Source organism: Saccostrea echinata, unplaced genomic scaffold, assembly GCF_033153115.1.
Source record: "Saccostrea echinata isolate AGI-Se365-2 ecotype Australia unplaced genomic scaffold, CSIRO_AGI_Sech_v1 ptg000054l, whole genome shotgun sequence".
NCBI lineage: Eukaryota > Metazoa > Mollusca > Bivalvia > Ostreida > Ostreidae > Saccostrea > Saccostrea echinata.
The window spans coordinates 30,256,454-30,328,542 of NW_026889803.1; the positions used below are offsets into that span (position 1 = coordinate 30,256,454).

The 72,089-nt window shown below is 34.6% G+C and overlaps 1 protein-coding gene across 1 annotated transcript; it reads left to right on the top strand.

Moving 5' to 3' along the window:
- The first annotated feature begins 28,092 nt into the window (after positions 1–28,092).
- Positions 28,093–31,359, top strand: LOC133204783 (uncharacterized protein K02A2.6-like). Its single transcript, XM_061340531.1, has one exon. It carries the CDS (start codon positions 28,093–28,095, stop codon positions 31,357–31,359), a length of 3,267 nt encoding a protein of 1,088 aa, XP_061196515.1.
- Positions 31,360–72,089: the final 40,730 nt, after the last annotated feature.

Below are 72,089 nucleotides of genomic sequence, written 5' to 3' on the forward strand. Positions count from 1 at the left end.
ATTGCAATCCTTGGAATAAAATTCTGTTTGCAGTATTCTGGAGTTATTTCTTCTTTACTAAAAGATATATTGGTTCCTAATTTTTTTTTTTTTTAAAGTGAATTCCGCCGACAACTTGTACAAAATGTAATAAATCTCCACATGCTCCTGAGCTAAAGATAGTGCCACGCGACTTTTAATGCAAATGGGGAGTAACTAAAAAAATGACTAAAATAAATTAAATGACCTAAATAAAACAAGAGCTCCATGGGTCACATCGCTCACCTGAGCACACTGGCTAGGCAAAAGCACAAATCAGTTCATTATTGAAAATACTACCCGGGGGGGGGGGGGTTGAATTTTAAACTACCTGATGATGCTTCCATGTCAATATAACAAATGGCTTTGTTGTACTTGAAAAGATTTTAAAAAATTTTTCCCATATATTCCTTTTTAAATATTTGATCCCCATTGTGGCTCCTCCCTATCCCAGGGGTCATCATTGAACAAACTTGAATCTACACTACCTGAGGATGTACATGTATCAATATGACTAAACATAGTTTTTCTATTCTTGAGAAGAAATATTTTTTCTATATGTTCTTATGTAAAACTTTCTACCCCTCATTGGTCCCCACCCTACCCCCGGGGGTCAGGATTTGAACAAAATTGAATCTACACTACCTGAGGATGCTTCCATATAAATATGACTCATCTTGGCTTTGGTGTTCTTGAGAAGATGATTTTTAAATATTTTTCCTTTTATTTCTATGTAAAACTCTGATCCTCCAACGTGGCCCCACCCTACCCCCGGGGGTCATGATTTGAACAAACTTGAATCTACACTACCTGAGGATGCTTCCATATAAATATGACTCATCTTGGCTTTGCTGTTCTTGAGAAGAAGATTTTGAAAGGTTTTTCATATATATTTCTTGTAAAACTTTAATCCTCCACTGTGGCCCCGCCCTACCCCTGGGGGTCATCATTTGAACAAACTTAAAGTTACACTACCTGAGGATGCTTCCACATGAGTTTCATCTTTCCTGGCCCTGTGGTTCTTAAGAAGATTTTTAAAAGATGCTATTAATTTTTCACTAATTCTTTATTATCTCCCCTTGAAAGAGGGCGTGGCCCTTCATTTGAGCAAACTTGAATCCCCCAAGGATACTCTGTGCCAAGTTTGGTTGAAATTGGCCCAGTAGTTCTAGAGGAGAAAATGAAAATGTGAAAAGTTTATGACAACGACGACAACAACAACGACGACAGACAACGGACAAATTTCGATCAGAAAAGCTCACTTGAGCCTTCGGCTCAGGTGAGCAAAAAAGGGGGTGGGACACTTTTAGAGGGGCGGGTGGAGCCATAGGGAGCAATGGTACAAAATTTTATTGCAAAAGCTCAGAAAGTCTTGAGATATCGCCCGCAAACGAAAGTATTACATACAGACAGTGATGATTCTGTGCATTGGCCAAAATATCTGACATAGTTTAGATGTCGAGGGGCTGACGAAATATGGGCCTTAGCAAGCCCAAAACAGGGTTAAATGAGGGACAAAAATTGAAGTGTAACAGTTTGTTTAACAACTTTTTCATCTTGACCTGGCTGAATGAACCGCCACGCCATTGTAAGGAAGTCTCAACCATCCCTGCTTTTGTGTTTCCCAAAGTTGGAGATATAAGAAAACGTCTGGATGATGCAGATTAGATCAAAACACTGAGGAAACAACTTGAATTTTTTACCCGGACAAAAATGGAAACGGATCGCTGCAAAAATCGAAAGTATCGAAATATTGGAAAGCACTCGTAAATATCGGATTCTTGGATTCAAATTAGCGAAATTCCGCTAAATACCGGAAGAGAATCATCACTGCACAGAATTTATGAATTTACGATCTTGACCTTTTCACCTCAAAATCAATAGGGGTCTTCCTTAGGGCACAGGGAGTTATGTAAAATTTCATTGCAAAAGCTGAAAGGCTTCTCGGGATATCGCGCAGAAACGAAAGTGTTAGACAGACAGATTATAAGACCTTTTGACCTCAAAATCAATATGGTATTCTTTTGGCCATAGGGAGTTGTTATGTAAAATTTCATTGCAAAAGCTCAAAAGCTTCTCGAAAGTGTTATAGACAGCCAGAAATACAGACGGACAAACAGACTCAAATTAATATCACTTTCAATGAAAGCGGGGACAACTAACCTGACTTTCAATTATGACTACCACACAATCTCTAACTGGATGCCAGAGGCTGCTATACAGGGTTTAATATTGCTATAAAGATAACAAAGTCGAACTTTTTCCTTATCTTGGTAACCATAGCAACAGTGTTAATTTCTTCATCAAACTTATTCAATATGTAATATTATACATTTATTGACTGGATTCGAGGACAACATGCATTTTGTCGGACCCAAGAACAAAACTGTTTGCGTGAGGCCTAACGGCCTCAGGCAAACAGTTTGGTTCGAGGGGTCGACAAAACGCATTTTGCCCGAGAACACAGTCAATATAATGTTTTGTTATACATTTTACTTTTTATTTTGACATAACATGATGTAAATTTTGTTTACCCACACTGCGGTTTAAACCTGGTCAATTCCGTAAAGTTCTGTCGAACGCCAACGAATGCAAATAAGATACAGCTGACCCCGCCCACACTGTGACTTAAGCGATCCAACATCTCATCGACAGGTCCAATATCTCGCTCTGCACTCAAACATCGATTTTTTTATGACCGCTCAGTAAAACATTGGAAATATTAGACTTTTTTTAGTATAGAATTATAAAGGTAACAATTTTTTTAAGGTATAACAATGAACTTAGTTCTAACAGATAAGTACTACATAAGGTAAGTCATTCAATATTTTTCTTTGATTAAAAGTTAACTAATTTCCTAAAGAAGCATAAAAGTCACTTTAAACTACTGGTACGTTCTTTCCATGGTTTAACTGCAAAGTAGCAATTAATCCAAGTTTTTCTTGTGCTATAGATCTGTGTTACAAGGTCATCACTATGTACATTTGTCAGTCTTGAATTTCCATGTTTTTCCTCAAGATAGAAGTATTAACCAAACTTTGACAAATTTTGAATAGCAACACTGTGTTACCATGGCAACCTGAAAGTTTTGTTTAAAAAAATATTGCCAATACCAAAATACTCAAGGTCAAATATTTGATAGTTTTTCTTGAGTTATTGATTGAGTTTGATCATTATATACCTATCATTACTGAATATTGAGCATTTTTCAGCAATATGTAAGCATTTAAAATGTCTTCTAAATGTAGCAATGGTTACCTCTTGCTTAGAAATATATTTTAAATAGTTTGTAAAGCTTAAGTAGCATCAAGGTGTAAGCATAGTCTGTTTGTTATTTTAATCTTCATAAAGGCTCAATATTGATTGAAAATAACTGAAAATCTAAAATTTTCAAATTTTCCGACTGTTACCAAGGCAACAAAAACATATCGCAATCAAATTTTATTTGATAAATGTTTCTGGTTTCAAGTTGTAATAATGGGCAAAGATTTATCAAAATCGGTGACTATTCGTCGCAAAGAAGTTTAAGTGGCTAGAGAGAATAGCTCATAATTATTAAGGTGCCATCGTAACACCAGAACCCTTGACCCAGGGGTAATGACATTCACAATTTGGAAAAGGTACCCTATATCATCTTAACCAAACACTTGGTATGTTTAAATATACCCCAGAAAAAGGAGGAGATTTTCAAAGAAATAGTGCATTTTTTCTCTATAATCAATACAGCCCAGCCATAACACCAGGACCCTGGGGACATGAATTTCACAAATTTGGAAGAAAAACCCTAGCTTATTTTAACTACAAGTATGCATTTAGGTTATCTACTAAATATTCCGGAGCAGAGAAAATTTTCAAAGAATTAATGCATTTCAGTAAATAATTAATAGAGCCCCACTCGAACACCAGAACCCTTACTCAGGGGCCTTGAGATTCACAATTTCGGAAGAGGTTACTATAGCCAACTACTACTAAATACACATGAGCAGATACTTTAAAAAAAAAAACATTTTAAATAAACGGACAATAGAGCCCCACCCCAACACCAAAACCTCTGACTCTGAGAAAATGAACTTTACAATTTTAGAAAAGGCACCTTTGCTGATCACAACCAATTAACCATGCATTTAGTTTGTAAGCTGAATATGCAAGAGGAAGGAAGAAGCTTTTCAAAGAATCTATACATATTCACTATATGATCAATAGAGCCCCATCCTTACACCAGAACCCCTGACCTTTAGGCCATGAATTTCAAAATTTTAGAGAGGGCTCAATGCTTATTACAGTCATGCTAACAGTTTGATGTCCAGGAGTATAGAAGAAGATATTTGAAAAACTGTATTAATTTTGATGGTTTTACCCCCACTCCTCAGGCCCCCAGGGCATGAAATTCACAATTTTTGTTCCCCTTACCCATACATGCTATTAGCCAAAATTTGTGGAAATTGGTTCGGCGGTTCTAGAAGAAGCTGAATTGTTCAAATGTTAACACATGACGCACGACGAAAACAAATAAAAATAAATAATTTTAAAAATGCATACTAAATAAATAAGCGTAACTTATGTCTCTATATCTCTCAAATATGCTTAGTAGAATATTTGTAATCATAAAAGGACACATGACACGACTTGTGATATTACTTGGAAATACCTGGCTCATTATCACTTCAAGACCGCAAAAATTTAAGTGAGCGGTGAAAACAAAACACCTTGCCGATTACGTCAATTGTACGTATAAGACAAATGTCAGTTTTTGGAATTTCCAAACAAACAAGCCATTATTTTTAGACAATTTAAATGACTTGTCTATTTTGTCAATTTAAATTTTCTGCTAGATTATTATACCCCCCGCAAACGAAGTTTGGGGGGGGGGGTTCGTTTGCGGGGTGTGAAGATAGGAATCGCCTTGTCCGTCTGTCTGTCTGTGCAATCGTGTCCGGTCCATATCTTCCTTACGGAGGAACATTAGAACCTACAAGTACACACAATGATTGTCCACGACCTGAGGGTGTGTCATGACCTTGACCCAAGGTCATTTGGGCAAGTTCAAGGTCACTTAATGAAAAAGTTCATAATTTGTTTCCGGTCCATATCTTCTGATGGATTAACTTTGTGAGTTTCCATAAGTATTGATGTTTTATTAGGCTGCGCCTTAGTTTTATTCATTAAAAATATAATGAGCAATTTAATACCGGTAAATTTTCACTCTAAATGTTTAAACAAGTTGTGAACACCTCTTAGATCCATCAAATACTAGCATTAGTGACTTGACACCTTCTCTGAAAAACCCTAGCTAGCTGCTTGGGGTATTTTGTCCGTTTTGGACAGTACTAGTTAGTAATTATTATGCCGAGTCATACGTTCATGTAACTAAAGAATATTTTCTAAAACGCCAAAATTAACATCTATGTACAGAAATAAATTATTCTCCTCCAACTATTTAGTAAAATTTGCCTTTAGATTCAAAAGGTTTGGTTCATGTTTGACAGAAATTATATGAAGACTAGTTCCTGTAATTATGCTTTTGTTTAAAAAAAATAAAAATGCTTTCTATCTTTAATAGTATGAAAATTAACGTTGCAGTTATTGCAGAGTTTTGTTTCTGCTAATAGTTGCATCCGTTAATTCCCGTACCATCAAAGAAGTTGATTGATTGTATGTTGTTTTACGTCCCATTTGAGAATTATTCACTCATATAGAGAGACATCACCATATACCGGTGAAGGGCTTCATATTTAGACCTTTACTCGGCACTTAGGGTCATTGAGCAGTGAGGGATCTTTATTGTGCCAACGCCTGTCATGACACGGGGCCTTGGTTTTTAAGGTTTCATCCGAAGGACCCGCAACTTTCACTTCAAAGTGCAGAGCGCCTGACAAAGGAACAGTATTTTTTTTTATCAACTTAGTCGCGGCCGAGATTCGAACTCACTGCCTTCCGATCACGGCGCTCTAATGACTGAGCTACCGTGAAGGCCATCAAAGAAAGAAAGACATTTTGTTGTTTATACAGTACCCGCATCGTTATTCTTTACAATTCTATCGTGTCCTATCGTGCGTTTATCCTATCGTATCGTGCGTGTATCCTGTCGTATCGTGCGTGTATCCTATCGTATCCTATCGTATCGTGTTTTCCGTTTATCAGGTTTTGCGTTTTCTATCGTGTTTTCCGTTTATCAGGATTTGCGTTTATCGTGAAGATCGTTTATCAGGTTCTATCGTGTATCGTGTTTTGCGTGTATCGTGTGCATTCGGAAACCCTCGCTTTTTATCTTTACCTTGAGAAGAAACACCCGAGATATCCCGAATTCATTTTTCGTTTTGTTATTTTATTTACGATCCATTTAATTGTTGAAGAGAGAGAGAGAGAGAAATTAATAACTTATCTGATAAGTAACTTATCAGTAAGAAATACTGTTTGTCAAAAATAGAAATATTATAATTTCTTTAAATAGTCAGAGTCACCAAAAGGTAGACCATTATTAACTTTCTTTTGATAATTATAGAAACATAAAACAGTAGGTATGTGAGCAAAAAAAAAAAAAATAAATTGAAAAAATATCAGCATCTATATAAGGCCTAATATCTTTTTTTTTTTTATCAATAATGGAATTAATCAATAACAAGTTATTCATTTTTCAGAAACACTAGTAGAAGCACTTTTTTATTAATATTTGGTAACACACATGTACATGTAGTTAAATTTTTATGCCTCTATTCTAAATGTATGCACAATCAATTATCTAAGGATTGTTTCCAAATGATTCATAATGGCATATACAATGTAATGCATGATCTTGATAACATTTACACACAAATTTTGTCTGTACGTGCAAGTATGTACATGTAGTTCATATTTATTTTTTTTTCTATTTAATTGTTTCTCTTATGTGTCTAACTAAAAAATAAATTACAATTTATAATGCATGAGCATGTTCTATTCAATTCACCATAATTATAATTATATATTATAATGTAGATGTTTAACCATTTTTACTTACTACTACCTTTAGAAAATCGAAAAAAAAAATCAGTATACATCTTACCTATTTCGGCGTGGAAATGAACTGAGTATATACTGTACACTGACAGACGGAAACGCTCCAGTACTTAAAGAACTGACACCTATATGTACACTGTCTTCCTGTCAGGTCAAGACCCAACCCCCTACCCCTACATGACACCTTAACACGTGTGTATTCAACGTCAACATACCTGAACTGCTCTCTCACCTGGTGTCAAATATTTACCTTGAACCCTTCTGGGTATAAATATATGTAAAAATTTATATGAAATCGCCCGGTTTTGCTTCGATACACAAGACATGTAAATGCCTTGAATTTAATTTCATAAGTGTTTATCAATTACATGTTATACTTGACTATATTCAAGAAGTCAATATATATTTTATTTTATTTTTTTTTAATCGGATCTTTTTTTTTTTATTTTAGTGGTTAGCCCCCCCCCCCCCCCCCCCAGCTGACTGTGCCTCAGGTGGGATTAAGACTTTCATAATTTACAAAGTTTTGTTTTATTTTGCCGATATAGCCATAAATAAGATAAGTTTAGTAACAAATAATACAGAGTCTAATAGAAATGATTTACAGTTATTCAGTCCGAAAATCTGCTTGTCATATTGTGGAGATTAATTTTACATTATTATTTATTTGTCTGTGAATCAGCTTAGCATACGGTCGGTTAGCTATGGTAGATATAAATTCTGTTAATGTGAATATTTATAACCAGCTTTTCCGCGAAAAGAATCCTGCTTTTCCGCGACAAATTACATTGCTTTTCAGCGATTATATTTTTTGCTTTTCTGGGATTTAATTTAGCACTTATCCTTTCCGTTAGTCAGGTAAATACTCTTTCTCCCTGCTATCAACCGGCTTCAATCTTTTTTTTTTTTTTTGTCTTTACTGAGATTTTTGTCAGTATTCTTTTTGTTTCTATCTCGGCAATCTGTAATTGTGGCTTTGCATATTTTATCTTTATCGGTAAGACACATCGCCATTATTTAAAACATTGACCTCTCTATACGTAAATCCATCGTTTGTAATATATATTTGTTACCACGAGTTGGTTCGTTATGAACAATTTCCATGGCACCTAAGACATCACCGACCAGTGTAATATGTGATTCATTCAATTTTTATCACAGTGTGGTACATGTACTATCGAGTAGAACTTTACCGGGAGATACATGATAATCCGGTAAATATCGACAACACTTTGATGTAAAGTACTTACCGTGACAATTTAAAAATCGCGAAAAGGAAGTATCGAAAAAAGGAGAAAACATACAACTTATAGTAAAATTCAATCGCGGAAAAGCAGTATAGGGTAGTCGCGGAAACGCAGACAGGTTGCAAAAATAAAATCGCGGAAAAGCAGGTGGGCGAGGCTTGTGTAGAAAGAATTTTCATTTCTTTAGGGGCGGGGTGGGGTGGGGGGGGGGTCTAAAAAGAAATGTTTTGACAAGAAAACAAAAGAGGCTAAAGACATTATTTTGACGGGCGATATTAGTCCCCTACCGGTGAAACCGGAGGGGACTATAGGTTTCCTCTGAGTCTGTCCGTCCGTCTGTCCGTCCGTCTGTCTGTCTGTCTGTCCGTCTGTCTGTCTGTCCCTCTGTCTGTCTGTCAGTCTGTCCCACTTGGTTTTCCGCACTTTTTTCCTAAACGCTTGCAGATATTGAGCTGATTTTTGGTATGTGAGTGTATCTTGATGAGTTACAGACCAAGTTTGCATTTCGTTCCGCTTCATTGATTTTTGACGGAATTACGGCCTTTTCAATTTTTAGGGGTTTTCCGCAATTTTCTTCTAAACGCTTGTAGATATTGAGCTGATTTTTGGTATGTGGCTTTACCTTGATTAGTTATAGATCAAGTTTGCATTTCGTCCCGCTTCATTAATTCTTGACGGAATTATGGCATTTTCAATTCTTAACGGGAACAGAACCAGATTACACTTGCCGGTAGGGGACTAGTATTGCTAATGCAATACTCTCAGAATGCTTGTTATATAAGCATTATATTTTACTCTATACTAAACATGTTGGTACACTGTAACATTTTTAGGTACACGACTGCGTTCTCCCTTCTGGGTCCTATACAGGCCTATGACATTGGAAATACCAGAGAATAAATACAAAAGAATGGAAATGCGATATTCTTTTTGGATACTAGATGATCTAGTGACGTTTATTAATTTTGTTAAATTCGATTTCTTTTGGCCGTTATCCTTCTTCATATCTTCATATATATACATATACAATGTATGTACTTGGAATATGTAAATGATTAATTTTCGTACCGGTTATATATTTGTGACATATACATGTATATTTATAGAGGAGAGATTATATAATCACAGTCCAGTGCACAGCCTGTGTCAACGCAACTAGTATATTTCAGCAAGTAACGTGTTTAAAACTGACTGGTAAATTATTTTCGTAAGATTTGAATTACTAAATACCGATAATTTAAGTTAATGCGATTTTGGATACATCACAGACTTCTAGCAGAAGATATTGAATCCAAATATTTCATTTATAACAGAGTTCTTCCGGATATATACTCAATATTTGAAAATAAATTTATAAGGTTTCATTTGTTAAAATCTGAATATATTTATAGCGTTTCATGAATTATTGCACCTGGTTTTAAAACTTCGATTGACTACGGAATTTTTGAGCCACCATCATTAAATTTAAATCTCTGTTTTTAAACGACTAAAATTCAAATTTAACGATTCGAGGGAATTTCGACATTTGAATTATTATACAAGCAATCGCATAATTCCCACCAAAGAGTGCAATTTATCTAAAATAATTACAGTTTGAATTTTGTGACGAACCATTATTGACAAAAAAACAAAACAAAAACAAAACATGTTTCTTGTACAAAGCATAGTTACCTCAAATGTTTAATCATAATACATTTAATATATTTAAGCATTTAGATTTGCGGCTTTGTAAGTAATTAAAATCATCATACTACAGTGTATCTAAAAAGGAATCAATTCGTCTTGTCAAAATACGTTTCGCATTTTGAAACAATCCTATCAGGTTTTGCGTTTATCCTATCGTGAAGATCGTTTATCAGGTCTATCGTGTTTTGCGTTTATCGTATTTTGCGTTTATCGTGTTTTGCGTTTATCGTGTTTTGCGTTTATCCTATCGTGCGTGTATCCGGTCCTATCGTGCGTGTATCCTATCGTATCGTGCGTTTATCCTATCGTATCGTGCGTTTATCCTATCGTATCGTGTATCCTGTAAAGAATAACGATGCGGGTACTGTATCTATGTCTGCATAAATAATCATAAAGGTATTGTATTATTTGTTATTGATATGTACGTCATGCAACGTGTGTTTCATCGATTGAAAAACACATTGCATAAGAAATTTATACAGTTGAATATTAAACGAAACCAGTTCAAACTTGTTTACCGGCGCTTACTGATTGATGAAAGAATTAAGTTTTGTAGGAAATAAAGGGGAAAAATGCAATGAATGTAAATCAATATGACTTTTGAGGACAACGGGACAGCATTGAAAAAAAGACAGCGTTGTTCTTAATGAAACCCCCTTGAGATGCCGACATTGCATGAAGAAGAAATGTTTCTAGTAGGAGCAGGGCCAAAGGCATTATGGGGGTTTGGGGGCGAAGCAATCAATTGAATACCGTTTCAACGGGTTATTTAAGGGACTATTCATTATTAGCGTAATTAATTTTTAGCCATTTCATGGAAAAATCAATCTCGCAGAATATTTGTGGTAGAATTTTTAGCAACATTATTTTGGCGTTGGTTAGACCATTGCTATTTTTAATGAATACAAAAAAATAGATGATCGAGGAGATGAGAATAGAAAAGTTACTAGACTAAGATGTCGAACCTGTAGTTCAGCACTCACCTTGTGTACAGAGGGAGAATCATATAGAACTTGCAATATCCAACTAAACGGTTCACAACTGGTGAGAGTACATGTAACTGAAAGAGTCAAGGAACAGTCTGTAGAGATCTCTTAAGTCACAGGTTTTTGCGAGGTTGAGATTAAGGACTCGAAAACAAAAGGTCACATCATAGGACATAACAGAGAGAGATGGGAATAAAGTATGTCAAGGATAGGCAGTTCAAGGTCAAGTAAAGGATGTTTTACCTGAAGATACCTCCTGTAGGAAAAGAGTGACAAAGTCATAGAGTCTTATGCAAGCTGAGCAACTCTCCATCAGTAAACAGCAGTCAAGAACTGATGAGATCTATTTAACAGGCACACAAGAAAATGTTATAGAGGCTGTGAAGTCAATGATTTCCAAGAGCGTTTATGACAAAATATTTACAATTCAAATGTCTTTGTCCGAGATAAAATTTCAAATAGTAAAATCCTTTATTTCTACATAAATCTACTGGTTCATCGACAGGCGTTGTGAAAAAAAATCACGTGCGGGGCGGGACAAATAGAGACAGAAGCGGGGCTTGTAGCACTTGAATTTGCAGAATCAAGAGCATGTAAATATAAGGGATAACTGTCAGATTTTTTGGCTTCATGACGATGATCAATCGATTGGCTTGCGTGATAATTTTATGCATAAACGCCTTCGGCGTTTATGCAAATTATCACGCAAGCCAATCGATTAATCACATCATGAAACCAGAAAATTCGACAGTTATTCCTTAAATACCAGCATTAAAAAGACCAGTAAAATTTCGCAATTAACTTCAGGCAATGGAGACCCGCTTGACTTTGGAAAGGCTCTTTTCAAGATAAAACTTCCCACTATTGAATTATGTTCCGAGTTTATCGTTGTAGATATTTAAGATGGAATTGATTTTTTGATGTACAATGACATACGATAGTTATAAAAATATGATGAATAGAATCTCCCTTTAATATTGGTGCCCAAGGTCCTGTTGGAAGACAATTACAGCATTCCTCCACTCAAAAATTTACTTACGTTGTACAACGCTTTGATTAGGGAGATAATCATCACCTTTTAGATCCAAGTATCAATTTCTTCGCGAAAAATCAACTTATGATGGCAAAGGGAGACTTATGGCATTAGAACCTGGCAACATCATTAAGAAGGAGAACTAGTATGGTACATGTACCTCAACGAGGTTAGAAAAGAGCTCGAGGGAGTATGTCAAAAATTACAACCAACTTCTCTAGGTCCTTTTGTAACTACGCGATTTTTAATAACTTGAACTTCAACACCCTTTTAGTCCGAATGACTCTCGAGTTATTATTTTATTACAATATTTATAAATCGCCTTAAATAATAGGAAACAATCAATTTAAAGTGCTGAAAAAAAATAAAAATATGTTTTTAAAATACAGAGAAAAATTAAAGCAGTAAAAGCAATGTTGAATGGTCAAAGATATAAAATTTTAGTACTTACAGCAATTATAAAAATTTGACATATGAAATAACTGATGTAAGGGTTTTAAATAAGAATAAAAATAAATACAGTACAAGCAGGAAAAAATATATATAATAAAAATATTTATGAGTCAGTCACTAATATGATACTTAAAAAAAATTAATCAAATGCCACCCTAAAAAGATGGGTTTTGAGATTTTTTTTAAACTGTGCACAGTTGGATGTGAATGGAGAAATAAAGGTAGACATATTTTGACATCATCGACAGCTGCTTTTTCAGTGAAAATAGAACTCGTAAATATACTTACCTTGTCATTGGTATTTTGTCAAAAACATTCTGATTGTACACACAAGTACTCTGAAGTTGGTATTAAAAGATGCTTGAGTTTCTGATTGACAATATCAATGTAGTTTTTGTACACACAAGTACTTTGAAGTTGGTATTAAAGGATGCTTGAGTTTCTGATTGACAATATCTATGTAGTTTTTGGAGATCAGGTCTTCCAACAATCTGTTGGAATTTCCATGGGTACCAATTGCACCCCCATATTAGCAGACCTATTTTTGTATTCATATGAAGCAGAATTTTTTCAAAAACTTCTACGTGAGAAGAAGAAAACACTTCCTGTGACCATCAACTCGACCTTTAGCTATATTGACATAGTATTATCAATTAACAATAGTTATTTCCTTTCATATGTCGACTCAGTATATCCCAGTGAGCTTGAAATTGAAGATACCACAGAGTCTGATATATCTGTTTCATATTTGTATATTTTACTAGAAAAAGACATTCATTTAATGGTAACCTTACAACAAAGTTTTATGATAAAGTTGATGCCTCCAATTTTTCAATCGTTAGCTTTCCTTACTTATGTAGCAATATACCTTTATCACCTGTATATGGGGAGTTTTGTCTCCCAGTTGATTCGATACGCAAGAGCATGCTCTACGTATGAACAATTTCTAATTCGAGGCAAGCTATTGAAAAACAAGTTGATGAAACTGGGATATCAACAGTCTAGTTTAAAGTCATCATTTCGCAAGTTTCATGGTCGATACAATGACCTTGTCAACAAATACAACCTATCATTAAGTCAAATGCTTACTGACATTTTTCATACTAATTGTTAGGCCATTATGTACACACTGAAATGTTTACGGTTTAACGGCGGTTGTGACTGGTTCGCAGGGGATGCTCACTAATCCATGGCACCTGATCCCACCTCTGATGTTTTTGGAGGTTCATGTTTGCTTTGGTCCCAATTTATATGGTTTTAATGGACGTTGAGTTTGAATTCTGTTCGATATCTCCATATTTCATTCCAGAAGGATGCTGTAGACACATTTCAACGTCTATTGCCATATGTGGAAGCTCGACATTGCTGACTTTGCTGGTCTAAGAGCACGACCGGGTTGATAGTTGTTTAGAAGCTCCACATTGTATTTTGGTGCCATGTTGTTTATAGCATTGTATGTATAAAGAAGAATTTTGTATCGGATGCGTTTCTCGATTGGAAGCCAATGCAGAGACATAAAGAGTAGGAGTTATGTGCTCCCTCCTCCTGGTGCGATTGATAATACCTGCTGTATTCGTTGCAATTTAGCTAGATCAGTTGTATTTATACCATAGAGTACAGCACTGTTCATCATAATGAGCTAAAGAAGTATGTAGGGAAAGACAAATCAGAAAGGGCAACAAAGCTGTTAAAGAAACTGAAAATGCCATATCGATTTTAAGTTACTGGTGCTGTACATCTTCCTCGAGATATTGGTTTTGGATTATAAACAAGAGAGAACAGAAATCAGAAAATTAGAAATCAATAATGTTTTCTTATTTTTTAAATGATTTTACCATAGATGGCAGATTTGGAGAAAGACGTCCAAAAAAGGAGAAGAGCTTATCAGTGTTTCCTCCGTGACCAGCACCTAGAAGAAATTTAAAGCGACATGTGATACTACACTTAAGAATTATACAAACATCACATCTCCCTCGACAGTGCACCATTCTACTGCAGTCTGTGCCACTTTATCACTACGAAAAGAAGAAACGAATATGTAACCCACTACACTAAACACACTGAAGCGTAAAGAAATATGGCAGACCAAAGGAGTTATCTCCAAGAAAACAAAGATCTTTGACTCTTTGTGGACGGGCAGCCACTACTACAAGATAGGGAAAAAGGAATCCCATGATCTTTAGTCCATCAGACTCCGACGGACCAGCTCAGCTCCAGTCTGTATGGGATCCCCCACATTAGATAGCGTCCCTGCACCTGTGGCCGCCTGAGTTGGGTCAGCAGAGGATGTATTGAGAACAGCGGAACCCCTTGATGCAACAGAGCCATGTGCACATGGATGACTTTCTCAGCTGTCAACCTAACCTGGATTTCCTGGACAGGATCTAGGAAATAGATCACCTATAAGAACAACTGCAACGTATGAGATGCCAACTAGGTCACTTAATAGGAAAGACAGAGAGACGAAAGAACAGATAATGAATGGAAAAGAAGAAAGGGAAGAATACATGGAAATTAGGAAGAAACAGAGAATGGTTGGGGAAAAAAGAGGAGAATGGTGAAAGGGGAGGAAAAAAGAGGAGAATGGTGAGGAGAAAAAAGGGTAAAGCAGATAGAAAGGGTAGTTAGAAAACGAAAAGGAGAGTCCAGTAGTTGAAGCAGCAGTTTTTGCAGAAGTGAGGATGAGGAAGAGAGACTTCCGAACAGACACCACTAAGAACAGCAGTGGATCCAAAACTAGACATGATGAAAATGAGAAATGGTGGGACGTACATGTTGGAACCCTAGTATGACGTGCTGCAGCTCCGGTCACTCGGACAAGAGAAGAAACGCAAACAAGAAGATCCTGAACACCCAGATGGAGAGCACCAATCAGGAGGAGACAGACTTGGAGGAATTAGTTTGAATATATTGTCGATGCTGCATACATGCATATCTGCTATACTATATGCTCAGGTACATGTACTTCTTATAAAGTTTGACGAGTCTTATTAATTAAAACTTTATTGAAATAACATCTCCTATGTATAAGTTGTATGAGGAAATTGGAATTGAAATGTCACAAGTGCTTTTCAATTCATGGTTATAGATGCAGTGGTTTGAGGTTTGCTCTAAAGTTGCGGAGTAATTAGTTCATCCTTCCGTCGCGGGCTCCAATCCATTGTGTGACGCGGAGACCGGTCCTTCGGATGAGACCATATAAACTGAGGTTCCATGTCGCAGTAGGTGCTGCCAAAAAAAGATCCCTCACTGCTCAAAGGATGAAAGTATAGTACGGGTCCAAATTTGCAGCATTCCACTGGAAAGTGGTGGCATCTCAATATGAGTGAAAAAATTCTCGAAGGGGCTTCAAACTAACAAAAACATTTCATGATTAGTATCAAATATTGTAATTGATTCACTGATTCAATCCATGACTATTTGATACATTTTTTGTATTGTTGATGTAGATGCACTATTTTAATTCCATTCTTTTGTAAACTTTTGGATAAACTTGTAGTATTTTTTTTAAAGTTGATAGGTTGTCCTATACCTCCATGTCAATTTGCTGTTTTTAGATTTCACCCTATCCATACTTCATAAATGTACCATGTTAATTTAATTTCATGACGTTGACATTGTAGGTTAACAAAACTATACTTTTAAAGTTGATACATTGCAGGAAAAGTAGTATTCAAATTGTATGATTTCGATTATTTCTTATTTTTAACAATGGAACTATGTTGCACGAGACGTTTTCCGTTTACTGTTATAGTAGACGAGTTTTAGAGAAAATTGATTAAATGGATTTAACTAGACTATAAAGACGACGAATCCGTTAATTTACACCTAGTCTGCAACTTTGGATTTTGAGATACGACTCGGTCAATTTAAATTTTAAAGATGTAAGATGTAAGTGGTTGATATGATGCTCACCAGGGTTCAGACTTTATCTTAGAAGAGTATAATAGAAATATCAAGAGACACGTGTCTGGGTTTGCAAACAGTGTCAAATGGGAAACGGTAATTAAAAATTACGAATGTCTTGAAACCATGTCGGAAAATGTGAACAAGTTGATAGATACATCGGAGTACAAGAAACAGCCAAGGCAAATAAAAAATTTGCAGAAGAAAGAGATTTTTTCGCACTGAAATTCGGAAATCTAATTACCTACAACCTGAGTCTAAAAGAGGTATTACAAGCTTTAATCAGTCTCAAACAAAAATTTCTCAGAATGTAGCAAATTTTACCACATCTGCACTTGGTATTATGCGGACGATATTTAATGATTTTATAAATCAAAGCACTGAATCGAGGTGACGTCTTCAAGTAATCTATGTGAAATCTATCCCCAAGTTAACTGGCATATACAAAACCTTACATCAACAAAACCCGAAATGAAAACCATAGGAAAGCAAAAAGTGAGCAATACGACAAATGCATATTGTAACTTGTTTAATCTATAAAAAACTGAACTAGTTTTTAACAAATGCAAAAATACTAATAAAAGAATCTTTGCCATATAAATGTGTAAAAAAAAGGGGGGGGGGCATGTGTCATTTGTCTTTGAAATTCCAGGCCCCGGGGCCAAAAACTTAGATGAGCTCACTCTTGATCTCAGTCTCACTTTTCAACTAATAATTCCTTTTGTAAAAGTGAGACTGGGATAAAAAATGAGCTCGTCCAAGTTGTATGGCCCCAGAGCCACATTAATCACCAATACAGGTAGTATTTAATACAATAAAAAAAAAAAACTGTTGTTAATTTTTTTTTTTGGGGGGGGGGGAGGGGGCAAAAGCAGGCCCATTTAGACATTTTTTTCCAACTAAATTGGTATAATTTATTTTATTTAATCATATGAAGCATCGAAGACTTGAAATACCCTCAGATCTGTTGCACACTAGTCGAAAATGATGTTCAGATAATTTAAGTTCCATGCATTCTTTCTGAGCACAAAAATGTACAAAATTTTAGAGCTAATTCTCCGTATTTCAACAGTTATATCAAAATGTAATTAGCCCTTTCTCCTAAAAGATTGCTTTACTACGTGTATATGCTTTCATAAACAGATCAATCCCACGATAATTGTAAATAGCCCTTTCGTGCATTTACTTGAAACTATTTCCAATGTCATTTTCTCCAAATACATTAATTGCGCTTCTAAAAATGTGTAATGCCAATGAAGTGCAAAAATGGAATACTAGTACGAGAATTCAAACTATTTTTTTCATTCATATTATTTCTTTAAAGCAAAAATTGAATTTCCAAACTGATTTTAATTCTCTCATTTTAAAGGAAACGTTTTCTTTAGTTTTTGTGACAAAATCATTTGGTTAAGAATATGTAAACACAAGAGGTGCAAACTGTCAGCAACCCTGGAAACTCGCTTATAAATATTTAAAACAAACCTACATGTTTTACAGATTTATCACATGTAAGTAACATTACAACTAACGTTTTCTTTGTATAGCAACTTTGGAATGACTTTATCAAAGGAAAGAATAATTTAAGAAAAATAATCAACCACTCAATGACATATGAAATATTTAAGACCTGTTTAGGCACATATACAGTGTAAAGTGGCTCTTGGAACTGTTCTCCCCTGACCTTAAATGAAGATGTTAAACCAGATCTTCACCTTTTTCACTGTGCTAAAATATTCATTTATAAATCTTCATAATTTTGTTTTAAATTTAAGCATTTGGTGATTGGTATGTTGCAAAGTTTTCAGTTGTTGAGTTTTTATTTTTCAATTTAGAAGTTCCAATTATTTTTGGTTTGTTTTAAAACATGACCCAGAAAGTTTGTTGTGTCTTAGACTGCAACAGCAGTGGATACCACTTTAAAAAATGGAGAGAACAGTTTTGCGAAATACACTTATGCAACTATGGTACATAAAGGTGCATAATTATGTTCACGACCCTTTACGTTATTTCCTTTTCCTAATGAACTTCGTGATGCCCATGCAAGGTCTGTATGGAGGAGAAAAAATATAAACAGGACCTCAACTTATGGGAGGAACATCTGGTCACCAAATGACAATTTTCGTGTTTGTTCCAAGTATTTTTTAATGGTGCACAACTCCGTCCTTATCCTTCCGTCAGTTCGGGGCATATGTCTTTCATTGTTTCCAAGGCCCGCTTACCTCCAACTAGAAGACAAATCAAGAACCACCCAAAAAATAAAGATGTCTGAAAGCCTAGATGACTCTGTACACACATTGACACTTGATCATGATTATGCAAATCATTGTATCCACTGTATTGAAAATTCAAGAGATTTCAGCACTCAAATCAAAAATCAATGAACTTTTACAGTTAAAATATAAACAGGACCTCAACTTATGGGAGGAACATCTGGTCACCAAATGACAATTTTCGTGTTTGTTCCAAGCATTTTTTAATGGTGCACAACTCCATCCTTATCCATCCGTCAGTTCGGGGCATATGTCTTTCATTGTTTCCAAGGCCCGCTTACCTCCAACTAGAAGACAAATCAAGAACCACCCCAAAAATAAAGATGTCTGAAAGCCTAGATGACTCTGTACACACACTTGATCATGATTATGCTAATCATTGTATCCACTGTATTGAAAAATCAAGAGATTTCAGCACTCAAATCAAAAATCAATGAACTTTTACAGTTAATAAAGCAAAAGAAACTAAAGCAAAAACCAGTTTCCATTACAGAAACAGTCTTAAAAAGTAATAAATCTATTAGTTTCCATATTGGTTTGCCTTCCTTAGATGCATTCAATACCATCTACAAAGTTATTGAGCCAAAGGTAAAGAAAAACTAAGTACTGAAGAGGCCCTAAGCATGTGTTCCACACCCTCAAAAATAAGGCTTTCAAAAAGTCAGCGCCACACAGATTTTTGTCATTAAAAGAGGAAATGGCATTGACTCTTATGAAGTTGAGACTCGGTCTTTTGAATGAAGAATAGGGAAGGAAAGTCTCGTTTATGCGTCACTTCCGGTTTAGCTGCTGGAGATAAACATTACAAACACGTGCTAGCAGTTCAGCCGCCGGTTGATAACTTTGTTGAAAATGCTTTGTTTTGTGGCGAGTTGTAATCACCAAAGTCTGCGGGAAACGTGCAGTTTTTTCAGGTTCCCAAAGAATTCCATAAAATTGTGGGAAAAACTTTGCAGGTAGGATAGTTTTATTAAAAGCACTTATCAAAATAGAACAGAGGAATGTCGGGTTATAATCTGTCCTTTAAATCGTACGCCGATTACATATCACGTAATGCCAGAAATTGAACTTGTCTTAAGAATGACTGATGAATGCAGATTTAACAATGTTTATGTTTCACTTTTTAAAAATTCTATTCATATTCATTGATAACTAGAATATAAGAAGGGGGGGGGGGGGTCTTTGACAGTTTTTGCAATGCATTGAAATTGAAAATAATAGTAATTGGGCATCAAATATTTATCTGGATTATATTTACACATTTATTTAGAATGAAATATATATAATGTACAAATAATTTAGGAGACAAGATAGGACAGTGACTGCAGCTGACAGGATATGCAGCTGTCACTTCAAAGACGTAAAAAAAGAAAATGGATCCACCATCTTCCCTTGGAATCAAGGGCTGTATTTTGACTTTGGGGACCCTAATGCTATGTTTTGAATATTTTTGAGTCATAATTTTGAGACATTATTTTACAGTAGAATTTATTCAGTAACAAAATATTTTCTATCATCAGCTAATATTAATTAATGAAGTTAAAAATCAGGCAGAATATATAAAAAATTTTGAAGTCTTTAGTAATTAACAAATGTATAACACATACAGACAAAGCAAGCAGAGGCCATCTATAAACCAGAGAGAAGAATCTGCAGTAATGATTGAAGAGACAGAGGCTGCGACAGAACAACCATCATTTAGTGAGGGAATTGACCATCACCACGATTACACAGAATCAACTTTGTTGAAACAAATCCATGTAAGCATAAAACTTTCAGTGGTATTCAATATTGTAGTACTCAAATTCTGTTTTGTAGAAATGTTGTTACAAACTCAATATTGTTTTTGAAGGAAATGGAAGAAGAAATTGACAAGTTGACATCAGAAATGGCCATTCTTAAGACTAGGAATTCAAAACAATCTTTCACCATATCCCAGATCATCAATGATGAAAAGAAGGTATCCATTTTATTACTGACTGAAAAATTATTTGTGTAATTTCCTTGTTCAAATTGCATAATATTTGAATTTTCATTGCAGAATACTGATACTTTTATAATAAAATAGAGCAACTATATTGCATAAATTCATCTATTATTAGATGCGGATGTACACCTCTTTGAAAGGAGACATGTTTAGAGTAGTGGACTCAACTATTCAGCGGTTTCCATTAACGTACGTCAACAACTGGACACCAGCAGTATCTCAAGAACAGACCAGTTATTAATGACACTGATGAAACTGAAGCTAAACTGTCCCAATTTATATTTAGCTGAGAGGTTCAACACAAGTAAGACAACAGTGCAAAATATTGTGGTCACACATATTTTTGCTTTGCATGAGGTGTTCTTTGGGGGCATGATTGAAAATAACTTTCCCTCCCTCTTAATTAAAGTGCAAGTCCTCTATGCCAACAAGTTTTGGTGATTTTAATTGTTGCCGCCTAGTGATTGATGCGACAGAGGTGACCCAAGACGTTCCAGGGCAGGATATGTTAGCACAGTCTCAAACTTATAGCTCATATAAAAACAGACACACCGTGAAATCTGTTACAGGTGTTGCCCCTAATGGAGCTGTGGTATATGTAAGCAAACTTTACCCAGGAAGTACATCTGACGTGGCCATTGTTGAACACAGTAATACGCTCTCCCAGTTGAAACCTGGGGACATGATTCTGGCTGATAAAGGTTTTACCATTCACTCTCTCGTCCAGCAGGTGAGCATCTCAACATCCCACCTTTCTTGAAAGACAAAGGACAGTACACACCTGCCGAAGTACAACTGTGCAGAAAAATTGCCAGATCTCGTATTCATGTAGAGCGGGTAAATGAAATAATAAAGAACTTTGAGATATTATCTCACATTCCACAAAAGTTTAGACATTTGAGCACAAAAATATTTCAAGTATGTTCTATACTGGTCAATTTTCAAGATCCAATGATTGCAGAGATTGCAGATAATTACATCCAGGCTCAAGATTTAGACACTCAGTAATATATGATAAAAGATTATAGAGGTGGAGCAAATGTAATTTATTTCATTCAGAGGTTCCAAGTATTTGCAATTAAAGACATACAGTGAGGCATTAAAATATAATTTCTTTTATGATATTCATACCGTAAATCAAAAGAATTATCAGTATCAAAAATATGAGTGTAACAAAGTTTTGACAAAACCAACCTCACTTCAAGTAGAGTGCTATATATAAGTGCCAGAAAAATCAAAGGTTGTATTAAATGTATTATAAATCTTGTTAACAACATTGAATATGAGCATTTTAAGGTAAATAGAATGTTGTGATTATCTTTTATAAAGGTTCTTTGAAAATCTCAGTTTACCATTATTATTTTTGACAAAAAAATGCATGTATATTTTAAATTCTATAACATCATGAAAACTAACAAATTCTACATGTAAATTTCTATTCTTTCCCCAATTTTCCATATATTGAGTCATTATGCCTTTTAGATAATGAAACATTAGAATTGCTATGAAATAATTCTTTGACAAAATAGTGTCCAAGATTTACATTGAATATGTCAAATAGTTCATTATTGTACATAAAATTTACATGTATTTTCGCATCTCTTGTTTACTTGCATATTATTCGACTGGATTTCAAAAAAAGCATAAACAGTTAAAAATATAGTTTATGATATGCATGTATTTAAAAAGGCATATGAACAAATTACTTATTTCTTCTACAGTGCTGAAAAATCTTTTACATCATAATTCAAGTTATATAGAAAGTGGTAAGAATAACCTGAAATACACTACCAGCAAAAATCAATAAATACAATATAAAACTGAAGACAAAATTATTCAATATTAAGTGTTATGATGAGAGAAAAAAAACAACTTTCAGTAATAATTCAGAAAAACAAAGTGTGACTTCTGTTGTTAGTTTCCAGCTTCACCTTGAGAACAACAATAATATTCCCTATAAATAGTACCTTATGATTACTGTAAACAAGCAATTCAAGTCAAGTCCCAAGTCACAGAATATTCAAAGTAGCATGTACATATACAAGTCTGAGATATTGCCATACTATTTACTGTCTATTTATTACACAAACATATAACATGTTTATGTGTGCATAAATTGGGATTAATCAAAAACTTCAATTGAGGTCATCCACAAAAAAACCTATATCGGTACATATGTACAATACAAAATTATCTACATGTCATACATGTGTATTAGATAACTTTACAATATCAAAATTACAAATATCTTGTCTTGATTTACATAAACATTTCAAATTACAGACAAAATTTCCCAATAAATGCTTCCAAACAACATCAGTCTTTACAAAAGTAAAAATCGATGAGTTTTGACATATTTAGGGTCCAGGTGCTGTCTTGAAGAATTCTCACGATAGCTATATCTTTAGTAGTCCACACTACAAAGTCACACGATGACCTGTTAAGTATGTGCAGCTGTCCCTGCACCTGGTCATAATATCTGTGGTCCTCCTTTAGTTTGTAGAACTTCCTTCCTTCATATATTTGGTAACCTGAGACATGAAATAATAAACTTTGTATTAAATATGTTCCATTCCTTAATTAAAGATTTCAGATTTTGCAGAAATTGTACTTAAAACTAAAACATACACAAGCAAAAGTCTTTGACTGATTCTATGGCCTCGGGAATTGTCATGTTCCTTGCACTGAATGGGCATTTTACCTCCAAAACTTCTGGTTTTACAGCCATGCACTCAAGTAGGTCTGTTAATTCTACATCTTGGTAGTTGTAATTGTGTGTGGCTGCACGACGAATAATTCCATAGGGGCTGGCTCCTAATATGCCACTCTCATGTAGCCATACACCTGTATAAAAAAAAAGTTTGGTTATTTTCAAGTTCAATTCCAATATTTTTTTTTTTTAAATGTTTAAATTATGTCTTGTCCTTAAAAATGTTTAAGAGTCCTGTGGGCTATATTATAAAATACATTTAAGCACATGTACTTACAAGTTTCCTCTACAATAGCATCTCCAAATGAACAGATTTTGTCCTAGCAGTAGACTCATTGCTGATGCCCCACAATATGGCATCCTTTGTCGACAGATTGTATGAGGCAAAGATTTGCTTATATAATGATGGTGGGAATCTGAAAAATATATCAACAATTCCTCAGTTGAAAGAAAATTATATACTTAACTTTTACAAGGTGATTACTTGTATAAAATATGTTTACTTTATTATTGGAGAAAAAAGAATGCACTACCTCTGTCTTCTTATCGCAGACAGTACTACACCAAAATTTTATGCAGTTAATCGGTTTTTTTTAACCAAAGCCCAGAGATGATTTGTTCGTTGACCAGATGTAATTTGTGCCACCTGCAAAGGTATTTGGTTCTATATAGTTAAGTAATAAATATTTTGTGTAAAAATGAAATATGGAAGATATTCATGACTTTCAATTTAATATTTATTTTCAAAGCTGCATACATTTTTGATATATCTTTTTGAAGATATGTCATGTACAACATGTACAACATTTAATTTAATCCTCTCTCTTGAAAGAGAATTAGTATATTTGAATCAGTTGACACATGAGTATTGTGCCATCATTATAAAAAAATTGATTGATATACTCTGACTCACATTTTTCAAAATGGGTAGGTATGTAAATAGTATGTACTTTTTTATTTATCTAACACATTGATAACCATCATAAAAAAATCACAGACTTGGAAATTTACTGATGTGTGCGTTATACACTTGAAATCTATATAGACAGATTTATTGCTACTTTCAATCTTCAAATGTCTTAAGGAAGTGATTAACCTAACTTTTAAAAAATGACTTTGTGATCTGGTCAATCTGATCTGTATTTTCAACAGAGACTAAAAGAAGGGAAAAATTAAAAATATGTGTACCACAAAAAAAGAATGGGTAGGGACAATTCCTACAGGTCAGTCAAAGTTCATCAAACAGTTGGCATTGTTATGCATAATTATCCGATTTAATCTGATTCAAAGTATTTATAATTAGGGCCCTGCTCTGCGGGTGCCCTATAGTGATCAGTCTGTCCGTCCGTCTGTCCGTCCAAGATCTCTTGTCCGGAGCATATCTTCTCTCTCCTTGGCCCAATCTGGCTCATACTTCACCCACAGAGTGTCTTTGGGTAAAGGGTGTGCAGTGACCTTAACCATGTTTCTAGGTCTAAGGTCAAGGTCATAGCAGAATTATATGAAAAATCCTTGTCCGGAGCATATCTTCTCTCCTCTTGATCCAATATGGCTCATACATCACTCACAGAGTGCCACTGGTCAATGGATGTGCAGTGACCTTGAACAAAGTTTTTAGGTCAAGGGTCAAGGTCAAAAATAGCCTCTCTACTTAAATCCTTGTCCGGAGCATATCTTCTCTCTCCTTGGCCCAATCTGGCTTATACTTCACCGACTGAGTGTCTTTGGGTAAAGGGTGTGCAGTGACCTTGAATCATGTTTCTAAGTCTAAGGTCAAGGTCATAGCATAATTATATGAAAAATCCTTGTCCGGAGCATATCTTCTTTCCTCTTGATCCAATGTGGCTCATACTTCACTTACAGAGTGCCACTGGTCAATGGATGTGCAGTGACCTTTGGGTAAAGGGTGTGCAGTGACCATGAACCATGTTTCTAGGTCTAAGGTTAAGGTCATAGCAGAATTATACGAAAAGTCCTTGTCCAGAGCATAACTTCTCTCCCCTTGGTCCAATGTGGCTCATACTTCACTCACAGAGTGCCACTTGTCAGTGGATGTGCAGTGACCTTGAACAAAGTTTCTAGGTCAAGGGTCAATTTCAAAAATAGCTTCTCTGTTTAAAATCTTTGTTCGGTGCATAATTTCTTTCCCTTAAGTCCAGTCAGCCTCAAACCTTACCAATTGACTTAGGGTACGGATCATTTGTGATTTTCCTTCCATATTTCTGATAGAGGATATGCAACAATTTTCATTGAGGATATGCAGCATTCGTGATTTTTGTGCCGTTTTTTGATGGAAGGTGTTGAGCACTCGTGATTTTCATGCCATTTTTTATTATAACGAGGATAACATAGAAGCACTTTAGACTCAAACAACATATCCCTTAATAGTACACAAATGTTCCTCTTCAAAATAAACCCTTTTAGCTACCTTACATTTCCATGTTCATTGCTGAAAGCGGGGTCCTTTGAGATGGCCACCATCTCAATGATATCTAGTTGATAATGATTTTAGATTATATTGATATAAATGTATTACTTGTTCTATCTGCTGCTTTGATACACTCAGGTTTGTCTTAAGCCACTGCACTTTATTGGTCGCACTTGTGTAACCTTCTGTTAACAGGAGATACTCTACACATGGAACATCCACTTTTGGAGCAGGGGGTTCATCAGAAACTATCCATTGCATGGCTAAGAATTTGAATAAATTGATATGAATGATTGATATGAGTATATTTTATTAATCTAAAATGATATGGTTATGGTTTGATTTCAAATAATAAAATGTGATATGCTATCAAATATCAATAATTCAACATTTTCTCATTATATTCAAATGCTTCAGGAACAGAAATCAAATGATTCAAATATATAAATATTAAAACAATCATTCAGAAATAAGATATCATTTTTAGATTTCATTTGGATATTACATGATGTTGGTCATGTGATCAAATCCTATAATGCCCAAAGGGTGTTATAGTAGATTTGATATGTACCAACTTTATGTCATTAATCAAAAAAAAAAACTAAAAAAAATGATATTTTTATATTCTTTATATTTTGATTTGTGTCACAAAGAAAAAAAATGCACATTTTAGACTTGGTTAACATCATGTACATGTATGACATCATGTGATGTCACAGTTTAAACCTTCCAAATATCTTATGCACTTTGCTTTCAATACCCAAGAAAGCTGATAGTGACCAACTTCATGTCAACAAAAACTGAATGAAAATTTTGTTAGTATATCATATAACATGTATAAGGAAACACATTGGCAAATGTAAATATTTTCAAATGAACAAAGAACAAAACATGTTTCAACATTATTTTTTTTCCAAATCAAGACCTGAAAATCGACCAAGGTCATTCAGCTTTTCCCGTAAGAAATTTATATCTCTCTCGTCAACTGATCTTGATGTTGCCCTGTCAATGTAATATGATTTATTCTGCTTTAAATAGAATGCAGAAGTATTCTAAAAAATCTACATGTAAGTTTTGTTTTGTTTTCTTTTCCATTTACATAATTCATGTATACCTGAAGTTAGCTAGTTTTGGTGTAGGAGGAAATAGCTCATCCATTGTCCTGACTTTCTTAGGTGGTCTACTCTTAGGGTGTTTAATCCAAGATTCTCGTATGTATGTCTTGCTTACATTCTTATATCTAAATGAAGATGAATTACATTTATAAAATGAACAAAAATGTTCATTTATAATTGTTTTTATTGCAAAGAAAATGCATACCCATATAACAGAAGAGAGGCTTTGTGGTGGCACTTATCCTGACCATTAACACAGTCACAAATACTATCTTCAACCGTGTAATTTTCCCCGAGTGTGATCTAAATATAATATGGAACTACTGAAAATAATTTCATTTATGTACTTATATTATTCACGTCAAATATCAAATTATTTGGTACATACGTTAACATGATAGCTTCTATCCCTCATGCTGGCTTGCACTCTTCCCTGGACGTGTCTCAGCTCAGCATCGTACACAAATTTTAGTACGTGGTCAGATTTTAAGGCCAGTTCAGACTTCTTTTTAGTTCCTGATACAAAATTTAACCAATACAGAATGGAAAATGCCATTCTGTTTCAGTAAAAACAAGAAATCAATCTTATTAGAGATAATGCCAATGTATGACACGGATTAGTTCGTTTCACGCCAAATCTCGCGAACTCTCGTACTTCCGCTTTCTCGCCCTATTGGCCACAAGATTCAACATTACCACTCCACAAATCTCAAAAATCTTCACAACATGGATCAAGATACTATCCAAATTTCTTGGTAACCTTGCGTTCAGTCCATCTAAAGAAGTAGTGCGCGAAAATCTACCACCATCTTTTGGAAGCAAAAAATATTCATCTGTGTGCCATATCATAGATTGAACTGAGGTATTTTTAGAGAAACCACAAAACCTAGAAGTGCAGACAAAAACATGGTCCGATTACAAACATCATCACACCGCCAAGTTTTTGGTCAGCATCAATGTTGATGAAATGCAGTATATTTGGAACGGGATCGGAATTCTAGTCGGGTTCGTTGTACAATGTATTGTTTGGTATGTGTATTGAATAAAACGCATGTTGACCGTTGTGTATTGTGTCCTTGCGTTGTCGTCCAGATAGCACGAATTAACATGGTGGCAGCGGTGTGTGGACTCTGAAAACGTCTCAACAATCCAAATCAGCATTTGCAAGGTGACTGTTTACGATTACAAACTGCTATTTGTACACGTAAATTTTGACTTCTTGTGCAACCACGTGCGTCCGCCATTTGCATATGAAACATGGGTGAGGCAGAACCAACCCCAGTGCAGGTATATAACTGTCCTTTTCGATTACCGCCAGAGTTAGAATTGACAACAGGAAACGTCTCAGAAAATTTTAAGAAATGGAAAAGGCAGGTCGAGGTGTATCTCACAGCTTCCGGTGGCACGGACAAGGCCAAAGAAGTGCAGGTAGCCATAATTCTCAGTTGTGGAGGCCCCCACGTGGTAGAAATTTATGACCAATTCAAGTGGGAAAATGGTGATGATAAGAATGACCCTGACAAACTGTTTGAGAAATTACAATCCTATTGTAACCCCAGATCAAATGAAGTACTTGAATCTCACAGATTTTGGAAGCTCCCATACCAAGATCCATTTGATAGTTTTCTCACAGATCTGAAGACACGTGCTGCATCATGCAACTTTAAGGAACCAGACAGAATGATGAGAGACAAAATAGTGTTCACGGTTACTGGCAAGTTACAGGAACTTCTACTCAGAGAGGACAAACTTACACTGGAAAGAACAATCCAAGTATGTAGGGCGTATGAACAATCAAACAGACAAGTAAAGGAGCTACGTGAAACCACTCTAAAAGTGAACAAGATACAGAAATCTAATGACAAGTACATGCATGGTAAACAGAAAATAGAGAAAAAGAAGGAAATTCCAAAGACTAAACAAACTCAATATAAGAAAAAAGACTGTGAATTCTGTTTGTACAAGCACGAACCAGGTAAACAGAAATGTCCAGCATGGGGAAAATGTTGTGAACAGTGTGGTGGAAGGAATCACTTTAAAGCAAAGTGTAAGAAGATACACTCAGTTAGTCAAGAACAAGAATTCAATGAGGACCAGTGGTTGAAAGCTGTTAGTTCTGGTGGCAAGGAAGTAACTGCAATCAAGCGAATTAATGATTGTGACATTAGATTTCAACTTGATAGTGCCGCAGATGTTAATACAATTTCTCAGTCCTATGTCCGCGAGGAACAATGCAAGCCTACCAAAACCTTGTTGAACATGTGGAATAGGACAAATATGAAGCCACTTGGTGAGGCAAATCTGACAGTTATCAATCCACGTACAAATGAGAAACTCCAACTCAGATTCATTGTTGTTCCAAATCAGTACACATGTTTACTTGGACTTGAAGCTGTGCAGAAATTGAAGTTGATTACTATAAATGATGAGAGATTCATAGCCAGTTTGTCAAGCAGCGACCTAGGCGATCTGGGAACAGCACATCTACATGTCGACCCAGATGTGAAACCCAAAGCTCTTCCCTGCAGGAAGATCCCTATCGCACTCCAGAGTTTGGTACGAGAGGAACTTCAAAAACTTGAAGATAGAGGAGTACTAATTCCGATAACAGAACCTACTCCTTGGGTCAGCCAGATGGCTATTGCTCGTAAAGCCAACGGAAAACTAAGATTGTGTATTGACCCACAAGCACTTAACACAGCCTTGATGAGAGAACATTATCGCCTGCCTGTTCTCGATGACATTCTACCGCAGCTCAGTAAGGCAAGAACCTTCACAAAACTTGACGTGAAAGAGGCTCTTTGGCATGTAAAGTTGGACGAGGAATCCAGCAGACTAACGACAATGATAACACCTTTTGGAAGGTATAGATGTGGAAGACTACCTTTCGGACTAAAGGTATCAAGTGAAATATTCCAGAGAAAACTGGATGAAGTGTTTGGAAACATGACAGGTGTTTTCAGCGTGGTGGACAACATCATCATAGCCGGCTGTGGAGCAAACAACAAACAAGCTCAACAAGACCACGATCTAAAATTACAAAAGGTTTTTGAAATATGTGAGGAGAGACACATCATTTTGAATAAAGAAAAACAAGAGATTGGGCTCAAAGAAATATCATTTCATGGACATGTCATTTCCAGAGAAGGAGTGAAAATTGATGACAAGAAAGTAAGAACCATAAATGACATGCAGCCTCCTACAGATGTTTCAGGAATCAAGAGACTGTGTGGCATGGTCCAATACATGGCAAAGTTCCTTCCTGACCTTTCGACCATATTGGAACCGCTCAGAGAACTTACTCGCAAAGATAAGGCCTGGCATTGGTCTAAGGATTGTGAATCAGCATTTCAGAAAATCAAGAAGATGCTGACAGAAACCCCTGTGCTAGCTTACTTTGATCCTGGAAAGGAGGTAGTAGTACAAGTGGACAGTAGTAAAGATAGCATTGGTGCAGTTCTCCTTCAGGACGGCAGACCGGTGGAGTATGCTTCTAGATCACTCACAGCATCTGAGAGGAACTGGGCGCAGATCGAGAAAGAAGCGTTATCTGTGTTATATGGTCTGGAACGCTTTGACCAGTATACATATGGCCGTAATGTGATAATACAAAATGACCATAAACCCTTAGAGGCCATCCTGAAGAAACCTCTTGCAATGGCACCGAAGCGACTACAGGACATCATGATGAGATGGAACCGGTATGATTTTGACTTTGTGTATGTCAAGGGAACGAAGCTCGAAATTGCAGATACTTTGAGTCGTGCATATCTGAAGAGTGATGAGGGTAACTTTAGTGAAAGAATGAGAATCATGTCATTGAAGAGTGATGAACCATGTGACATCCCTGATGCTCGCCTTCTCGAAATAAAAGAGGCAACAGAGGTTGACGAAGAATTGCAAATTCTCAAGGAAATGGTGATGAACGGGTGGCCGGAGCAGAAACATGAAACGCCACTGGGAATTCGCCATTACTTTGACTTTAGAGACACTATATCACATAGTGATGGACTGATGCTTAAAGGGGAAGCTGTTATGATTCCTAAATCTTTGAGAAATGAGATGAAGGCAAGGCTTCACAAGGCCCATTTTGGATATGATAGTATGTTAAGAAGGGCACGAGGAACGATATTTTGGCCGGGGATGAATTCAGAAATTAAGCAGTTGGCTGACTGTTGTTCAATATGTCAAGAAAGAAAACCAATGAACCAAAAGGCTCCACTAATGCAGCATCCAGAAGGATCTACTCCATGGCAGAAAATAGGACTTGATCTGTTTGAGCTGAATGGAAAACATTATTTGATCGCAGTGGACTATTTCTCTAATTTTATTGAAATCGATTTGATGACGTCCATGACAAGCTCCAGAGTAATAGCTGTACTTAAGAAACACTTTGCTCGATTTGGAGTTCCAAATGTAATCATGTCTGATGGTGGACCACAGTTTCCAAGATTTTGCAAAAAAGTGGGATATCACTCACATTACATCATCACCTATGCATCAACAGGCCAATGGCAAAGCTGAGTCAGTTGTTAAAATCATGAAGACACTGTTAGAGAAATGTGAAGTGGAGAAGACAGATCCTTATGAAGCAATTCTGGAACAAAGAAATACACCAAAACAAGACACTGGTGTTAGTCCTGCGGAAGTCATGTTTAACAGAAAAGTACGTGGTATGATGCCATATTTTCCACAGAAATACATCAAACCAGAAAGTCTTGCAATCACCAGAAAGAGGAACCAACGCAGACAGGCAGTAAAGAAATCGTTTGACAGGAAGTCTCGTGAGCAGAGTGAATTGGATATTGGTCAAGCGGAATTCTTCCAGCATCTAGAGGGACGCAACTGGAAACTCGGAAAAATCAATGGTATTCTCGGACCACGGACATACATTGTCAAGGACCAGAATGGAACCATATATCGTAGGAATAGAATTCATGTGCGACCTACCAAAGTCAACTTTTACAGTCGAGACTGCTCACCAATGCGTTCAGTCACAGAATATAATTCAGATGACACACAGAGGAACACTTTAACAGGTCCTAAGCCTATGAACGAACCGAACTCTACTGTTGGTGTAAGTGAACTAGAGACACCGTCCATAGAACCGACTGTACCGACATCAGCTGAACCGCTCCATGAAGGAAGACCTGTTCGCGAAAGGAGAAAACCAGCCTATCTGAAGGACTATGTTACCTGTTAATGGACTTTGTACTGTGAATTAAGTCGCATGATTCTCTAGTCATTTATGTACATGTATTTTGCAAATGATCATTTAGTGTATGTAGTCCAGATGCTTACCATTTCAGTGTCATTTAGTACTAGATAAGTGCATTATTCATTTTATGTGTGTCAAGTGATCAAGTGTATTTTACTTATCAGAATTGATGTCTTAAAAATTTTTTGCAAATTTTCTAACTAAAGAAAAGGGGATGTTGATGAAATGCAGTATATTTGGAACGGGATCGGAATTCTAGTCGGGTTCGTTGTACAATGTATTGTTTGGTATGTGTATTGAATAAAACGCATGTTGACCGTTGTGTATTGTGTCCTTGCGTTGTCGTCCAGATAGCACGAATTAACAATCAACCCATCTGGGATGATTAATTTTGTTTAAGACTGTTGGGGAGGTAGAACCAGTGATAAGTACATCACAAATCGATCTGGTTTCTACAGTCTGATTGAACCCTATGGTGTCATCATGGCCGACAGAGGATTTCAAATCAAAGAAGGAGTTACTCTTCTTTATGCCAATTTGATGGTCCCATCCGGACGTATAGGAGCTTGTCAAATGTCAGCTAATGAAGTACAGCAAACAAAACAAATAGCGAACAGGCGTATATACATATATGTTGAGCAAGCCATTCGCAGAATGAAGTATTTCAGAATTCTGAAGCATGAAGAGCCTGCTACTTTATTTCAGCACTTAGATGATATAACTAAAACTGTTGCAGGCATTTGCAACTTATATCCTCCCTTGCCTAAGTACCAATAAAATATTAAAAAATTTTCTTTCATGTATAGCAACTACATGAACAAGTGAAATTGTTTTGTGTCGATAACTTTTCTATTCAAAGTCACATTTTTTATTGAATTGAACAACAAACAAACAAACAATGTAAAAATATTTATCAATCACTATGAATTAATACTTTATTCTCCATTTACCAATACTAATAATTCAGTTGGATGTAGAACATTCAAAACAAATCCACTTTTCTTTCGCTTTAGTACTGTTTGTGTAATAATTACACATTTAAAATGAAACCACAAACTGCATTCATCGCAAGCAATGTTTCTGTCACTATAGGATGTAATGTTTCTTTTTAAATAAAAATAAAAAATAAATCGAGAACTGTTGCTAGTACCTACAAATGTACATCAACATCCAAAGGTTCTACACATTCTTTACATTCTTTAAATTTACCTTGTAACAGTTCTGGTACAATATAATCAGTGAAATATAAAACAAAATTTGGCAACAAATGTTTCAAGTATGCATCCTGATCAAATGTAATTCTACATTGCAAATGGCAATTTTTTGTGTATACACATAAATCACACCAATTGCGACCTGTAATGCTAAACTGAATCTGAGCAAAATATGCATGATTTTTTTTTAAAACAAAAGACATCATCTGAAATTGTAACATAATCTGGAAGATTTTCAGGACAAACACAAAAAGATTTACATTTGTAACACTCAGGTACAAGAGGACACTTAACTTCAAGAAGACCATCTCCACAACATGAACAAGAAACCAGTAAGTCTGGAGTGGCACTAAGAAAAATATATTTCTTTCTATAGAGAGACCCATGTTCTATTAATAGCAGATGTTATATAATGTTTTCCTCCGTGTTTGTGACGTCACAATGTGAAATGACGTCAATATGTAGTTGACTCGTGACAAAAAAATGGTTGACTCAGTCGTACTCGAGTAACGAACGACTGTAAAGTTTAACGTATATTTCGGAAATTCCTTTGCAGTAGAATATGATAATTCGTACAAGGCTTACGAAGACAAAAGACTTATCAGAAGTTCAATCATTTATTGGATTAATTGTTTTAGTGAAGGCAAGGGATGGTTAAAAATGATGTTTGTTCTCTTGCCCAGCGGAAGCAAGCCGGTAAAAAGATGTGTCCTTAGTTGAGCAATTTGTTTTGAAAGATCGCAAGTTACAATTCGAAAAATAGTTGAATATCTGAACAATAATATTATTATTAAATCCCTAAAATATCGTTTACTTTAGACTTTAAACATATGAGGTATGAAAAAAGAAGGTTTTCCACATAGGATAAACGACGCTCCAGAGAACTCGGGTTGTGATGATCACCATGCTAATTCTGGGAAAGGATATCCTTAAATTATCCACCAATCCTATTGCCGAGATTCGGCCATTCGTTCTTGTTATAAAAATAATTTGCATGGTAAGAAATATAAGACTCGGAAAAATCTCTAAGCTTGAATGAACAGACCGCTACGGATCATGTCACGTGACCGCCTGGATCACGTGATTCGTGTATGGGCAAAACAATGGCAGATGTGCATTGAAATCGGAGAGGACTACTTTAGAAAATAATGAACAATGAAACCTCATTTTATTTCTTTTAAGGAAGTAATTCAATTAGTGTGCGATCTTTTTGATCACCCCTCGTACCTTTGAATAAACAGGCCTCGGGGACACCTCCACGGAGTGCAATGGTAAAAACTCAAATATGGTGTTGTTGGATTCCTTAATTTCAAGAGGGTTGTACTTTTTTCAGTAGCCACCAGGGGTCTGCTTATAGCTACAAAAGTAAATTATTTATAAACACAAAAAAATTAACAATCACTTAAAAAATACTAAGCCTTTCACTGTTACTTTTGTTGTAAGATGAAATGGGAAAAAAAGCATCTAGAGATATTTAAAAATTGTATGTATTTCAAGAATACTGTAATACTGCAGAACATCAGGACAAACAATTAATTAAACAATAATAATGGAAATTTGAGATTAAATGAGATACCATTTTTTGCTCGAGAAGATTTCTTCAGGCTGGTACACAAGGCCGACATTTTCTAGGGCTCCAAATCCTTCATTGCCTTTGCATGCACCCAACCACATTTGTCCATGATACATAAAGTTTGCCCATACCGATTTGCAGCCTCGATGCGAAAAAGCAATGCAGCTACATGGGTACATGCTTGCCCCAGTCTACAATATTAATTTCATACATGTTCATCTATAATAACACGTAAGACACATACTTTTAATTGCATTTTGGTTTCTAAATTTTATGTTAATCAATTTGGCTATTAGAGAACTGAAATGAATTACGTTGTAAATTTTTCATACTTTGCAGTACATGTGCAGCAGGCTCCCAAAACTTCACCATCCTCTTCTGATATTGCTGCCCAGAAGTCATGTAAATCATATCGAATCCTTTGGGAGGGGGTGCACTTAGCTCTTAAGATGCATTTCTTTTCACCTGTCAAATGGTAGTAAAAACTTCTTGGAGTCAGCCACTTGTAAAATATTCGTAAGCTTTGCCAACCTTGTAATCCTTGAGAAGTGAATTAGTAAGGGATACATCTCCATGCTTCAATAAAAACTGTGTAATGTCAGACAAAAATGTTGATGGCCAATTATCTATAGCACTCTTCTCGTCCATCAATCCCTTGTATATCATCAGGGGGTCTTGGATTCCACAAGCAGACAAAATACTTTAATAACACTTAGCATTAAGTTCTAAAACATCACAAGCCGTTGGAATAATAGGTAGATTTAACTTGCAAGCAGAAACACGGAGAGCTACAAGTTCTTCTTATTAAGTACCTTCCTTAGACAGACCCCTCTTGGTTAAATAAGCCTTCAAGTTCCCTGTTTTCCACGATTGGAATTCTTGTAAGGTATAAATCTGATCTCCAGGATGCATAATGAAAGAATTTATATCAAAGGTATATACGGAAAATAGTTCAAAATATAGTAATTCGATAAATGAAAATATCCGGGTAATTCCGCTCAATTGTTTTAGCAATATGGCCGCTTAGGTTGAAAACGTTTACCCCGATTGACCTTTGACACGGGCCGCTTATAGCATATTATTGAGGAATGTGAAAGTCGTCTATTCGACGATCAAAATGCCTTTTTTATTCCCGAGTATCAAGTACTTACCAATACTTATGAACAGGTATAAATTTACATTTAAACATTTGGGAAGTTTCGTATTTACCTCTTCTTCCTCGAATCCGCAGACGACAATAATATTTTTATTAATTTTGATCCCGATTAAAACAGAATCACAGAGATGAATTTTGAACCCGATGAAAATTGACTCCGACAGTTTGACAACGGTTCCTACGTATTTATGTGACAGATTTTCCATAAAAAAAATCCCAAATATTTAAGAATTTTAGTATTCTGAACCTTTTATTTACACAGTTTTACAATATTTAAATGTGTCACAAAAATAATGCTATAAAGCGAAAAATTGAAGCAAACTCTTTTTCAGGTATTTCTCTAATAGAAAGTATGGATGCATTATTTATCCATTTTTTCTACAGTGACAATAGGTCAAGATCATGACACACCCTCAGGTCATACGCAATCTTTGTCCGAAGTGGAAACTCCCAACATCCCAACATTATTCTCCAAGAGAAAGTTAAGATATGGACTGGACACGAATTATAAACTCTTTCTGTCAGTGACCTTGAACTTGCACAAATGACCTTGTGTCAAGGTCATGACACACTCTCAGGTCAAAAGCAATCTTTGTGTAAAATGGAAACTCACCAAGTTTTTCCATAAGAAAGATTTGGACCGGACACATATTATGAACTTTTTCTTTCAGTGACCTTGAACTTGCATTGCCCAAATGGCTTTGAGTCAAGATCATGACACACCCTCAGGCCATGAACAATTTTTGTGTGTGAAGTAGATTCTCATGTTTATCCATAAGAAAGGTAGGGACCGGACACGAATTATGAACTTTTTTTCTTTCAGTGACATTTGACTTGCCCAAATGACCTTGGGTCAAAGTCATGACACACCCTCAGGCCATGAACGATCTTCGTATGAAGTAGTAACCTCCAATATTCTCCCATAAGAAAGATATGGACCGGACACGTTGCTCAGACAGACGGACAAGGTAATTCCTATACACCCCCCAAACTTTGCGGAGGGGGGGTATAATTATTTATAATAATGTCATTATTCATTTTAGCATCATCCTTCAAAAAGAAAGAATTCATTAAAATTACAAATCTATACATTCAATATTGAATGAAGAAAAAAAAGATTGAAATTAAATGGTTTAATTTATTTTCATTTCTTCTACAAATAAGGCCAGCTACACTGTAAAAACACTTCTCGTAATTTATTTCGACGTTGTCTACACTACTTAGAATCCTGTACGTTTTGATTTTACAAATTGAACGCTCTTCCGGGCATCTGTATTCTGCAATCAGGCTGTTCAATTTCCGACATTTTTTTCTGTCAGCAACACTCCGGTGTATCTGCTGTGTAGTGAAAGGAATTAAAATAGGGTGTCGGTTTGGATAAAATTTTGTCACCTAGCAAAACGCAATCATCAGGGAACGGTAGTTCAGCACCTATTTCTGGAAGATAGGCAAATTGCTGGGCATCGTTGAGGTGACCTTGGAAATCAATCCACATTCGATAAATCGAATAGAACCACTATTATCTATAATAATCTGAGCATGGTAACGGTGCAATCTGATTAAATTCAGATCTTTTGATCCGCTCACATAGTTCGCTACACAAGGATTTGAAGAAACCCCATTCAGGGTCATCTCCTGGTGACCTTTCAATTAGCCAATCAAACGTTTGCTTGCAAGAATTTAGAAGTATCTCGGAATTCAGTCTCAGAAGTGGGTTTCCATAGCCTGTCAAAAAAACGACCACTGTCTTTCCTGTACAGAAATATTTTTTGTATTTGCTTTTGCCTTGTTTTTTTAGCTTTTGTTTTGTACGAAACGATAGATCTTCTCCACAGCTACTTTCACTTCTACATTCATTTTCCTGAATGTCAATTAAGTACGATGTCTCTGATTCGTCAAAATTTTAATAAATATTTTAATTAGAAAGGTCAACACGAGATGACCCTGAATGGAGTTTCTTCAGATCCTTGTGTAGCAATCTACGTGAGCGTATCAAAGGATTTGATTTTAATCAGACTGGGTAACGGTGTCCTGACTAATAAATTTGCTGGGGCTCTGTTTGTGGCTTATAAATTTCAAATGAAGTCCCATCAAGTGCTCCTACTACAAATGGTATTCCTGGTCAGTTGTTTGTCTAATAACACCATTCATCAACGTTTGGCCGTTTGTCATGTCACGCCATTAGTCAACGTTTGGTCATTTTATATATGTTTTAGTAGATAAAAAAAGTGGAATAGGTCAATGTATTTCATCTTTGATGGTAGAAACACTCGCATTAAATATCGTAGAAAGCACATTGTATGTCGGGTCACATGTCATCAAGCTCAAGCACAAATCATAATGGGAGCCAAGATAACATAACATAATGTGTGGATGGGGTTGGGTTTTTAGGAACGGTGGCTACGATTTCCTTCATAGACAACGTAATATTTCCTTTCAATGGCCAATTTAATCGTATTATATTATCAACCGTTAATCTAAATATTTGTATCAAAAACGAGCTTCCGTATACTAGTATTTTACGTGTAACTGTAAAAGTCAGGGATTCTCGCAAAAGTCCAATAAGGCAACCGAAAAAAATAACCAAATCAAGGAATTCCATTTCCATTTCGAATTGTAAATCGGTAATTGGTGATTGCTAACATAAACTTTCCCTTTTTTGTTAAGACACAAATGCTACAATTTAACGAATCAAATAATCAGTTTTGGTTTCGATTTGATTTTCTTTCCTTACTTAAGTAGACCCATTGTGTCAATTTTTCATTTTATTTTTGAACATGATTTTCAGGGAAGTTTATAAAAGGACATTAAGAGACAATCTAAAGATGGATATTTAAGACAAACATATGCATAATAAAATGTGTAATAATAAACACTTGATAAATTGTGTATCCATAGATACATGACACCATAATATGGTGGGTTTTTTTGTGTAATTTGTTATTTTTTTGCACACAGGTGATCGAGGTCGACATTAAAAAAGCAAGGAAATAATTATAAAATATAGCAGAGATATATAAAAGGAAATATTGGACTTCACAAACATATTTTACCCAAATGCACAAACTGTCCTAAAAAGCTAATATAAACGTTTGAGATAAGGAAACTACTCCATAAGTCAGAAGCACGTTAGTGAAAACATAAGTTAATGATTGTGATTTGGGGCAGGTAAGAAATGTTTATTTTTAGCATTGACTGCATCTCCCCCGTAACCGAAGATTCGGGGCATATAGTTTTTTGGCCTGTCCGTCTGTCTGTGCAACTGCTTGTCCGCAAAAACTTTAACCATGGCCATAACTTTTGAACGATTGGTGCTAGGGCTTTCATATTTTACATGTACTGTACCTGTTTATATATTCTTGTGAAAAGACATTTTTTGGGCCATCAACATTTTGGATCTCAATACATGACCTTGATCTTGGAGTTAGATCTACTTTTATAAATCTTTAATCTTCGCCTTGAGCAGTTGGTGCTAGTGCTTTCATTTTCACATGTGCATTCCCTTTGACCTTTCTCTGGATACCCCATGACCTTGGAGAACGACTTACTTTCGAAAAAAGCTGGTATACGGGCATCAGTGTTTCATGAACACATCATGTTGATTTAAAAGAAAATTGCAACTATTATTGTTGTTTTTACATACAACGTAGCTATTATGAAGTATGCATCGGGGATGAGATAATTAAGATATTGTTAGTAGTATATGTACATGCACAAATGTATAAATAAAGAATTTCTATTTTAAAGTAATTAAGATTTTGGTAAAAAAAAAAAAAAAAAAAAAAAAAAAAAAAAATATGAAACTGCAATTGAAAAACAAAAATTTTGAAAATCAATTTCTGAAAATGTATCTCATTGCCATCAATGCTCAATTACTTCATCACCTAAAGAGGCAAACTGGGGAATCGCATATCTCTCAAAAGAATCCTTAAAAGTGTGACTCGTTTGACTGTAGGGCTGGTACGTTAATGTATCCTCCCTACACTTACATGTGTAAGGGTCAGTCAATGTTACCGATGTAAATTTGGCACTCGGCCTAAAGCTAATAACTTTATTTGAGGAAAAAAGACTAGTCAACATGTTAAAATCCCTGAAAATGCAACAATTACGCTTTTTTAAACAAGTACATGTAGCACTATTTAATTTGCATCCATAAACCAATTCAGTAATTTATTTACCTAAGTTTTATTAGTTACATATGCCTAAAACTAATTTATAAATGACATAATTTGCATAGATAAACCTATTTAATAATTTGTTTCCCGAAGTCTTATTAGTTTCTCATCCCTGATTCTACTTTGTAAACGACATAATTGCATCCATAAACAAATTCAAGAAACTGTTTACATAAGTTTAATGGTCAACAGCGGCATTCAGTTAAAGGGGCATTGTCACAGTTGCATTGTTCCCTTTTAAAGAGCTAAATCCACGAAGGGGCTAAATCGGCCCAGTAATCAAAATAAATGAAACTTTCTCACATAAAACTTTAAGATTTGTATGTTGTAAAACAATTTATTTTTTAACAATATCTTTTCTGGGTTTTTTTTTTACATTCGTTTAAATTTGGTATTGTTTTCCTCATTAATACTATCACGTCATTACGTTTACGTTACATACTTTAACGTCGTGACGTTGACATTTTGTATAAGAAAGTAACTTATGTACATATGGAATTAAAATAACCAATATAGGCTCTTCTTTAAATATTTGGGAAAATTTTACTATGAATTTTTCAAGAAGTTCTGAAAACTTTTTTTTTGAATTATAGCTATTTGCACTCTAAAGAAATGCCAAATATTTGTTATATACAACGGTTGTCTGGTATTATCGTTGATACATGTAACACGTTTTAAATGATAATAAGAGACACGTTAAGCTGAAAACAACAAAAAAGTACTTTTTAATAACAAAAACATAAAATTAAAATGAAAAGTTGCATTAAAAATGAATACGTTTGAAGTTACCATCTATTTTATTGTAATTTTGAGAATTTCGTTGCACTTCCTTAATTGATGGCATTTCCTGGACATTTGAAATGAAATTGTAGTTCATACATGTAATACACGTACAATAGTGATGTTTGACGGTAATCCTGCGCACCACAGATTGACAGGAAAGAAGCCACTACAGACTTTTAAACAAGAGTGATTCAAAGCATCAAATCGGCACAAAAAAATTAAGAGTCCAACGAAAACACAAGATTTCCGAAATATTTGAATTTCAAAACGGAACCTGAAGTTAAAAAAAACCCAAGATAAACGGAAATGGCAGTATACCACTTTACTCAATGCAAATCACTTAATCGAAATAAAGTTCACTAATTATGATAAATATGTTATATCATCAAAGAGAAACGTTTTTTATATACCCACAATAGGTATGAAGATTTCAGATGACAAAAACGATCGAATTAATTATTGCTAACTAATCGTTTTCTTATCATATTATCATATCTTACACACTCCCATTTTGGGGAGTACCTATAAACCCTTTTAATAAAATCATAAAGTAATGATTATCTGGTGAGAAGTGAAAATTAAATTGAAACATAACATCTAAGACTTTCATATACATGTAGTTCAAAACCAGTATTAACATTTTACTCATAATTTTCAAATATTTAAAATAACATTTCGTTTCTCCATGTGCAATTTCTAACACAACTACAAATAGATAGGCGATAATGAGTACAGAAGACGATAAAATAATCATAATATCGTATACATATTGCATATATGAGATTTTTAACTTGGATGTTTTCGGATCGTTACTCTTTGTAATTAAACAAAAATATACGAAAAACAGCTACTGGCAGTAGTAAATGGCATTCATTACAGACCGTCTAAAAAAAAAAAAAAATATAGGCCACATGTCGAGCGATTACCATACCCCCCCCCCCCCAAATATCATGTTCAAATACCCGATCTATGAAGTTTTATTCTATAAAGACATCCTTTCAAAAAAACAAATAGATAGACAAGCAAAATTAGCAATTATATCTGTTAATAATAATAACACATTCAGGATACATGGCCGTAGGAAACGGGGGTTGGCCATGCCCCTCCCCCCCCCCCCCCCAAATAATTTTGCCGATATATAGTATACTATATAAAACAAAGCCACTATATGCTTGTGCCCCATCAGTAAAAACGTCTGATCCCCCCCCCCCCCCCCGTTTTTTTTATTTTGCTTGTCAAGGTATTTTGGTAGTTGATAGTGCCCCTAACTGAAAATGTATGGCTGTGCCCCCCTCCCTCCAAACTGAAATTGCTACCTACGGGCCAGGGATCTATAATAAATTTATGCAATGACCGAGTCACAAAAAATCAATCGTTTTTAAATTAAATTTTTATCAAGGAGATTGAAAAAAAAATGCCGGAAACTGCTATTGAATTTATTATTTTTTTATACGATATATATACAAGGACTAATATAATTGGCATTGTTTTTTATTCACTTTACTACTTTCTTGTTTAAATGGCAGCAGTAATTGGTCGAACTGTCCCACGTATTTGTGCGAACCCCCCTCCTCCCAATAACCCCTGTCTTTTTTTTTTTGTAAATGTAATAGGTTATTTTGTTTTTTTTTGCTTCTTATTTTATATCAATGCTCTAATCTCACCTTCATGAATTTACACTACTGTATTATAAACATGCTTGCTAATCTTGGTTGCCCTCTCTCCCTTGGGCCTGCTACATTTAAGCGGAGTAACTCAAAATAGAAGAGATAGCAAGTAGCCTCCCTTTGACATTTTTTTTTCATGTGTTGGCTAGGTCATGTAGCATGCATGCGATATTGAAATTACTTAAAACCATAAAGAGTTGTCACTGCCTTGGTAGTAAGTTATTCGTTTATACAATATAGGGCATTTTTCTTATAGAGGACTATCACAAAAATTACATGCGATCTGTAAAATCAATCTATTGTTTATTTGATCTGTCAACTCGAATTTTCTAGGTTCAATACTTCGTAAAATAATTTATGTTAAGAAGTCTCGGATCAGTAAAGGTTTTCACTAATAAATATTAATTAATCTTTTGTCTTAAAATGCCACTGGCGATTTCTGAAACGCATGTTGGGTATGGGTTATATTTATAATACATGTATAACGTTAGTTATAATAGACTCTATTGCGTAACGTTAACCATTTATATGCTGTCGATGCAGACTTCACGACATACACAATTTATGTTTTGTAAGGTGGCAAAACAATCATTATAAATACGTCTTGGTAGTTGCATCCGATGTAAATTGTTTAATATTCTACGCTATTCCGACTCTGCCACTCAGGAGAAAATAAAGATGTAGCCTACATATTTCTAGGGTGATCTCCCTTTGATTACATAGTGACCATGGTTACGAGGAGCCGTGAGTTGGAAAACAAATTCAAAGCTTAAATTAATAGGCTGTCAGAGGAAAAGAAAACACATTATTACTTTTAAAAAAAAAAAACATTTCAGCATAATGATGAGTTATAGATCAACTTCTTGAAGGAAAAGTCTTGGGTCAGGACTGAGGCACGTAGTACACAAAATGTCCAACATGCAGTCAAGCTTAGCGAGAATTTTTCATACTTTTTTGCACCACAACACAAAATAACTTATAAAAAATATAACATTCGCATTTCAAAACTCTTTAATATTTACAAAAACAATATAGAAACTTTTTCTTTTCTATTAATGTAGGATAATCCACGCTATTTTTCACAGTGTGAGTCGGTGCTAAGGTATTTGAATCGAACGAAAAGTATTAATTTCGATGTGGCCACACCCCTCGAACAAAATAAAAATATACTTTATTTATTCATATTTTAATCCTCTTTTCTATGGTATATATTTTATTTTGTTCGAAGGGTGTGGCCACAGCAAAATTTGAACCAAAGACGAAAAAAATGCTTTATTTTGATAAAAACTAGCAAAGTGCGCGTGTTTAGACGTTTTCTGTACAAATATGACGTCATCAAATAAAAAAATTGGCATAAACTTTTTAAGTTTGATACCCAAGGATAATATTTCTATTGTTAATTTTCTTCTTCCCCTCAGTTTAATTTTCCTGAAAAAATAGGCCGATTTAGCCCCTTCGTGGATTTAGCTCTTTCTATGTTTATTTAAAAAAAAAACCCAGAAGTCTCTGATGAGACTGTAGCCCTACTGGTCTGTACATATACATGTAACAAAGAAAAAGTAGCACTTGGATTTGAAACTTTGCAACATGCAGCAATAAATAGAATTATGTATCTTAATGTAGTCTACTTGTGTGCAAAATTATATTAAAAGCAGACTAAAACTGTAGGAGGAGTAGCGTTTTAAAGGAATTTCACAGAAATTTCTATTTTTAGTAACCATAGCAACACCGATCATCGAAATTAAAAACCGATGCATTAAATTATGCATCTTAGGGTACTCCACTTGTGTGCCAAGTTATATTAAAATCCGACCAAAACTGGAGGAGTAGCATTTTAAAGGAATTTCACAGAAATTTCTATTTTTAGTAACCATGGCAACAGCGTTGATCGAAATCTAAAACCGATGCATTAAATTATGTATCTTAGTGTAGTCTACTTCTGTGCCAAGTTATATTAAAATCAGACCAAAACTGTAGGAGGAGTAGCGTTTTGAAAAATTGTTTACAGACAGACGGACGGACGACGGACACCTTACTATCGCATAAGCTCTTCTGGACTTGGATTCATAAAACTTCTTAGTATATTCTTAAGTTTAAATATTCACTTAAGTTATATATTTTATCCTCAAGTCCCCTAAGTATTACTTAAATTTGGTAGAAATACTTAAGTGTAATTCATAAACATATTTAGTGCTTAAGTATTGACTTAAAGTTAAGTGTCCTCAGGTGGTGTCTTAAGTAGATAAGAAATACTTAAGTTTTCTTTATCAAAATAAAAATAATGTTTTACAGAAGACATTTTAATCTTTCAGTAAGAAACCATGCTATTACATCCAGCTAGAAACTTGTTTTGACTTTGAGATGTTTATCAGCTGGTAAGATGCAGTATTGTGTACTGTTGATGACAAAGCTGTATCAGTTGTGATGTAATACTCATGGTACTAAATACCTCCATCACAAAAGAGTGCGCTTTTTGTTCAGGAAATTGTATGCGTTGCTAGGGTGACTTAACTTCAGTGCTCTAATTTTCTCAGAATTAAACTTAGCTAAGAATTGCACTTAGAATTTATATGAATATGACTTAAGAATATTTTCTTAGCTAAGAATTTATTTTATACTTAAGTGTGAAACCTAGCACAAATCTTAAGTATGTTTATGAATCCCAGCCCTGGTCTCTGACCAGTAGAGCTAATAAAAACCAGCTAAATGAATTGTACTTACATGAATATTCTTAGAATTCAATAACAACGACACTCTTCTTTACATCACGTCAAAATCAGGGCACAAGCTTTAATATTGTTAATGTTTACGTTTTACGGTGTGTTCAGACAATTAGTTAACATCTGCACACATCACTGAACATAGACTGACAATACTTGTTAGTTGGTTTTGCTTTCTCTCATTTCTACTCAGAATTTTCTGGATTATAGTTTTAGTATTGTTCATTAATACGCAACAAAATTTCTACATTTCTTAAGTATTAAGGATTAAGTTTATTTAATGAAAGTGCAAGAATATATGTTAATCAAACGCATCCCGAAATTCGTAGTTTTAATAATTCCAAGATTAAAAAACAAGATGTGTTTGTGAAACACTGATGCCCCCGTACGACAGCTTATGGCGAAGGTTAAAGTTTCTCAAATGCAAGTCAAAATCCAGGCGAAAAGATAAAAAAAAGTTGGTACCAAAAAGAAAGGTCTTGTCTCGAGGAATATACCTGTGAAATTTGAAAGACCTAGCTGCAACTGTTCAAAAGTTATGGCGAAAGTTAAACTTTTTTAAAAGTAAGTAAAATGTCAAGGTCAAGGTCAAAGTGGTTGGTATCCAAAGGAAGGTCTTTTCACAAGGATTACATATGTGAAGTATGAAAGCCCTAGCTCCAAGCATTCAAAAGTTATGGCCAAGGTTAAAGTTTTTCAAAAGTAGGTCAAACTCCTAGGTCAAGGTCAAAGTGGTTGATATCCAAAAAAAGGTCTTGTCATAAGGATTATATAAATGAAGTATGAAAGCCCTAGCACCAACCATTCAAAAGTTATGGCCAAGGTTAAAGTTTTTCAAAAGTAGGTCAAATTCCTATGTCAAGGTCAAAGAGTCAAAATGGTTGGTATCCAAAGTAAGGTCTTGTCACAAGGATTACATATGTGAAGTATGAAAGCCCTAGCTTCAACCATTTAAAAGTTATGGCCAAGGTTAAAGTTTTTCAAAAGTAGGTCAAACTCCTAGGTCATGGTCAAAAGGTCAAAGTGGCTGGTATCTAAAGGAAGGTCTTGTCAAAAAGATTACATATGTGAAGTATGAAAGCCCTAGCTCCAAGCATTCAAAAGTTATGGCCAAGGTTAAAGTTTTCAAAATTGTCAAACTCCTAGGTCAAGGCCAAAGGCTCAAAATAGTTGATATCCAGAGGAAGGTCTTGTTACAAGGAATACATATGTGAAGTATGAAAGCCCTAGCTCCAACCGTTCAAAAGTTATGGCCAAGGTTAAAGTTTTTCAAAAGTAGGTCAAACTCCTTGGTCAAGGTCAAAATTGTTGGTGTCTGAAGGAAGGCCTTGTCACAAAGAATACACATGTCAAGGTCAAAGGGTCAAAGAGGTTGTTATGCAGAGGAAGGTCTTGTCACAAGGAATATACATATGAAGTATGAAAGCCCTAGCTCTAACCTTTCAAAAGTTATATCCAAGGTTAAAGTTTTTCAAAAGAAGGTCCAACTCCAAGGTCAAGGTCAAAGTTGTTGGTATCCAAAGGAAGGCCTTGTCACAAAGAATACACATGTGAAGTATGAAACCCCAAGCACCAACTGTTCAGAAGTTATGGCCAAGGTTAAAGTCTCATAAAATTTTGCAAAAGTGGGTCAAACTCCAAGGTCAAGGTCAAATATGATGGTATCCAAAGAAAGGTCTTGTCACAAGGAATACACATGTGAAATATGAAAGTCATAGCTCCAACTAATCAAAAGTTATGGGCAAGGTTAAAGTTGACAACAGACAGACAAACAGACAGACAGGACAAAAACAATATACCCCCGGTATCTTTCGATCCAGGGGCATAAAAAGGTTTCTGAACATGCTTTTATTATATTTCCGTGTGAAATACTCTAGGAACACGTAGGGTATGATATACAGAAAATATGAAGAAATATTACATTGTAACTTCAGAAAATTTGAAGAAATATTACATTGTAACTTCAGAAAATTTGAAGAAATATTACATTGTAACTTCAAATCTATATCCAAGTCCCTTTAACCTATTGATGTCAGTTTTCGTCCGTATATACGTGCATCTTCCATCGGTCTTTAATATACAAGTAAGGGTTAGGAAAACAAAACTTATAAATAACATGCTCCTTGTATTCCTTGGGTCTGATTTCTTTGGCTTAACCATAAAAAAATTAATGTAACTTCAAACAAGCAAATAAAGAGAACTGTTCGTCTCCCGCTTCAGGGTTCTTATTGGTTGCGATGCAGTGGTTTATAACAATTTGAAACTGTCTTGCCTGCCCGGTGGCTTGTCTGTCCATCAGCAAAGAATAATGTTTTATAATTTTAGCAATATGTTCTGGTGCAGTTGAGAAAGCGTTTGTGAATGCATTGTCAAAAATTACATATGTGCACGTGTGAAAAAATAATTTAAGGCCAAGACACAAATTTTGGAAAAGATTAATCTTTAAAGGACTTATCGCATGATCTTTCAAAAATCGTAATTTTATGAAAAATATCATCTATAACCTTATTGATTAAAATACTGAATACAATAAACGTTGTTGAAAGCATATTTTAAGAGATATGGAGAGTTGAAATTCAAATACGGCAATATGCATATTTCAGTCGGATTTCGCCGAAATACTGCTCTGACGTCATAGGCGACAATTCGGTAATAGAGAGATGAGAATATGCACACTATTTACGGAGTTATCAACGACAAATGCAGCTTAATTACGAAAAATGCTGAAAAAATTAATTCCTTGTATGCTTTTCAATAACTTTAGAACATTAATTAGTTCTAAGGTATAAGGTTTTTAAGATATTTTCGTTATTATTCAAAACATTAAGAACCTGTAGCTCCAGAGACCTATATATAGGTCCCTGGTAGCTCTAATTACAGCAATGTTTCGTGATCGAGAAATTATTTTTCAAGATCGCGATCCTTTAAAAAACATATGAAGACTTGCATAAATTAATGTTATATACAAAACGAAGAATAACAAAGTTATATAATGTTTAATTTGTGAATCAAGTAAGTTAATACATGTGATAAGATGACAAATCAAATTGCACTGTTATGGCGAGTTTCTTCGTCTTCGCTGCGTCTCCCTCGCTATCGTCGCTTCTATTTTTACAAAGTTAACAGATTTTTCAGATTTTTTCTTGCTGACAATTCTAACATATAAGATTGAATATTCAATTTATATCGATAATATAAGTGATTTGGTCGTCCACAACGCAGAAAATTCAGGTTGTATCGCGTATATTTTAGTAAGATTAATGAAGAGCTGATCAGCCATTGTCGCCTTTGACGTCACAGGTTCACGTGATCGCTATCTAATTAACTTAGATTTTTAATTCAGGGGTTTTCATTTGAGTCAATAATTGGTTAATTACCGCGATTTATCCACAGTAAAAACACAGAATTTATAAATTGTGCTCATAAGGAACGTAATACGCTTTTAATTTCAAATAATATAGTAACATGCGATAAGTCCTTTAAGGTCAAAAGGTAAAAAAAAAAAATAATAATCATATATTAGAAATGGTCTTGTCATAGTTATACACATTTAAAAAGCAAATTCAGAGAATTGTGGTCCCCCGCTTTCCGTTTCTTATTGGTTGGGATGCAGTTATTTATGGTATATTGTAACTGTCTTGTTTATGTGTCCATCAATCTTGTTGGTCAAGGTCATGAAGTTAAAAATAATATACTTTTCTGAAATATGTTCTCATGGGTAATGTGCATGCAAAACATTAAAGCCCTGTCGACTCTCGATCAAAAGTTATTACCAATGTAAAAAAAAATTAAAGGAAAACTGTAAGTTTAAGCTTAAGGTCAAAGTCACGAGGTCAAAACCAGAGTACATTTGGAAAGGTTTTGAAACGGGTAATGTACATCTCAAATATTTAACCCTATCTTTTCTCATTCAAAAATTATCAATGTTAATTTTTTGAAAATTAGGCTAAACTTAAGGTCAAGGTCACGAGGTCAAAAATTAGAGCTTGTACGGAATTGTCACAGGTAATACACATGCCAAATATGAATGTTGGATCTTTTCTCATTCAAATGTTATAATAATGTTAGATTTTTGAAAGTAGGTCAAGTTTTAAGGTCAAGGTCATGGAGTGAAAAATAAAGTAATTTTGAAAGGTTTGTGTCACAGGTAATGCACATCTCAAATATGAAAGCCCTATCTCTTTTCATTCAAAAGTTATGAGGTGGTTCATAAAATTGAAAAGAATGTCAAACTTCAAGGACACGCAGTCAAAATCATATTACATTTTGGAAGGTCATTTCACAAGTAATGTACATCTAAAATATGAAAGCCCCATCTTTTCTTACTCAAAAGTTATGATCAAGGTTAAAGTTTTTGTGACGGACACAATGACAGATGAGTGCAATTTAATTTCGCTAAAGCGGGGGACAAAAATATTAAATCTCTCTTCTTATTGTACAAAAGCTATAGCGAAAGTTAATTTGTCTTGAAAAATAGGCTAACCTCGCATTCAAAAACTATTAATAATGATGAATTTTATAAATCTTAAGTAGGTCAAATTTCAAAGTCTATGTCATAAGGGAAAATTACATTTTGGAATGGTCTTCTCACATGTGAAACCGTTCACGGTAGCTCAGTCGGTAGAGCGCTCGCTCCGTGATCGGGAAGTCGTGAGTTCGAATCTCGGCCGCGACAGACCTAAGTCGATAAAAAAAAGGTAGCAACTGTTCCTTCGCCATGCGCTCGGCACTTTGAAGTGAAAGTTGCGGGTCCTTCGATGAGACCTTAAAAACCGAGGCCCCGTGTCACGGCAGGCGTTGGCACAATAAAGATCCCTCACTGCTCAATGGCCCTCAGTGCCGAGTAAAGGTCAAAATTTGAAGCCCTTCACCGGTATATGGTGACGTCTCTATATGAGTGAAAGATTCTCGAATGGGACGTAAAACAATATACAATCAATCAATCAATCTCACATGTGAAATATGAAAGCCCAATTTTTATGCCCCCGGATCGAAAGATACCGGGGGTATATTGTTTTTGTCCTGTCTGTCTGTTTGTCTGTTTATCTGTCTGTCTGTTGTCAACTTTAACCTTGCCCACAACTTTTGATTGGTTGGAGCTATGACTTTCATATTTCACATGTGTATTCCTTGTGATAAGACCTTTCTTTGGGTACCATCATATTTGACCTCTTGACCTTGGAGTTTTGACTTTTGCAAAATTTTATGAGACTTTAACCTTGGCCATAACTTCTGAACAGTTGGTGCTTGGGGTTTCATACTTCACATGTGTATTCTTTGTGACAAGGCCTTCCTTTGGATACCAACAACTTTGACCTTGACCTTGGAGTTGGACCTACTTTTGAAAAACTTTAACCTTGGATATAACTTTGAAAGGTTAGAGCTAGGGCTTTCATACTTCATATGTATATTCCTTGTGACAAGACCTTCCTCTGCATAACAACCTCTTTGACCCTTTGACCTTGATCTAGGAGTTTGACCTACTTTTGAAAAACTTTAACCTTGGCCATAACTTTTGAACGGTTATAGCTACATGTAGGGCTTTCATACTTCACATATGTTTGTGACAAGTCCTTCCTTTGGATACCAATCACTTTGACCTTTTGTCCTTGACCTAGGAGTTTGACCTACTTTTGAAAACTTTAACCTTGGCCATAATTTTTGAATGGTTGGTGCTAGGGCTTTCATACTTCACATATGTAATACTTGTGACAAGACCTTCCTTTGGATACCAAGCACTTTGACCTTGACATAGGAGTTTGACCTACTTTCGAAAAACTTTAACCTTGGCCATAACTTCTGAATGGTTGGTGCTAGGGCTTTCATACTTTACATATGTAATCCTTGTGACAAGACCTTCCTTTGGATACCAACAACTTTGACCTTGACCTTGATGATTTACTTTCTTTAAAAAAAACTTTAAGCTTCGCAATAACTTTTGAATATTTGCAGCTAGGGCTTTCAAATTTAATATTTTTTTATGTTTTGGCCTGGATTTTGACTTGCATTTGAGAAACTTTCACCTTCGCCATTAGCTGCCATACGGGGGCATCAGTGTTTCACAAACACATCTTGTTTTCTCATTTGAAAGGTAATACTTGTGTTCGAATATTTTAAAAGTACGTAAAACTTCAAGGCCGTGTCCTTTGGGTCATAAATCTTGGTACAGATGGAAAGTTCTTGTCACAGCAAATGTGCATGTGAAATATGAAAGCCCTACCCTTACTATTTGAAAATTTATGGCAAAGATTGAAGTTTTTGAGACAGGACTCAAACTTCAAGGTACCAAGGTTAAAGTTGTTGTGACAGAACTCAAACTTTAAGGTAAAGGTCACAGGGTAAAAAATTTTAAACATTCGAAAAGGTCTTGTATAAGTAATACACATTTGGAAAATGAAGGCCCTATCTTCTCTCATTCAGAAGTTATTACCAATGTTAATATTATTGAAAATTAGACTCAAACTTCAAGTTCGAGGTCACGAAGTTAATAATTATAAAACATTTGGAAAGGTCTCATCACCGATAACGCACATGTGAAATATCAAATCCCTAGCTATCCTTACTCGTTCTTTATAATAACTACATAACCCTCTACCGAAATTTTCAATCCATACCCACTTAGCCCTTGTTTATTGTTTTAACAACAAGAGGCCCAAGGGCCTTAACGGTCACCAGAGTACAACAATTTAGAGGATCCATAAACTGATAAATGAAGCTTTGTTGCCCAGTAGCAAGGAAAATAGTACGATTAAGATCAACAAAATTATTGGTCTAGTATCTTTCTATCTGTCTCCAATTTATCACTAATACCATGCAGACTTTTAACAAAATGTCTATATTATTACCTCTCACATTGGCCTCACTTGGCCTTTGAAGAACATTTAAAAAGATAAGTTATTTTTGTTTCATTTTTATTCATCTATTATTTTTAAGTCTACCTGATTATTAGAACTATGAAAAGTACTTTTTGTATTACACAATTAATGTTCTTGCATAATTCTCTTATTCTGTTAACCTTTCAAATACATTGTCTACAGTGATTAGTTATCAAAGGTGAATGGCAAAGGGGAATAAATTCACTCAGTAGAATACAAATTAATAGAGCCCTGGCCAGGACCAGAACACTTGATTAAATGGTTCAGATGTTCAAAATTCTAGTAAAAATACCTTGCTTATTAAAACTTTTACTATGTTTGCTTCCAGTATGCCCAGGAGCAGAGGAGATTTTCAAAGAAATAATGCATTTTCACTATTTAACACAGCCCTACCCTTACACCAGAACCCATGACCTAGGGTCATGAAAATTTACAAAATTGGAAGAGGTACCCTCATCATCATAACTATGCAATAAGTTGAAGATTTTCAAAGAATTCACACATTTTCACTATATAATCAAGTAGAGCCCCCCCCCCCACTTTCAGAGAAACAACAGAACCCCTGGGACCACAAGCTTTAAAAATTTTGTAAAAGCATCCTTGCTCATCATAACTATACACTTGTTTCTTTGTTTATAACCAGGAGTAGAAAAAAATATTTTGAAAGAAATTATGAATTTTCACTATATAATCAATAGACACACACACAGCCCTTTCACCAGAACCGCTGACCCAGGGGCCATGAAATTCACAATTTTGGAAGAGGCAGACAACATGCTTATCATAACTATGTACCTACTTAGTATATTTCATACCCAGGAGCGGAGAAGAAGATTTTCAAAGATTTAATGCATTTTCACTACATAATCAATAGAGCCCCGCCCTAACTCCAGAACCCCTGACCCTGGGGCCATGAAATTCACAATTTTGGTAGAGGCACTTTTGCTCATCATAATTATGTACTTACTTAGTATATTTCATACCCAGGAGCAAAGAGGAAGATTTTCAAAGATTTAATGCATTTTCACTATATAATCAATAGAGCCCGCCCTAACACCAGAACCCCTGACCCTGGGGCCATGAAATTCACAATTTTGGTAGAGGCACTTTTGCTCATCATAATTATGTACTTACTTAGTCATCTTCGCTAGCCAAGGGTTTCTGATACGCTACTCTCCTCATAAGCCCTTGGCACACGGTGTTAAAAAAAGTTGGGATTTTTTTCTGAAGTTGTGATTGGAGTTGATCGACATCGTTCGACCAATAAGCAATTGTTTTTTGTAAATGACGATATTTGCGTTCGGGATATATCTTGACTCTTCAATATCGGTAATGTAAAACGCAAGTAAACAATGATCCGTAAGATAACATGCCATTCTATGAATTGTTTTTTGTAAATGACGATATTTGCGTTCGGGATATATCTTGACTCTTCAATATCGGTAATGTAAAACGCAAGTAAACAATGATCCGTAAGATAACATGGCATTCTATGAATAGCAGTATGGTGTCATCCAATTTCTAAAGCAACGTGCAAAATATGTGATTAAGAATCTATACTGAAGATGTAGATTTGCATTTTTACATGTTTAAATAACAAATTAACATATTCAATACCTTCTTGTTAATTATTCTTTAAAAACAAATTTTTTTAAATACGCTTTTTATTTCTGTCGATGAGGCAATCTGTGCGTACCTGGTAAGAATCATGATCACGTGACAAAAACAATCCTGTCTTTTGTCAGCACCGTATGCCAAGGGTTTATGAGGAGAGTAGCGTATCAGAAACCCTTGGCTAGTGAAGATGTTACTTAGTATATTTCATACCCAGGAGTAGAGAAGATTTTCGAAGATTAAATGCATTTTCACTATATAATCAATAGAGACCCGCCCTAACACCAGAACCCCTGACCCTGGGGCCATGAAATTCACAATTTTGGTAAAGGCACTTTTGCTCATCATAATAACTATGTACTTAGTTTATTTCATACCAAGGAGCAGAGAAGAAGATTTTCAAAGATTTAATGCACTTTCACTATATAATCAATAGAGCCCCGCCCTAACACCAAAACCCCTGACCATGGGGCCATGAAATTCACAATTTTGGTAGAGGCACTTTTGCTCATCATAACTATGTACTTAGTTTATTTCATACCCAGGAGCAGAGAAGAAGATTTTCAAAGATTTAATGCACTTTCACTATATAATCAATAGAGCCCCGCCCTAACACCAAAACCCCTGACCCAAGGGCCATGAAATTCACAATTTTGGTAGAGGCACTCTTGCTCATCATAACTATGTACTTAGTTTATTTCATGCCCAGGAGCAGAGAAGACGATTTTCAAAGATTTAATGCATTTTCACTATATAATCAATAGAACCCCACCCTAACACCAGAACCCCTGACCCAGGTGCCATGAAATTCACAATTTTGGAAGAGGCACTCTTGCTCAACATAACTATGTACTTAGTTAGTTTATTTCATACCCAGGAGCAGAGAAGATGATTTTCAAAGATTTAATGCATTTTCGCAATATAATCAATAGAGCCCCGCCCTAACATCAGAACCCCTGACCCAGGGGCCATGAAATTCACAATTTTGGAAGAGGCACTCTTGCTCAACATAACTATGTACTTAGTTAGTTTATTTAATACTCAGGAGCAGAGAAGATGATTTTCAAAGATTTAATGCATTTTCACTATATAATCAATAGAGCCCCGCCCTAACACCAGAACCCCTGACCCTGGGGCCATGAAATTCACAATTTTGGTAGAGGCACTTTTGCTCATCATAACTATGTACTTAGTTTATTTCATACCCAGGAGCAGAGAAGAAGATTTTCAAAGATTTAATGCACTTTCACTATATAATCAATAGAGCCCCGCCCTAACACCAGAACCCCTGACCCAGGGGCCATGAAATTCACAATTTTGGTAGACGCACTCTTGCTTATCATAACTATGTACTTAGTTTATTTCATGCCTAGGAGCAGAGAAGATGATTTTCAAAGATTTAATGCATTTTTACTATATAATCAATAGAACCCCACCCTCACACCAGAACCCCGACCCAGGGGCCATGAAATTCACAATTTTGGAAGAGGCATTCTTGCTCAACATAACTATGTACTTAGTTAGTTTATTTAATACTCAGGAGCAGAGAAGAAGATATTCAAAGAAATAATGCACTTTCACTATATGATGTATATAGCACCACAACCCCTGACCCTGGGGCCATGAATTTCACAATTTTGGTAGAGGGCTCAATCCTTATTACAATCATGCCAACAGTTTGACTGCTTGATGTCAAGGAGTAAAGAAGAAGATTTTTAAAGATTGTATTAATTTTGGTGGTTTTAGCCCCACCCCTCAGACCCCCCCCCCCCGGGGGTGGGGGGCAGGGACCATGAAATTCACAATTTTTGTTCCCCTTTATCCATAGGTGCTATATGCCAAAATTTGGTTCAAATTGGTTGAGCAGTTTCAGAGAAGAAGCTAAAAATGTTCAAATGTTAACGCACGACGAACGCCGACGGACAAAAACGGATAGCAATAGGTCACCTGAGTGACTCAGGTGACCTAAAAAACAAAACAAAATAAAAACAAAAAAAGGACATAATTATTTTAAAATCTTCTATATTCATGACCAAGTGTCAGGCAAACTGTTACAGATTACATGTACATGTATAATGAGTACTTAACCCTCTGCAAAAAGAATGAAATTGATGTCTCTTGCGTCCAAAGTTCAGTCCCCATGGATGGACCAAGTTAATCATGTATTGAAAATACATTACACAGTTGAAAAACCAGTACTACTGGTTTACTTGGAAAAATTAATTGCATGATTGTTAATAATAATCTTCCTACGAAACCTGTGAACTTCATCTCCCCGGCCCATGGGTCAGACCCCAAGGTGGGGCTAAATTGTAGTAAAAGTAAATTACTTGAAAATTGACATTGCTCATTAACATGTAACAGAAAATAGTTAGCATAATTCAATAAGCAGATAACTCTCCACAAAATTATATTTAAAAATTCATATCCGCCGGGACCAGGTCCCAGGGTGGGGCTACATGTAAGGTTGTCAGATCTTGGAAATTATGACATTTTGTTTATTCCTGAACTTCTATGAGAGAATCTGCATGGTTATGATAATGATTATGAAGTTTTCACTAAAATATAAAGTATTTGTCACTAAAGTTCAGACCTGTTCCAGGTGGACCTAGAGTGACGGTCAAGGCCTTCGAAACTCATGATACTCAGGTGATGGTCAAGGCCCACGGGCTTTGTTTCAATGAGTTCACGTTTTTTCAAGCTGTGTAAAATTTTTTTTTATTACATCCTTTATATACATGTATATATATATCATGCTATGTGATTTATTTTATATAATCCTCTTTCTCTCTTCCTCTCTCTCTCTCTCACTCTAAACTTTAAAACACGTATTAATGCATGTAAAATGATATGTAATTATTCATAATCAATTCAATTTAATAATTCATCTTAGGGTTGGGAATCATATTTTCATTGTAAGATTCTATCGCAGTCTTATACTATGCGTGGATGCTTTTTTCTGCATGAACTATTATGCTAGTAGTAAATAAATAGCTAACAATAGCTTCTCATAGATATATTTACATCTTTAATGAAGCTACAAAGCAGACGACACATGCGTTCCTTGGAACACTCTAGTTTATACTACGGGTATGTCCAGCTTGTTGTAACAAAACATTTCACATTTTACGTTTATTTCATACATAGTTTTTTTTTTCCTAACATAGACTGTAAATAACCTTTTTTTCACATCTATGGTCACTGTCGCCATATTGCACTAGAAAATTTAGAACGACAAAAAGCACAATTATTGGCAAGTGCACCTCGCACATAATTTTGAAAGATGCACTTTAGACAGCGTGCGTTAATATTTTTCAATATATAAAAATATGTCTAATAATCACACTGTTGATGCAATATCCAAGAAATTCCATTGAGACATTTCAATTTAGTTGTTTCAAGTCAAATCTGAGCCACTTATTAACAGAACAATAATGAAACGAAACGCGTATGAAAAAAATAAATTATTTAAAATGATAGTACTTTACTTTTTAAGACATCGCCACTAAATAATAACATTAAATATATGTCTTGTTAGTTTTAAATCACAATATCAAGGAAAACAATTTAATTCTGCATGCATTTAAATTATTACTCATTAACTTTCTGACATTCTCTCCCTCTCTCATTCTCTCTCAAGAGAGATGTTACATTGTACTTCAATGATATAAGAAAAAAATATGCACATATATTTATATATATATATATACATTGGAGGACTCGAACCCATTCTCAGGTAAAAGAATCTTTGCAGATAGTCCACAAGCTTTACCACTCGACCAGCTCCGACAGTGAAATATCATGCTATAAATGTGCTATTTTATGTGCATAGTTTGCATTTCGAATGAATACTAATTTTTATTCGATTTTTGTGATTTTCAAAAATAAGCCTCTTTGAAACAAAAATCGGAAACTGCAGTTTTGAAGAAAAATCCTGTCTCTTTATGCGTATATCAAATTCATTCCGTTTCAAGGAGGCACTTTTCAGAACAATGGGGATTCCCTTTTTGAAAAACAGAAAACTTATTTTGCTATGTGACTAATTTACACTTCATTTAATGGCAAACTGGAATTGTGCTGTATATACCGTTGTATCTGAAAAAAAAAATTAAGACCGTTTTCTGTTACTTAAATTTTTTTCTTCTAAACTGCTACAAATTTAGGTAAAATAACAAAAGAACTGCAACGCCCCCCTGAAATAAAATATAGGTACATGTAGTTTCCTGATCAAGATAAACAGGATGTTTCTAACTTCTAACGTTTTTTAGTCTTCTTGTGTATATGAATTGAGCTACTTGAAAAAAGATGTCCAAATACGTGTATTTTGATACGATTAACCCACTAATCGGTCGGAACGTCTTGCGGTTAACCGATTAGCAATTCTGTATTCGATTGTCATCCCTAATATATATATATATATATATATATATATATATATATATATATATATATATATATATATATATATATATATATATATATAATATTGATATATACTCTCTCAGTGAATATTGCCTATAAATACTGTTAAATAATTTTGTTTTGGAAAAATATCTTGCCATAGCATTTTATAATATAGATTTAATAAAGGCACGCAATTACTCAAAACCTATTGTCAAATTATATAAATTGCTTCTTGCAGGAACTTGTATCAAAGAAAATGCACAGTACCAAATTTATGTGAAACCCACATGAATAGAAAACAAGTGATGACAAAAACAGAAATAAAAATACCAGTGACCTACTACAACAAATATTTCTTGTACTGAAGGGCTATTTCCTTAAGAAAATATTGAAGAAAAGAAAATGGAACGTGAATATATCAACACGAAGACATATGATAAGCTGGACAATGTTAATATGGATATTAAGCTTAATGCCTATGCCGAAAAAAAAGATCACTTTTGTGTGCCTCCTTTACCACGTGCTAAGCGAAAATCACAAATGACATTAAAACATATGGATTGTGATAAAACCAAAAATATTTTGGGAGATGCAGATAAGTTTAATACTAGAAATAATTATGGCCATGAGAATGTCTGTGAAAAAGATAGAGACTGTGAATATGAGACAATATTTCCATCGTCTCACCCAAGGGAACTCAATCTTCCCCTTTTCAAAGCAGCTCCCAATATAAATGCCTCAATGGAAAAAGAGGCTTTCTTTCAAGGTAACAGGGGAAAAGAAAAAAAGAAAGATTTGTCAAATATAACAGAAAAAGTCGATGATTCTAAATCGAAATCTGGTGGACTGCATTACAAAACATTAACTAAACGAAGATTTCATAGCACGGAAAATATTTGTACAGTTGCAAATTGCATGAATAGTAGAAATAATGATGACCACGAGAACATATGCAAGGAAGATAGAGACAATGAATATGAAACAGTGTTTCCATCTTCTTACTCAAGGGAGGTTCATCTTCCCTTTTTCAAAGCAGCTCCAAATGTATATGCCCCAATGAGAACAGCTTTCATACATGATAGCAGAAGAAAAGAAAAAGGGAAAGATTTGTCAAGTATTACAGAAACGGTGGATGATTCTAAATTGGAATCTGCTGGACTGCAATACAAGACGTTGGCTACACGAAGATTTCATAGCACGAAACATATTTGTAGAGTTGCAAATAGCATGAATAGTAGAAATAATCATGACCAAGAGAACTTATGTAAGGAAGATAGAGACAATGAATATGAAACAATATTTCCATCTCCGTACTCTAGGGAAAATAATCTTCCTTTTTTCAAAGTAGCTCCAAATATTTATGACCCAATGAGAACAGCTGTCTTACATGATAACAGAAGAAAAGAAAAAGGGAAAGATTTGTCAGATATTACAGAAACGGTGGATGATTCTAAATTGGAATCTGGTGGACTGCTAAACAAGGTATTAACCACTCGAAGATTTCATAGCATGGAAAATATTTATAGAGTTGTAGATAGCGAGAATAGTAGAAAATGTAATACCAACGAGATCTTGTGCAAGGAAGATAGAGACAATGAATATGAAACAGTGTTTCCATCTTCCTACTCAAGGAAAGTTCGTCTTCCTTGTTTTAAAGCAACTCCGAATATAAATGCCGCACTGAGAAAAGAAGCTATTTTTCACAATGAAACAACTGAAGAAGAGAAATATTTGTCAAGTAAAACAGAAAGAGTGGCTAATTTTAGATTTGAATCTGTTGGACTGCAATACAAGACTTTATCTACTCAAAGAAATTTGAAGACAGGACAAAGGATGAAGGCGGAAAAAATAACGTGCACTGGCATAACAACTATTGAGGGTGGTAGGATAGTTATAGTAACTGACTGTGGAAAGATTCTTGTTTTAAGATCAGACGGTTTATTTTTATTTTTGAAGGAATTCGATGAGTCATTTGAAGATGTCACAACTGCTGATGGTAATGAAATCGTCACGTCCTGTGGATTCAAAGTCGCATTTTTCTTCGTACTTAACACGGAGATAAGAGAAAGTGTAGAAAAATGCATTGATTTTCAGTATAAAGAGGAAACTACTTTTCACGGAATTTCTTGCAGTGGTAATAAGCTTTTGATGTCTTGCAATTTACAAAGTGTGGTTTGTTCTCATAAACCGTCTTTAAAATTATATGATATAAAAAGAAAGACCGCAAAATCGATTCAGATTTCAAGTTTTAATTTTCCCAGAAGAGTTTTACTGAATTCTGACGCGACAGTTATTTTTGTAGCTGATCAGACTAACAACACAGTAACATGCCTTGATACTAACGGAAAAGTACTATGGGAAGCTGCTAACACAAGCTCACCAACATCGTTCATCCTATCAGAAGACATTCTTGTGGTAGCATTTAAAGAAAGTGTCGAGTTAAAATGTTTTCGGTCTCTGAGCGGATCCCTCTCAGATCCTGTAATTCTGAAGGACTCGTTTTCTTCAAAAAACTTTCTCCTGACAAAAAATGCAGCAGAGATTATATTATGTCCATTTGAACATGTGATCGGAGATATGTCCGCATTTGTATTTTTTGCTCCGATAAAAATTAAACAGAGGCATGGTCTTGTAGCGAGAATTTCACATGCTAAATTATCAAAATTGTTTCGTTAAGGAGCACATCTTATATATCTAAGTCGTAATTATTAATTTCATCTTTATATATATAAATAAAATCAAAAAATAAAATCAATCTAAACAAGATGTGTTTGTGAAACACTGATGCCCCCGTATGGCAACTTATATCAAACTTTTAAGGTTAAACTTTCTCAAATGCAAATCAAACATGTTGGTACCCAAAGTAAGGTATTGTCTCGAGGAATATACTTGTAATATATGAAGGCCCTAGCAGCAACCATTGAATAGATATGGAAAAGGTTAAAGTTTTTCAAAAGTAAGTCAAATATCAACGTCAAAATTAATGGTGCCTAAGGAAAGGCCTTCTCACAAGAAATATACAGGTGAAATATGAAAGCTGAAGCACCAATCGTTCAAAAGTTATGACCAGGGTTAAAGTTTTTCAAAAGTTTTCAAACTCCAAGGTCAAGGTCAGTAGATTACAATTGTTGGTACCCAAAGGAAGGTCTTGTCACAAGGAAAAAACATGTTAAATATAAAAGCCCTAGCAACAACTTTTCAAAAGTTGTGTTCAAGGTTAAAGTTTTCCGAAAGTAGGTCGAAGTCCAAGGTCAAAGTTGTTGGTTTCCAAAGGAAGGACTTGTCACAAGGATTACATATGTGAATTATGAAAGCCCTAGTTCCAGCCGTTCAAAACTTATGGTCAAGGTTAAAGTTTTTCAAAAGTAGGTGAAACTCCAAGGTCAAAGGGTCAAAGTTGTTGGTATCCAAAGAAAGGTCTTGTCACAAGGATTACATATGCTAAGTATGAAAGCCTTAGCACCAATTGTTCAAAAGTTATGGCCAATGTTAAAGTTTTTCAAAAGTAGTTCAAACTCCAAGGTCAAAGTTGTTGGTATCCAAAGGAAGGTCTGTCTTGTAACAAGGATTACACATGTGAAGTATGAAAGCCCTAGCATCAATTATTCAAAAGTTATGGCCAAGGTTAAAGTTATGAAAAACCTTGCAAAACTGGGTCAAACTCCAAGGTCAAGGTCAAAAGGTCAAATATGGTGGTACCCAAAGAAAGGTCTTGTCACAGGGAATACACATGTGAAATATGAAAGCCATAGCTCCAACCAATCAAGTTATGGGCAATGTTAAACTTTTTGCGGACAAACAGACAGACAGACGGACGGACAGGGCAAAAACTATATACCCCCGAATCTTCGATACGGGGGCATAAAAAACAAAACTATCCCCTAAAAGCCCAACACAAGTATTAAAATATATAATTACATATATTTCTTCCTGCTTTATGTGTTATAAAAGTGTTAAATTGATACTTTCAAAATTTAATATAACGCCAACGGACCCCTCCCTATCCGGAAGCGTGGATGATATACTAAATTTTATAACTAATAATTTATTGATTAATTGTTCCCTTTGTTTTTGCCAGTCGTGAAAAATGTATTTAATAAAAGCAAGAGCAAGTTCAAAACAGGCCTATGTATTTCGAATAGGGTTGGAAATAATTTAATCACTAATTCTTGTAGATCTATATGTTAACACTTCGGAAACATAAATAAGAAGTTACGTTTGTACAATGTATTATAATATTAATCTTAATTTGTAGAAATTGTCATTAACTGTATTTGTAAATAGATAGTCACTTTGAAAAATTGGAGGTACCGGTTTATAATTATAACAGTATAACACTATGAAAAGATAAATTACTAGTAATATTCGGAAAATAATGAGGAATTTTAATTTCCTCAATTGTCTTATTGTTTTTATTTTCCAGAAAATAAAGGGGAACAAAGATAATTTATTTACTGGCACATCTCAAGAAAGTGATTTGTACTTCAATTAAACAACGCTTTACCTGTAGTTGTATTACATTGAGAAACACACAATATTAATTGGAAATATATTTTTTTCTTCCGTTTCAGCTAGGGGTGTATGAATTGTACGAAACATAGCAAATTTTCCGAAACTTTTAACATACATGTACGATTTAATATCCCCTTCACTTTTTCTACTTTGTAATGTTACAATAGATGTGAAAATGAAAAAATTTGGATAATCTAAATATATAGGACATTTAAATATATGGGACATATGCATGTAAACACATTTTTCTAAGTATACATCACATATTCAAATCATGTTGTTGTTTGTACATATATTAATATAACTGAGGAAAAAATTAATGTGATATCCATTTCTCGACAAGATTTTTTTCAAATACATGTAGTAGAGAAGTATTAAAGCTATATTATAATGATATTTCAGCTTTCAATCTTTGATGTACTTTAAATTGTGTTTGTTCTTTTTTTTAGATTCAGTGCTAACCCATAATGTAAATAGAAATTTAAAGAAGTACATGCTTCTTTTATGTTTTTATTAGTACATGTAATGAAAATAGTCCTTTTGTACCTTAATAAATTTTTTTTTCTTCCGTGTCAGCTAGGGGTGTACGAATTGTATATGAAACATAGCAAATTTTCCGAAACTTTTAATATACATGTACTATTTGATATCCCCTTCACTTTTTCTACTTTGTAATGTTACAATAGATGTGAAAATGAAAAAAATATGGATAATCTAAATATATAGGACATTTAAATATATGGGACATGTAAACACATTTTTCTAAGTATACATCACATATTCAAATCATGTTGTTGTTTGTACATATATTAATATAACTGAGGAAAAAATCAATGTGATATCCGTTTCTCGACAAGATTTTTTTCAAATACATGTAGTAGAGAAGTATTAAAGCTATATTTGAATGATATTTCAGCTTTCAATCTTTGATGTACTTTAAATTGTGTTTGTTCTTTTTTTAGATTCAGTGCTAACCCATAATGTAAATAGAAATTTAAAGAAGTACATGCTTCTTTTATGTTTTTATTAGTAATGAAAATAGTCCTTTTATACCTTAATAAATTTTTAAACCAAGTCTTTCAATTTACACTAGTAGTAACCACTTGATATAAATTGATTTTATTTGCTTCTCTTAAAAGTATACATGTAAGATAGTAAAGTTTTATCAGACAGGAAGCACATGAACTATGCAACCGTTTACCACATCTTTCACTTGAATACTTCTTAGCAGCATTGACTAAGTATGAATGTATATATAGAAATGAAAAAATTGGGTTACATACGAGGACTGCTATTTTTGTCGTGTATATACATGTATTATCAATTGCTATTTTTGTTTTTGTGTATTTTATCAAATTGTTTTGCTGCTCTTTTTTGTTTTTGTATTTATTAAAGTATCATTTTTGGATAGTTTGGGGGAATTTTTATGTTGTATTTTGTTTTGTAAAGGTTTTGTTAAGTTGTTTAATAGGGGAGATCACTGTCATATTCAGGGATTTTTATAAAAGCAACTTGTGCTGTCAGTATTGTCTGGATCTCCCCTTAGCTTGATTTTGTTATCATTATATATTTACATTTTTAAAGGTTTTCTTTTATATTACACTATAAAGAGCAACGCGTATCTATATCCGTATAAACACGGGTTCCTCGCGTCATAAAATATATCATAATTTCTCAGTAACGTCATAAAGGGTCGACGCGCTATCAATGGATCAAATACGTGCCGTTGAGTTTGAAAAATAAAACATTTCACTCGTTAAAGATTGTAATGAGGAAAATATAAAAAAAATTAATAAGTCATAAATGTAAACATAAGTAATAATGAATCATTTTTAAACATCTATCTTGATAAAAATACAGGTTGGTACGAGATCAAATTTACCATAAAGCCCTTCGGGCATTATGGAATTTGACCCCGTGACCAACCCGTATTTATATCCCGATAGATGTTTAAAAATGATACATTATTTCTTAAATAGAATGATAATATTTGATGTATTGACAGGGTTGTCCCTAAGACCCGGGGGCCGGGGAATTTCCCCGCCTATAATGATGCAATCCCCCGGTTATTCTGGTATCCCTCCTCAACCCCCCCCCCCCCGTTAGGGAGGAACCCAAAAAACCCTTCTACTTTATTAATGTCCCCTGTTATTTCAATTCTTAGGGACAACCCTGTATTGTCATCTAATAAACGACAATATTCACACAATACATGTGTTATGTCATTTTTGGATGGTTGATCTGTATGTCATGGAACTTTGTCAGATCACATGGCCAATACATGTATTACATAAATCTAATTCCTTTTTCACTTCTGATTTATAATAGACAGAAGGATAAATAGTTTTCATACAGCCCCTAAATCGATTTCAACATCCATATGCATCTGATGCTCTTAATCCATTCTGACAAAGTGTCAAGGTCTGTCTTCATTTTCGTGTTTGGCCCATCGCCTGGCATAATCTTCCATAGAATTCACAATATTTATAAAATTGTGACTCCATTTGAAAGAACGGGGTTCCCTAAATTTGGCCCTTTTAAAATATGGGATTTAAGGTCCTCATTATTAACTATGTTTACATCATGTTCCGTTTAGGGGTTACAGTCGTACTACAGTGTGTTAAAAATGGATCTAAATCTCTCTCTGTATGATATTTTTGAAGCATATTTAGTTTCCTGGGAAAATTAAATTCACTGTTTTACTAAAGTTGTAAATAATGCATAAAGTTAAATCTGCTTAACATTTCTCGACGTTTTCCGTTTACGATTAACGCAAAAATCATATCCGAAACTAAAAATACCGTGAAGGCTAATTTTCATGACTTCTTTTTCAAATATCCTTATTTAAAGGAAGTAAACAATTACAATCTGTTAAAAATCATATCAATGACAATTGCTTTAAAAATTCATTATGGAAAGATTTTGGTTTAAAATTTATTAAAAAGTCTACTTCAGTTTTTTTATAGACAAAAATAACTTTCTTCCTTGAATGTTAAAAGTCTGTCGATGAATGCATAATGATCAACTTCCTATGGGATTTTGTTTCATGTCTTAGGAGAGGCATAGATTGAACAATCGAAATATAGCATATAAATATAGCATTTCGGCTATGCTACGTCTAGCTCTCCTTATACATTTATCTACATCCGGGGGGAAGGAAGTTTGTTTTAAAAAAAGTTTAGATTAATAAGTAGTTTTGGATTCAAATATTTGGTAAGTAAGATAATGTTGTTTCTCGTCTCTAGAGCTTACTTACTACGTGTATAAGTATTATATTATTCATTCATTTGTCGTATTGAACAATTTCTTGAAACAAAAGTCGTAGGTATAGAAGAAGAGTCCTTAATATAATTGGAATATCTAAAGATACTAATGAATTTTATAAAGTACATGTAGTTGTTTTGGTCCCGATGTAGTATTTTTTATTACAGAGAAAAAAATATACAGAAATCTATTTACAAATCCTGTATTGCTGGCCTCTATTTTACTGTTAAGATCGTACTAAATATTTCTCAGACTTGATGTAAAAGTTTGAAAAGTATACATGTAAATGCATTATTAGGATACTCATTAAGAAACATTATGTTTTTAAAAAATCTATTGAGAGCATGGGAATAATTTTGCCTCTCACCGTAGGCGTTGGCATTAACCATAAGGAATCCCAACTGCTCAATGAGTGCCGAGTATAGGTCTAAATTTGGAGCCCTTCATTGGTTTATAGTGAAGTGTCTATATGAGTGAGAAATTCTCGAATGGGACGCTAAACATTCAATCGGTCAATCTAATTACTTAATTTCAAGTCTACCGAACGAATTTTTTTCCATCGATATCCATATTCATATTCTAAAAGCAGCCCTTCTCAATCACGTTGGGGGAAAATATTAAATTGAAACTGAAAAAACAATTAGGAAACATAGTTAATTTTTGGAAAATATTAAAACCGCGCAAGGTAGGAGCAATTCGGGTTTACAGGGTTACAATTAGACGACACACAAGAATGGCTTAATCTTATGGTACACTAGTAATAGCGCATATTCTATGAAAGATATGTACGGGTTGGCTACCAAGTACATGTAATTCCCATATTTATTACTACTGTATTTATATGAAAGACCTGAAAGAGCAGAGTGTGTCCTAATTTACGACATTGACCTGTCCCTGAAGTGTTATCTCCCTTTGTTGTAATCAATAAAGTTAACTGTTAAAATTCATCCGGTACAAAGTATCGTTTTCAACCGTTATTTTATTCTTAATGCATATAAATACATCTTTCAACCACAACATGTTTTGCTTCTCTTGGTATTTGAATGTTATTTCTTTTAAAAATATGCCCGTTCTAATAAATCTCAATGCAATCTCACTCGAGTTATCACTGCTTAGGTAATGATTATTTTGAAAAAATTGGCTTGCTTAATCCTTTTTTTTTTATTTAAAGTGCTTTAATTCAATATCTGAGCATTTTATACATGGTGGATATTTACGGACATTGGCAAGTCAAGGTTTTCCGGAGAAAAAAGGTTTAATACATGGTTTTTTTCACTTATGAAATAGTGATTGAGAGTGATCTCCCGTGTAGAAATCTCTAAGCGGTGAAAACCAATAAAGCGTATGTTTACAGAGGTAAACAAAAGCACGTGTACTTCCTTCAACGGGTAGAATCATCTATACAGTAAGAAAGAAAAGTAGTAATGGCTTTGTTGTACGTTGTATTCAGGGGACAAAGAGCCAGCAGGTCATCATTTACCATAGCTCAGTATGCTAGAAAGAGCAAAGACGTGACATACATGTATGCTGAAAGGTAGACCGACTGAGAACAGTTCTCAGGTTGTATGAAGGAAGCAGCATTAGTTACTACGAATAAAAATTGAAATAAATCCATGCCAATATTTTTATGACAATGTGTTTCAATCAATTCAGTCAATTACATGATAGAATCAATTAACTAGTCTGACTCTCTTGACCATTATGAATATTTATGTTATTGCAGCTGTTCAGGGAAGTAACTCAAATATAAACATCGGCGCCGGTATGTCCTTGTCTTGTTTCTATATATACATTTTCAGCCAAAATATCTAGAAGTAATAGGAAATGAAGATACAATAATGTATATAATACAAAATCTATATGAAATAAGTGGGTTTTGGAGAAATGTTATGGTGAAAAATTATGTTGGTCCCTTTTATCAACATTTTACATAGGAAATGCATTGAAAATGGCAAAAACACTGATTTGACAAAATCTTAAAAAGAAGAATGGCTTGGTAGGTTTAACAATCCAGAATAAAGCTTGTTTAGTACAACTCAACCTACTCAAGAGTTCTTGAAAAATTCTATACAATAACCAGGAACCTTGCCAATGTCCTTAAGGGTAAATAATATGGGCCTATTATAGGGACGGAATATAAAAAGCTCAAAATGACGTTTATAAGAGTTACATATACTTTCGTTTGAAATACATTGTATATTATAAACTGTTTTATTACCAGTTTCTTTTTTAAAGTTCTATAATATTTCAAACAAATTCCAAACAGTGTTCAAACATTTCAACAACTGCTGACATTCATTCTTCGAAATGATTTGAATCTTGTTTCTTAACTATTTACTTTTAACAAGGATGAAAAATGGGAAGTTAACGAGCAGTGACGATCTCAAAACAAAAACAACAACAACAACAAAAAAAAAAAAAAAAAAAAAAAAAAAAGAAAAAAAACTACCAACAAAACAAAAACTTACAATTACAAATCTGTGAACAGGGCTTAAAACACGGACCCCCGATAATTTTAGATCGTTAAGTATTATAATGAAGATCTTTTTTCAGCTTACAGGTCGTAATGTAAAAATGGAAGATGATTACATTAAGATGGAGAATTATGCAGAGTTGGACTATTTGAAAATGGAATCGCTTTGTGTTGGCAAAACAAAACAAAATCAATTAGTGTCTTCTGAAGATAATTCCGAAAGTAAAGTAGAGACTCGGGAAAGAACAGAATTATTACAGGACAAGACAAGACGAAGTGTGAACATGCAGAATTTACATCACGCTACACTTGGTTCAAATGAATTCGGTAGCATCAAGCAAACAACAACTGATTCAGATGAAGATGATAGAAAATTTGTCCATGAAGAGAATACTGATATTTTCTTTGAGAAAGGGGTATATACATGTACAACACTCTTATCTCCCAATGCCTCCACAGAATGTGTTTATGCTCATTCTTCTAAACAAGTTGTAAAAACAAATTCGTCATCGAGAATACAGCAAACGAATGAAATAAAAGAAAATGAGGAAAAGAATCAGCCAACACTCTGTGGAATAAAGAACGAATCTTGTCAACAACATCCAGATGTGGGGCATCCAAATAATTCTTTGGTTCAAACACATTCACAGAAAGAGCATAAGTTAGTATGCACCGGTATGACAACTATCGAGGGTGATAAAATAGTTATAGTCACTGATAACGGGCAGGTTCTTGTTCTTAGCAATGAGGGCTTATTCTTATTCCTAAGGGAATTTGACGAGTCTTTTGGAGACGTCACAGCTGTTTCTGATAACGAAATTGCAGCGTCCTGTGGATTCAGAGTCCGGTTTTTCGTAATACATGATACTGACATAAAAGAAAGAGAAGAAAAAAGTATCAATTTCCAATACGAAGAAACGACCGTTCATGGTATTTCTTACAATGCTCGTAAACTTTTGATGTCTTGCAACTTGCAAAGCGTTATTTCGTCACAGCAACCGTTGTTAAAATTGTATGACGTGAAGAGAAGAATTGCGAATACCATTGCAAGTTCACAATTTAACTTCCCAGGAAGAGTTTTACTGAACTCTGACGCTTCAAAAATTTTTGTAGCAGACCAAGTCAACAAGACAATTACATGCTTAGATACCAGCGGAACAGTACTTTGGGAAACGACCGAAGCGAATTCCCCGACATCATTCGTTTTATCAAAAGACTTCCTTCACGTAGCATTTGAGAAAAGTATGGAGTTAAAATGCTTTTCTCTAAATGGGAACTTTTTGAAATCAGTAACCGCCATAGATTGTTTGGCATCAAAAACACTTTTGTTAGCGAAGAATTCGTCATGTCTTATATTATGCCCGTCTGAGCACGTAATTGGCGATATGTCCAATTTTGTATTCTTTGCTTATAATGAAAATGTGCATAAACATAACCTTGTTTCAAGACAAACGTACAAAAATATGCTTAGAAAACTGTTTCCTTGGAAAATCTGATTTTTCATCCGAGAAAATATTTGAGTTTACTAAGGAGGAGTAAGACGAAGCAGAACTGCATATCTTTAAAAATGTTACACCTTTCAATTACTTAATCTTGTCTTAGTTAGTATTTTTATTTCACAAACCTTTTCGATGAGGTACTTGAGGGAAAAATTAAAATCTTCCTTAAAGCTTCAAGAGATGAATACAAAATCAATAAACCCTTGTGCAAAATTAAATCCTTTCTAATATTTTTTTTATAAGTGATATGAGTATCACTTTTTTTTTCCTTGAAATCTTCTCTAATAAAAACAAAGCATACATCCCTGACAGAGAGAAGCAAAATACGTCAAAACCTACAACTAAAAATCGTCGCCCGCTTGGCGCAGTGGTTAGAGCGTCTGCTCTAGAGTCGCAGAGTAAAGAGTTGATCCTTACGTCGCGGGTTTGAATCCCACTGTGGGACTTGGAGAACGATGAGACCGTATAAACGGAGGTCCCGTGTCGCAGTAAGTGCTGGCACGAAAAAGATCCACTACTTCTCAATGGACCTGAGCGCGAGTATATAAAATATTAAGTACTCGTCGGAAAGTAAATATCAATATCGTTGAAAAAAAAATTCCACAATCTTCACTCATAATTATAAACTTGTTAAGGTGAAACGACATTCACCTTATATTCCCATATAATGCATATTTTTTCCATTGAAATTGTCATTGAAGTATTGCCTCTTTAAGAAATTACCTCACAAAAATTGAGGCATCTTACCAGGATTTTTGGGAAAGATACCAGAGGATGGTGTTTCCTCCATAATACTGATTCATAATTGATAATTCATAATTGAATCATAATTGGAAATCTCGTGAATTATGATTAGATAATTATTTGGCATATTAATCACAAGGTAATGACAATTGTGAATATTTTCATATTGTACCTAATGAAGAGATACAAAACATGTAATTATTCGAAAAACAGGTAGTGAGACCTGAATTTAGTTTCTGTACATTGTACACATACATGTAACTTCAAGTTATTTAACCACTAACAACTAATTAAATCGATAATGGCTTGATTATACCCAGGACTATATAGTATTCTCTTCTGGAAGTTTAATTCCAGTGCCTTTAAAATATAAATTTACAAAAATATTTCAAAATATTAGATATAATTTGATTTTTGTTTTACAAATGTGCAAATGATTCTCTGTTACTTGGTTCATAAATGACATTTTGATATTTCGCTTGGTGTAATTATTTTTGCATGATTGTCGTATATTATTATTCTAGTCATTGATAAAAATGACCTTGATTAGAATTATTAACTTAATTACTTAATATCCTTGTATTTTCCTGTCAAAGTGAACCGAAATTAAAAAAACAGTAATCATGCAGCTGATAAGCAAAGTTGTATTGAAAGTGTCCACTGTGACACAGATACCAGTAGGGACATCTGAAGTATGGAAATATTTAAAATGAATGAGAAGTAATTGGGTTGAAAACGTAACTGTCTATTCTGCAAGAGAAGGAACGGATTAAGAGTCATTTCACAGGACTGTCGGTTATCACTGACTTATTTAACATGGTCTCCATTGGCCTATAGGAAATTGTCTTGAGAACGGACATCACCAGGTACATCTGGTAAACATGGCGGAAACTACGAGATGACTGTTTCCATGTTGGGAATCTATGAGGAAACCATTAGACTCTAATGCATGTTCCCATTTTGGAAAACTTTGGGGAAAGCACAGGTTGATTGTTTCCATGTCGGGAATCTACTTGGAAACCATATAAGGTACACATATAAAGGAAACTATATGAAAACTGCTGAGTCACGATCCCAATATGTTTCTATCAGATTTCCAAATTTGGGAAACCTGGCTTCTTTCCCTGTGATGTAGTTCTATATCGTAACTGACTTCTTCAAACCAGTTAAGCATAGTTTAAGTTTGTTTCCTTTGATGATATAAAATGGACAGTCTATGTATTTTTTTAAAATAAATTACGAAAATAATATACAAACACCTTTAGCTGCAATAATGTAGCCCTCCGATTATTTTTAATTTGATTTTCAGGAGAGAGCTACAATTCTACTGCATTGTAATGGTGCAAATACATTTTTTAGATAC

Excerpts from the sequence above, each read along its gene's own strand:
- LOC133204783 (XM_061340531.1), top strand. The coding sequence starts at position 28,093 with ATGGGTGAGGCAGAACCAACCCCAGTGCAGGTATATAACTGTCCTTTT.